The sequence below is a fragment of the Manis javanica genome, chromosome 6, assembly GCF_040802235.1.
Source record: "Manis javanica isolate MJ-LG chromosome 6, MJ_LKY, whole genome shotgun sequence".
Classification (NCBI taxonomy): domain Eukaryota; kingdom Metazoa; phylum Chordata; class Mammalia; order Pholidota; family Manidae; genus Manis; species Manis javanica.
Window position 1 is genome coordinate 124,351,682 of NC_133161.1, and position 72,089 is coordinate 124,423,770.

General features: G+C 35.2%; 1 long non-coding RNA gene across 1 annotated transcript; it reads left to right on the top strand.

The window, feature by feature from the left end:
• Positions 1–29,939: 29,939 nt before the first annotated feature.
• LOC140850120 (uncharacterized) lies at positions 29,940–51,011 on the top strand. The gene is made up of 3 exons (XR_012132876.1): positions 29,940–30,026; positions 37,914–38,006; positions 50,271–51,011. It is a non-coding gene; the product is annotated as an uncharacterized lncRNA (long non-coding RNA).
• Positions 51,012–72,089: the final 21,078 nt, after the last annotated feature.

The window sequence follows — 72,089 nt, forward strand, 5'->3', positions numbered from 1 at the left end:
TTAATCTTCAATCTACCACTCGTTCTGAAAACATTTGGTGGTTTTGCTCTTTCCTTTTAAATAAGTGAATCATAGGTTATGTATTTTTTCATAAAAAAATATTTTCATTATTTACCAAGTAGAATATAAACATGAGATTCCTGTCTTTAAGATCAACTTTAGAAGTACTAATGTAGAATTATATAAATTCTAAAATCTAATTAGAAGTACTAATGTATCAATTATTTCAACTGTTTAAAGCCTCCTTGAACTTTAGAAAATGAGCTTGTTCCTTATATCAAACTTGTAAACTGGATTTGGATTTCCTGATGTACAATGCACTATTGCTCAACTGTAAGGAAATACTTTTCATCTTGCTATCACTTTTATGGAATAATTTGTATTTTGCAGGGGGTAGATATAGAGGGAATATATGCTGTCAGTATGTTACCATAGTAAAATTCTCATAGTAGGAAATTTTCACCTCTTGGCCAATTCTCTTCTCACTTCCTGGCTAGTGAGAAGAGGGCAGACACTGGGTTTATTATAAATATTATTCTATGTCAATTTAGGTGAAGAACACAGATGCAGAGTCCTTCATTTAGTTCCGGATTTCTCCTGATGAATTGTACTGTACCATTTCTCCCCCAGAATTAACTTAGATAAGTATACATCCAAGGAGATTACCCAGAATGCAATTGCATAAAGTTACTAGCTTTGGTATGTACATGAAAATCCCTATTCATTAGGTTTAAAGTATCAGATTTACTTGAGTTATACATGCATAAGGAAAGTCTGGGTTGCTTCCAAAGGTAAAACTTCCATGTTCTCTTCTTGTGGAGTCAGGAAAAATCACCCTCAAAGCACACCAATTGTACCAGGCATACAAAGTATTGTTAACCAGGGAAGCTTGCCTGAGCTTTGAGCTCTGGTGTCTGAAGTTTTTATTGGGATTTCATTACACAAATGATTGATTGAATCATTACCAACCTGGCTCAATATCCAGTCCTCCCCTCTACAGAGGTTGGCTAATATGTAGGTCAAAACACTAAACTTCTAATCACAAGGTTAGTCTTTCTTCCCTGACCAGCTCCAATCCTGAGTAATATTCTTAGCATAAACTCAGATATGGTTCAGGGAAACCATGAATAACAAAGCACCCCGATCACTTGGGAAATTTCAAGTATTTAGAAACAATAAACAGGGACAAACCCTAGCCAAATTATTATTTTTTAATTTTTAATTTTTTATTCTTTTAGTTTTATTGAGAAACAATTGTTATAATGACTGTACAAGTTCAAGCCATACAGCATAATGATTTGATTTACATTTATTTTGACACGATCATTACAATAGGTTCAGCTAATATCCACTATCTCATATATAATCAACACAAAGAAAAAAAATATCCTTGGTAATGAAAACTTTAGGATTTACTGTCTCCACTATTTTCTCATATATCCTACAGCAGTGTTAGCTATAGTTGTTATGTTACATATTACATCCTAGTAATTGTAAATCTTATAACTGGAAATTTGTACCTTTATTATGCAACACCAGCCAAACAAAACCATGTCCTGTTTTCTCTCCCATTTCACCTTTACCTCACAAATCTACTTTCTTATCCCCATATATGGAAATATTACTATTCCTTCAAGCTCATCAAAAACACTACTTGATTTCTTGATTATTTCACTGCATGTATTTTTAACTCTAGCAGTTCTTGTTTTGTGACTTTATTGTACTTGTTGCACATAAACAAATATTACAATTATATCTTGTACTAAATATAAATTACTTAGTAAGCAGGGTACCATTCATTTTTATCTTTCAATAATATTCAGCAAAGGACTTTCCACATAATACCTGCTCAAATGTGTAATAAAATTACTCACTTTGATTGGATCATTACTTTGTGCCAGACACTGAGACACACAAAGAGAATAAAAAAAATAGCCGCACATATCAATATTGATTTCTTACTCTCAGATGCTTTCACTCCAGAAGAGAAATGAATCTTGTTGGGAAGAGATAAAAATTGGATCACAGCCCGAGAAAGAAACCCTGAAACCCTACATATGTAATAAGAGTTTAAAATTACTTCTAGGAGATACAATTTGTAGACTTAAATGTTTGCAGGTCTTTCTCATTTGAAACTTAGTCTCCTAATAAGTTTCTGTAGTAATAAGGACAAAGACATTACTCCCCTAAGTTGCCAAGAATTAACCCACTTCAAGAACTGGCAATAAATGTGAGAAACAAAGATTGTCAGCTGTAGGTGTAAGCATATTAATGCCTGAATATTCACACAGCTGTTCTAACAGGACCTATAGCTATATAGGATTTTAGGCCACAGTCTTAGCAAGTAACTTATTTCTTCCCCATCAAATATTGCAGTATCTTTTTAGGTGTCAGAAAATAACAAAATCTCTTTATTTGCCTCTAAAGGACCTGGTAAAGTGAAGTTAGCTGACCATTTAATATAACTAATATCTGATCCAGCATAATTAGGAGGGCTAGGGGGAATTTAAACATGACTTATTTTTTAAATATTCAATTGTTCTTTTTATTGAATTATGTGGGAAACATGACTAATGAAACCCTTTAGGTTTGTTCTGTGCTGAATAAAAGCATATGTGAAATATGCCTTTTCTCAATTGCTGAAACAATCTAAAATATTTCATTTCTATATTCCCTAATTTTGTCCTTTGTGATAAATGTAACAGCTTCCATGCTAGTAGATACTAATAAGAACATGAACTTCAGGCTTTTAGTGCCTGTACAAGAATTGGTATCTGTAGAATAATGAATAAATGTCTTAATCTTTTAAGCCAATTTTCTTATCTATAAGCATAATATGATAACTCCTACAAAGTTTTGGTATGAGTATAAATGTATTCCTGCATATAAAAGACACCCAGTGTGTTGCAAATATATAGTACGCAATCAAAACATCTTAGCTTTCCTCACTACAATGTCTTAAACAAAGTATGTAATGACTTCTGGGCTGTTTTTTTTTTTAAATATTCAAGCAGATCATGGCATGTCAACTCAGATTTTAAGAAAGCTTTAAATACACATAGTAATCAATTTGATTATCGTCTTGTTACCTTTCCTCAGAAGAATGCACTGTATTCATAGGACTAAGCACCATCATACATAAAAAGGACCTGACTTGATCAATCATTACCTTAGAACTGAAAATAAAATATCTTTACAGAGGAAAATGTTTGCATTCAGGCAAGCTGTGCACAGCGGCTAATAGAGGTGGAATTCAGGGGGAAAGACATAAGTTTAAAAATATCTTTCTGTGAAAAAGCAAGAAGGGAGAGAATAGAAAAATTCCCTAAGGATGCAGTATGCAATAAAATTTGAGCCTGATAGTAAGAAAGGCTATGGAAATCAGTGAAGAACAAAAGGTCTCTGATTAATGGTGTCCTGGTGTCTGTATGGCTCCTCTAGACCCATTTGAAATTTTTCTGTGTAGAGCATCCAATTTGGAATCAGGTTAGAATCATAATCTATGCAGTTGTGTGGTTCTTTTACTTTTTTGTTTTCATTCAATGGCATAGATAAATTTCAGAAAGCCTGTATGAAACTGAGAAAAAAGCATTAAGTAAAAACTGCAAGTCTTTTTTGAGAATAGTGTCAAAAACTCAGCTGTAGAAAAAAGAAAGGAGAAAGAAAGACCCACCTAGCACCCATTTTTTAAAACTCTGAATTTTTCTAGAATATATATTTTGACATTTTATATCTCAAGAATTTGCCTGAAGAAAATTAAGGGAATAGTATGATTTATTCTGTCATTTCAATCACAGTAAAATTGTTCTCAAAGTTATAATTTTACCAAGAAAATGATTTACAAATATTTGGTACACAAGGAGAAAAATTCCAGCTTTCAAGTGTATATAGTGAGAAAATTGGAGAGTTTGTGTCTAGTCTCACTATTATTTATGATTTAAAACCTTGACCAATATTCAAATTTTTTTTAATGTAAAAAAAGCCAAAATACAATAATGTCATGTTGAGCCAATCCAAACCATTGTTCCTATTAGCATGTCCTCAGTCAGGTTTTAGTAGGCAGATGATTTTATATTGAAAGAACATTCTGTCAATTAGTACTGCTTTATGCCTTTCTAATAATATCTGCACAGAATTAAAATTAGAAACAGGTTAGACACTGACATATATTCCCACAGTGCACTGGAAACATTCATTTTTTAGTAATTGTGAAGAAGTTTTTCAAATCTCATGCACTATTTTATATTTTTAAAAATATTTACTAACCTTTTATTTTATTACATAGCCTCTCAGATGTACAGGTTTATAATTAGACATCTGCACACACTAAAAGGTGATCGCCACCACAAGTCTAGTTACCGCTGATCACCATACAGTTGATCACCTTCATCCATTTCGCTCATTGCCCAATCCCCTTCCCTGCTGGTAACCCCTACTCTGTTCTCTGTATTTATGAGTCTGTGTTGTTTTGAATTGTTTGTTCATTTTTTTTTAGATTCCACATATGACATACAGTATTTGTCTTTCTCCATCTGACTTATTTCACTTAATACAATGCCCTCTAGATTTATCCATGTTATTACAAATGGCAAAAGTTATGGATTTAATTTCTGATAAAAGCTTTATGCATTAATCAGTTTCAATATAACTTACTTAAATGATGGATAAAGACATTTCCTAAATAAAAAAGCTCTGTGGCTTCCCTCACACATACATTATATCCTTAAGATGTACTTATGTTAGGTGTTAATATTTTAAAACTAGATGGAAATTTTATTTATATAAGAAAAATTATTGAAACTTATTATATATTCATACTATTTGCAAGATTATTAGCCTATAGAAAATAAAACTGGTTAAGTGCATTCTAATTTGAATAATATATGTGAGTTTAAAAATACTTGAGAATCTTGCACATTGTTTATTTCAGTTTGTCTATTCTTTTAAACCTTTATAATCTGAAATCTAATTATATCTTGTCTTTTTCACAAATGTCAATTTATTGAAGATCAATTCTAGAAAACATTTACAATTTATTGAAATCAATTCTAGAAAACATATCTGTGTGGAAAACATCTTGGCTATTTCAAAAAGTAATACAATATTCTTGAGTAGGTTCATGTCCCTTAACTTAAGTACAACTAAAGTATACACACATCCCCAACAGTAACAATAAAATGTTACAGCCCTGAATTGCTTTACTATCTTTGTGACATGTACACTGTGTATATGTGCATGTGTGTTGGTGGGGGGTTAGAGTGAGAGGGGTGAAAGTCTTAGGAACTTGTTTACAGTTTGAAAAAGTCTGTGAAGGGATTTTGATCATTTCTTTCTATTATTTCTCTCTACACAGAATTGAAAAACACATACAATTAATTTTCCAGTGCTTTATATTTTGAAGCTTAAAATGTCAATCTGCTTTGTTTTTTTATTATGTATTTTTTGTAAGAGAAACAAACAGTATATCTGACATATGCCCAATCATATGACCTAGAATCATATTATGTAGGTTAGGAATGGATAACATTAGAAACTTATTATTCTGGTTGCTCTTATGCTTTGCCTGGTGTTGATACACTTGTGTCAGAGAGCTTTGTAGCTCCCTTTCTCTTGTCTTTATTATGGCTCAGAGGCTCAGATATAGATGGAAGTGATACTGGATAGAGTTGACAGTTTTGGGAGTTGACAATTCTGAAACTGTACGTAAATGCATTTTATTAGCAGAATTACAAAGCAAATTGGATTCACAGCATTGCAGTTTATTTTGTGTTAAAGTCAGGATCATGACTGGATAAGAATGGAACTCTGAAAATTGAGTTGGAAACACATAGGCAGAAACATATAAAGATGAAAATTTTAAACTCTAATGTTTCTTAATGCACTTTTACCACTAGAAACAGAACCCCTTCCCTGTTTGAGTAGATGAATTTCCATAGTTTCCAAGAAACTGTGACCAATCAGGATGTAGTTGCCTTACAGAATATGCTAGTCCTCTTTAAAATCTCTGTTTCCCATTGCATCATTGCCTCTATACCTGTAATCATTCTAAGAAGACTACCACACATGTCTCCTAGAGCTACTCAGCACCCATTCAGCTGTGTTCTTTTCAAGTCCCTGAGCATATACTTTAAATTCTGTCTGCTGGGAGGACTCCTCTTTGATACTGTCTATAATTCAAACCCTGAGCAGCATTGTAATGCTACTGCTATTTGTTTTTGGATAATGCTAGTGTATTGTACAGAACCCTCCTTAATTAAATTTTTTGTAAATCAATAAGATCCAAATTTTTCTTCCTCAATCAGCTGTTCGTGGTCAACACCTTAGGAAATCATAGATGTGGACTGAAACACAGACATCAATATTGCAGAAAAGCAGCCGTATGAATTGGAGTCACTCACTTGTGCAAATGATGTATATCTTCAGGATCTTGTATTATGACTGTCAATGACACAGCAATGTTTTGTATATCCAACCTTATGGCATAATTTTCCAGACTACGTCAAATTCATGATGAATAGCTCCAGTTACAGGAAAATTGGTGGTCTATGGTCAAATAGTCAGTGTTAACCAGGGCCCTAAGCGAATCAAAAGATATTTTCAGAAAGGGAATATGTATCTGCAAAAGTTGGAATCACTTTGTTCCAAAACTGCAAAGGTCAGCATTGTTACTTACTTATAGAACCCAGCCAGAAATTCCATACAACATTGGTCTGTGTCACCATTAAACCTGCTGGGCCATGTAGCTCAAGTAGCTGAGCAGTTTGCATGGCAACCATGTACTAATGCATCTTCTCTTCTTTTTGTTTCACTCAAAAAAATAAAAAAGGGCATCTTTTTTCTATGCCATTAAACTAAGATGACAGAAAGGGACTACTTTACTTCCTGAGGTGATTAATCTTGAAAATCAAGAGGAAAAGGGTTGTTACTGCATAATGGAGGCAGAGGCACATGTCAGGAACCCAAGAGATCCTTTGAAGATCCATTTAGTATTTTCATGTCCTGTGTGAAAGCTAAATGGAGAAAAGTGCTCATGCAGGTGAAACTAAAAATGTCCCAGGACTTTCAATAAAGATATGTTAATTTGGATTCCCCTGAGAAACTGAACTAATAGCATATATACGCCTTCTAAAAACCATTATTTATGCATGTCATATAAATAACACAGATATATATAAAATAACATAACAAATGTGATTTATTATAAGGAATTGGTTCATGAAATTAAGAAGTTGAGAAGTCTGATAACTTGACAATTGCAAATCAGAGACCTAGGAAAAGCACACTTTTGGAGGTGACAGATAACTCTGTAGCCTTGATTGGTGATAGTTTCAGGGGTGTATACTTATCTCCGAAGACACCAAGCTGTGTATATTAAATATATACAGCTTTTTATTTGCCAATCACTGCTCAATAAAGTGGTTAAAAAGTAAATTCCAGTCTAAGTCCAAAGGCCTGAGAATCACAAGTACTAACAGCATAAGTCCCAGCACCAGGGCAAGAAGATAGATTTTTTAGCTCAAAGAGTCAGGCAGAGAGTGAGAATTCAGTCTTCCTCTGCCCTTTGTTCTATTCACATCCCTAGTGGTGCTTGCTGAGGACAAAGGGAACGTGGAGTAGGGAGTAGAACACAGAGGTATCAATCAAAGCTATGACCGTACGTGATAGGTAGACTTCTGAGACAGCCACCTGATCTCATTTCCTGCTGTCTGTTAATGTGGGAGAGACTGTGAATATGATGGAATTCAATCTCATGATTAGATCACATTATATGAGAAATGTGAGGGAATTTTTAAAATGTAATTAAGGTTCCATTCAGTTGTGTTTGAGTTAATCTAAAGAGAGAGTATCTTGATGGTCCTGGTTTAACCAGAGAAAGGTCTTAAAAGGGGGATTGAGCTCTTTCTTGAGAAAGATTGTTCTCCTGACTTTGTAGAAGTGAGGTTCTGTGTTACACAGAGGCCAAGGAGGGGAAGTGTGGGTGGCATCTGAGACCTGAGAGTGAGCTCTTAATTAATAATCAATAAGAAAGTACAGGCTTCAGTGTTACAAACACATGGAACTGAATAGTGCCAACAACCTTACAAGTTTGCAATGGAACCCAGAGCTCCAGAAAGGAGTACAGCTTGATTGGCATTTTTATATTAATATTATGAAACTCTGATCAGAGAATGCAGTTATGGTCTGCCCAATATCTGAAGGACAGGACTGTAAGATAATAAATGGGTATTGGTTTTAAGACCCTAACTTTGTGGTAATTCGTTATGCAGCAATAGAAAATTAATACATGGTATGACCATTTGTGGAAATGAATACACAAAATGACCCTTTGCATGTCTTCCTTGTGTTTATGTGAATGTATTTGCATGTGTGTGTGTATATCGTTTCACCCTCCCCTCACTCCTATTATAAACATATGTCAATATGCTTTCTATTCAGTTGCCAGATATCACAGATAGCTTGAGAAGCAGCTTGACGAGGAATAAATATTACCCAGTAGTCATAAAGTTACATGGGTTGTACTGTCTCTTTGGCAAGAGTGTTAGCAGGTATTTACTTACACAAGTGTAGTAAAATCCTCTTAGTTGGAAGCAGGATTTTATATTCCTTCTTTTGGAATTTAAATATGGCTACTAAATAAGGCATGTATAAATGACAACTTGAAAAATGGTAGACTGTAGTGGATGTGGCTAATCAACATGGCTGGATCCGGGAACCACATTTCACACAATCCCCTTCCTCTAAAGCTCTATGGAACATGTAATATGTAGGAAGTAGAATTAAGGAGTAGCCACTGCTATGAAAAGGGTTAAGGATAAGATACGTGGTTGAACAGGTGGAGAGTCACCAATCTGGTCTGCTTATCTCTCTGCTCTTCATCCAGCTTGTCTTCTCAACTGTTGCCCCTGCTGATAAACAGCATCCCACAGACCACTACCAAATGCTTTGCAGATTACAGATGTTTTAACTTTATAGAGGTAACTATTCCCTGTAAACATCTCACTTGGGTGACCTGACACGCTTTGCCCACCAGATTTTCCTTGCAAGTTCTCAGTTGATTTCCTGTGGGCTAATTATTCTGATGCTACAACATTCCTTCTATACCTTCATATCCCTGGCAACTTCCATGTCTGTGTAAGGTCTAATTACTACAAGAAATTTCTTATTCCCGTAACTGTTGTGGTAGTTCTGCTTCTCTGACTAAACCATGATTGACACAAAGTGTCATTAGAAGGGGGTTACTTAAATATTTTCCCTCTCTTGCAGAGGAAGACACAATGGAATTTCAAATTAACCAGTAGCAGGAGCTCAGAAAGGAATTTAAAGAGATAATATTCCATTTTAAATAGTACAAAGTCCTGCCCTGTACCATAAATACCAAATTCATTGCCCTAATCCTTCAGTAAATGTTGCCTCCCTTGTGTTTGTGATCATTTAAGAGGATAAAAGAATTGCAGTGTTAGCTAGCAGTAAAATATACACAAAGGGAAAAACGTACTATAGAGGAAATAAATACAGAGAATGCTGCAGAAATATTAGCCTCAAGCCACAAGGAGCTAGGAGAAATATTAGCAACCCACTACTCCCAAGGTTGGTCACAAATAGTTCATGATAGCTTTACTTTATTTAACTTTGTATTATAGTTATGTGCTAATAAGCCATATCTTTCTAACTAAATTATCAGCCTTTACATGACTCAAAGATAGAATGTGCCATATATATTTTTCTATTGGAGAACTGGCCCCCTCACCCCACTTCACCCATACCAAGTATTTGAGGCAGTGACCTGCACATAGTAGCTCAAAGAACTCGTACTGCTTTTGACTGGTAACATGCTTCTGTGGATATCCACTGTCCTATTACACAAGGTCCTTTTGGGGAATCAATCATTTGATTCCCTATTTCTTATTATATGAGCTCCGTAAGTGCTTGTGCATGTGTATTTGTGTGTGCCGATGAGAGAGATAAGGAAAGGGAGAGAGAGATCTAAACAAATTCATTAATAGAAAGTTTTATTGGGGTTTAGGAATTGATTTAGAAAGGTCATATGACCCAAGCAAGGCTAATCAAAATCCTTCTATGGAATTGATACATGGAATTCTTTCCATTAGAAGATTTAGATCTGGAACAAAAGAGTCCATTATGCATGCCATGTGAAAAAGGCCTCTCGGGAGGGAGAAAACAGAGATAAAAAGAGAGAGAAAAGCAATGGTATAAAGCAATTGGAACTCTTTGCCTAAAGGTACTTGAATTATTGGCTACTTTCTTTCACCTGAAATTAAGTGTTTCAAAGAAGTTTTAGGCTTTTTTTAGACTAACCCATTCTAAAGAAGAGAAGGAAACAAAGTAATGCTGCTTTTGATAATGTTATGCCTGCAATTAAAGAACTAAAATTGCTGAAGTTCATTTTTTAAAGATAATCACTTCCTCACAGAACTGAGAGTCTGTATTTTAGTCAAAATTCAACATGAGAGAGAGAAACAGACTAGGATACAGGATGAAATGTTAGAAGAAATGCTAAATTTAATTCACAAACTGGATTACATTATTGAAGTAGTAGAAATACTGGGTCTGCCTTACTACTTTAGCCCATGGCTAGATAGAATATATTAGGCTAAGGGTTGTGGACATATTGCTCATATAAAGACTTGTTTCTAAGAAACAGAACTCCTATCATTAGTGTCTGGATTCAAGATTTGTAACTCCACTTAATCCTTGACTTTGGTTACAACTTCTGAAATAGGCAAAAAAAACAAAGCTGGTCACAGGCTCTCTGTAGTTTTCAAGAGATATAGTACCAGAGAAAGCCTTATAAATGGTTGATTATTCATGTTCAGTCCTTAAAGCATCCTCTAAGCCCCCCTAATAATACATTTAGGCAGTAGACAAAAAATGCTGAACCTCTCTAAAGAGAAATCCATCTGCTTATCTCAGATCAATTCATAAGGGCACAACAGATAAGAAGGCAGAATCTCAGTTATTCATATTGAGAAATCTAGTACAAGTACTTTCTATGTAGGAAGGAAATCCTTATTGAACCTGGCCCAGAGAATATAGTATATGCTAAAAATATTAAATGTCTTAATGACTCCCTTTCTCCTCTAAACTATATTTCATCCTCTATTACATACTGAATGCAGACCATAGTTAAATTCTACATTTAGTCAATAGCTTTCAAAATATTGAAAAAGGATCACCTCAGAATTAGAGGTGTATCTTGGACTCAATTTACATTATTATCACCTTGGAATAAGGTATTTTGGGGAATAAAACAGTCTGATTCTGTTGTGGAGATGGCAAACTCTTTTCTAGTCTACAGAGGATAGCTATATCATGGTAGGTTGAATGTGTGTGAAAAAGCATGCATGTGAATGATGAGCAATAGAGGGAAGTGATACTCTGCATGTTTCTTTCTGACTGTTAAAGCTGTCTTATCTGTCCTATGGAGAGATTATACTGGAAGACTGAAGTCAGGCCACATGATGCAGAGCTGATATTCAGATAAATCTTTCTGATTGTAGCAGTCAAGCCCCTGAATACAGCTCTGTCTGAAGACAGATTGTTCCTTGGAAAACTGAGAGATGAGCCAATAAATTTTACTTGCTGGAAGTATTTTCCTGTCTCATGGTTAAATGTATTGTTGCATCAATAAAATAATCTTAATAGAATAGAGCAGGTGTAGATATGACCAAATATACTGGGTGATAGACAAGGAATCCAGTGAGAGTATTTTATGATGCACACATATGACCTTGGGTGGTCTAATTTTGGGAAATGACCAAGTGCACTTTTTGCTTACCAAATAACCAGAGGCAATTTCTGTAGTCAGAAGATGGATTACAGTGGTTGTAATGTCCTCAACGACATGATCACCCTTAGGGAGCTGAAGACTGATAATACGTATGTTTGCTTAGTGTTGACCAAGTCTCTGATATCTGGAACTGAAAATCTTATATAGTAGGAATATAACAAATTTTAAGATTAGGTTTCCTACTATGATAGGTACCAAAAGTCCCTTACTATTTCTGTATTTTTAATAGATGACTGAATCCATTGAATTCTAAGTGAAGAAGTAGCTGAAGTGGATATTTCTCATTTCAATAAAAAGCTTAACAATGCAAACTCATTGTGGAATGACCTCAGATATAAATGGAGAACCCAGACCTAGGATATTACAAGCAAGCATAACAGTGCACTGGCACCATTTAAGAAAATGAATTGGGAACCAAAGCCCAGGAACTATACCTGTGAGGATTTTAGGTGAAGGGAGCATTTATCTTTCCTCAAGAATACATAAGAATGTATACTTACACTAATGAACAAGTCGAGCCTTATGTTTACATAATGAGGAAATTTTAACTTATAGTCTTTAAGGGGAAATAGGACTTATCTTCAGATTTCTTAGATATTTTCAAATAGATTCAGAAACAATTTTAATGATTTATTTTAAGTTATAGGTTTAAAATAAGTTATGGAGTTAAATTGATCAGATTTTATATTTTGTTAGATATGTATATGATTAAATATGTATAGTATACTCAGGACAATATGATTTTTAAAATCTGTAATTTTATAGCTTCTCAGCTTCATAGATACTATTAATATTAGTTGAGTTCTCACTGTACATCAGGTAGTCTAATTTATGCACTGTAAAGTTTTATTAGCTAAAAATCCTAGGGATTGGGATTAGATACATACAACTAAGTCCTAAGAAAGGGTGAACAATGTTGGGAGAAAATTCTCTATCAGACCCTTACTTTTTGTACAGCTTTTAAGCAGAGGTAATGGCAGACTTTATTTCAGGCTATATTTGCCCTGAAAAATTGAGATAGATATAGTATCTCCCACTAGAGCAGAGAGCAGTTGTGTTTGCTGTCCAGTATAATAAATATAATGTCTCCCTCTGGGGAAATTTTGACAGTTTTGATTGCAGCTCATTCTAAAAGAGTGAAGATTCCTAAGGTTTGCCTTTCTTGGCTCAGATACAAGTCTACCGGGTACTCTGCATGCATCTGGGCCTTTCGGTGTCTCCTCCATGGGGCTGGGAGGCTGGGGAAACGGTGGTCCAGAGGCTCCTGCTGCTCACTGTACTATGAGAGATACAGTCCTCTGTCTCTGACCAGGAATCTCATGTCATCTGCCAGTGCCTGTGGAATAGCAGCAGGCTAGTTTAGTTTGGAAGCAGAATAAGGTCCCAGAACCTTCATAATTCTTGTCAAACAGCATGTTAAAGACTATCCAAATGAAATCAGCCAGAAAGCCAAGTTTTACACTCAGAAATAACTGTCTCCAGATCACTGTTTTAAATTTAATGACTGCATTGCATTGGCCCCTACACCAGTCACATGGTGCTATTATAAAAATATATTCATTTATTAAAGTTTAGCTGTATTAATAAATAATTGTATTAGAATAATATTGTTTTTTTCTTTACTTAAAATTCCACCTTGGAACAAAAAGAGAAATACAAATCAAAACTTTTAGAAAATTCTTTCATCACCTTGAAGAGGATATGAAGCAAAGGCATACCTTTAAAAAGGCAATTTATTTCTATAATAACATTTTGAGAATGCATCTATCAATTTGGTGGTTAGCACTGTGAAGTTTAAAAAAGGGAGAGTCAAAAAGCTTCCAAGATGGAGGATAAGTAGGCTGATTTAGTTAAATAATGACTTTACTAAGAAAAGAAAATGGTATCCATTATAAGTGAGAGGTCATAAATGGCAAATTTAGGAAGATTTACCTGACTAGTGTTGCCAGGGAGAGGATGAAACATACACATTCAATATGTGCTTTATTTTGTTATTTTGACATTTGCAGACTTTTACTGCATTGTGAAAGCATCAAACTGTTTATAACTAATAAACTGTAAGTAAGCAATTAGCCTAGCATAATACCAAACAAGCTTAGATCTCAATTTGTAACATATTTTATTTATTTAATTTTTTAACTAACACTCTGTTCACCCTGTTTTTCACTGCCACCCTTTATGCAATACAATCTCAGTGAATAATTCAGTAGTCAATATAATGGAATTCATATAAATATCTTACTGTGAAGAATGTATACATAATTTCTTCTAATAATAAAAACATCTAAATTGTTATATACACTTTATAAAGGAAAATTGAGGTCCTAAGATCTTACCAAACTAGCCCAGGGCAAACAGTTTACAAATAAGTATATGGTTTGAACTTAAATTTTAGTTTTCCACAAATAATAAAAGACCTTTTTACTACAGGAAAGGCACATTGATTTCAAAGAACTTTCAAAGAGCTATTATTCAACTGTGTAATGTATTTGAGTAGACACTCTGCACAGTGCTCATACAGAGGAATACTTGGAATTAACATAGTTCCTGTCTTTGTCAAGCATATCGTGTCCTGTGAAAGTGAAACAAAAATAAATGATTATAAAATAACAAAGGTCAATAAGGAAAAAGAAAATACATGGTAATCTGATGGAAAATATAACATCAAGATGGATAGTGAGGTGTGTTTAGTCAGGAAAGAGCACGCTGAGGAGATAATATGGAAGCAGATATCTGTAGGAAGCTAATAAGCTCGGTTTGTGAAGGACCTCTATAAGAAAATTCCAGTTAATGGGGATAACACATCCATATGACTGAGATATGCTATTGAAAGGTCTAAGGGATTGAGCAAGGCCCAAAATTTGATGGAGAATAGAGATGAAGGTCGGCTACAGGGTAATTTGGTGAAGAACACCACAGTAAGATCATGAAGATTCTCTCAGTTCACATAAAATACACTCATTATCTTGCAGGGCAATAAATTTTCAGCAGGGAGAGATGTGATCATATATTACTTGAAAAATTATTGCGGTTGCAGCATGGAGAAGGAATTTGAAAACTTGATAAAATGAGATGCTGAGATACAAATTAAGAAGGTATTAGAGGTATTATTGCAAAATCAAATGGTTAGTGGCAGTGAGTGGAAAAATAAGGAAAGATCCAAGAGATCTTGGATTGGAAAGAGATCCCAAGAGGTGGGAAAAGAAAAATAAAACAGACATTGATGGCAGAAGTAGAAGAAGACAATACAGATGCTACACCCTGTTTTTTGGTATGAGCAATGAACAGATTAAATTAATTCAGATCACAGTCAAAATTCATTTGCTTTCTTTTTTTAAAAAATATTTTTGTTGGGGATATTCTGGGAAGATGGCGGCGTGAGTAGTTCAGTGAAAATCTCCTCCCAAAAACATATATACTTATGAAAATACAATAAATACAACTACTCCTAAAAGAGACACCAGTGGATGCAGTACAACAGCCAGGATACATCTACATCTGTGAGAACTCAGCATCATACGAAGGGGATAAGATACAAGCCGAGGCCAGGCGGGACCCGAATGCTCCCCCACCAGAGAACCCGGTCCCTTTCCGGGGAAGAAAGGAGTTGGAACTGGGAGCGAGTGAAAGCCCAGGACTGCTAAACAACCAGCTCTAGAAATCTGCACCCGGAGCGCAGCATGGGGTGCCAGATATTAGAGAAACGAAAAGCAAAACCTGGGGGCAGGTACCTGCCACCAGCACCCCTGAGAAAAGAAAAGTGAGTGAGCCAGCAGCTGGGAATCCTGGGGAACTTTAGGCGCCCTAAACCCCTGGGCAGCAGCGCAGCTCTGAGAGTGGCAGCATGCGCCAGGGGCGGCGGCACCGGAAGGGACCGGAGTGGCCTGTGTGTGCCAGCGGTACCAAAGCGGACCCTGCGCATGTCGGCGGCAGTGGCGCCAGAGGAGCCCAGGAGAGGTCCGGGTGGGAGAGGCCCGTGTGCACCTGCAGCAGTGCCAGAGGGAGCAGCTGCACTCCCAGCAGCCGACTAGAATCCCAGCCCAACGCACAGCCGCCGGGGCCAGACCCAAAGGCTGCTGCTGGAACACAGCTGCTCGGCAGGGGCACTGCTGTTGCAGAGGAGAGCACCTGGAGTGCCTGCCACTCCCCACAAGGCTCGGCGCTGCTCTGACGGAGACCCCGCCCACAGCAGTTTAGGGGACTAACCCTGTGGCTGCTCCAGGAGTGCGGGTAACCGACACAGGCCGCGGAGAAGGGCAAAGCATCCGGCAAGCAGGAAAGGACTTTCTTCTCCCAGCTGACACACCCGCAACCTGCCTACAGCCACTGCTGTAGGCAAAAATGAACAAGTGGAACTATATAAAGCTAAAAAGCTCTGCTTACAGCAAAGAACACCATCAATAGAACAAAAAGGCATCCTACAGTATGGGAGAATATATTCATAAATGACAGATCCAATAAAGGGTTGGCATCCAAAATATATAAAGAGCTCACACACCTCAACAAACAAAAAGCAAATAATTCAATTAAAAAATGGGCAGAGGAGCTGAATAGACAGTTCTCTAAAGAAGAAATTCAGATGGCCAACAGACACATGAAAAGATGCTCCACATCGCTTGTCATCAGTGAAATGCAAATTAAAACCACAATGAGATATCACCTCACACCAGAAGGACATCATCGAAAAGACAAGCAACAACAAATGTTGGCGAGGTTGTGGAGAAAAGGGAACCCTCCTAGACTGCTAGTGGGAATGTAAATTAGTTCAACCATTGTGGAAAGCAGTATGGAGGTTTCTCAAAATGCTCAAAATAGAAATACCATTTGACCCAGGAATTCCACTTGTAGGAATTTACCCTGAGAATACAGCACTCCTGTTTGAAAAAGACAGATGCACCCCCATGTTTATCGCAGCACTATTTACAATAGCCAAGATATGGAAGCAACCTAAATGTACATCAGTAGATGAATGGATAAAGAAGATGTGGTACATATACACAATGGAATATTACTCAGCCATAAGAAAAAAACAGATCTTACCATTTGCAACAACATGGATGGAGCTAGAGGGTATTATGCTCGGTGAAATAAGCCAGGTGGAGAAAGACAAGTACCAAATGATTTCACTCATATGTGGAGTATAAGAACAAAGGAAAATTGAAGGAACAAAACAGCAGCAGAATCACAGAACCCAAGAATGGACTAATAGTTATGAAAGGGAAAGGGACTGGGGAGGATGGGTGGGAAGGGAGGGATAAGGCTGGGGAAAAAGAAAGGGGGCATAATGATTAGCATGTATAGTGCATTGGGGGCACGTGTAGGGCTGTACAACACAGAGAAGACAAGTAGTGATTTTACAGCATCTTACTATGCTGATGGACATTGACTGTGAAGGGGTATGTGGGCGCGACTCAGTGAAGGGGGGAGCCTAGAAAACATAATGTTCTTCATGTAATTGTGATTACATGTGATTACAGATTAATGATACCAAATTTAAAAAATTCAAAAAAGAAACTCATTTTTCTTAAGGTTTAATTTTACTAATATAATTTCATTGAAATTTCATTCAAATTATTGAAATTGTTAATTCTGGTAGGACTTCACAATTTGTTTCTTTGTTTCTTAATGGAAGTTCAAAGGACTAAGAGCAAGACAATTTGGTTGAAGGTAAAGGCACCAGATATCAAGACTTACACAAAGTACTGATGACTACAATGTAGTTTTGTAACAGGATAGACCAAGTAAGACCAATGGAACAAAGTAGCCCAGACCACAACATGTGCACGAATGAGACTTGATGTGCCAGTGGAACTGGGGGGGGGGGGGGGGCTATTCAATGAACAGTGCAGAACAAATTATCTTTCAAAGAAAGAAAAAAATGCATAGAGAGATTCATTTTCTTTATCGTAGAAAATAATGAATTTCAGATGAGTAAATACATCACTGTGAAAGTCAAAACATAAAACTTTAGGAGAAAATATGTGCAAATTTCCTCATCTTAGAATAAGAAATTATTTCCAAACATACCATAGAAATCAATAAATGATCGAACTGGCTTGGTATCAGCAGTGACCTCCGTCTCACCCCTGACATCACCCGACTACTCCTTTTACTCACTCTGCTACAGCTACATTGTTGTGCATAGTGTCCTACAAATACATAAAGATGTTTCATACTTTATGACCTTTGCACTCACTCTTCCATCTCCCAGGGATGCTTTTCCTTCAGTATCTGAATGACTGATGCTTCGTGTCTTTCAAATCTTTGGTCAAAATATCATCTTTTCAGCAAGACCTAAACAGGTTACCCTTTTTTAAAAATTGCAATTGCCCTTAACTCCTACTCAAGAAATTCTTACACTTCTACCCTAGATTACTTTTAACTTATCCTTGAAGAATTCATAACTTCCTAACATATTATGTAAGAATTTATTTTGTGATTTTTTTAGGAGTTTCAGTCTGTCTGTCCTTACTAGAACGTAAACTGCGAGAGAGCAAACATCTTTGTTTTTCTTCACTAATGTACTCTCTCAAGCACCCAGAACTGAGAGTAACAAATATGAGGATCAAAAACATTTTCCAACTGAAAATGGAATTGTATTTTCTCATTTAATAAATCCTTATCAATCATAATGGCATATGGATATTCTTTATATTTTTGGAAAAACTATACAGTTTTGCCTTTCAGATTTATATATTAAATTCCCTGGAATTCATTTTTATGTGTGTGAAGTGACATAATCATAAAATTGAGGTAATCACAAAATTATATTTCCTTTTTCCATACATATTTAACATTAAATATTTTCTCAGGTGATATTTGATGCGAACTGTCAACCTCCAACATATATTGTTTTCATTTATGCTCTTACTGCACTCCCTGTTCTCTTTTCTAACAATTACATCATTTCACTTTTTAAAAAAATTCCCATTCTGTGAATGGTTTTCTCACATTCCTAGTTAATCAAAAAGCAAAGATCTTTGTTGCTAGATATGGCAAATCTGATCCTTGAATTCATCTGCACTTAACCTCCAGAGGGCACATGCTAATGATTCTTCCCTCCTCTGTCACTGATAGATATGTTTGAATTCACCTCGCTTACCCGGTAGAATCCATAGTGTGCTCTCTCAGGCATCCGGTTCTGAAGGGTATTCTCAATTCTAAGTCTTCTTTGAGTGAATACTCACTGTTCGGATCTTGAGTTATTTTTCAAAGCACACTGAAATTCACTTACCTCATATCAAATTACAACCCTTTCCTGATATATATCTTATCTAAAAGTCTCCATCCCTGCATAGCCTAGTACATATTAGAAACTTAATAAGCATTTGCTGACTATGTGTGAGAATGAAAGGTCTCAAGGTTTATGACACAGCTGCTGTCCTTTTACAATATTAGCTTATTCAAAATAAAGTTTGCATTTCAGAATCTCTGCACTCAGACTATAGGACACTTATTTTCTAGGTATTTTCTTTGGAATGGGGTTTTAGGGATAGGTTTTTCCTCCACAAAAACTGGAACTTTTCATTACATTTGCTGTCATCTCATCCAAGAATATAAGAATAATATATTAATGGATGCTAGAGATTTACCTAGTGTGCCCCTTGGGGTGATTTGATTTTAACAGAAGAGTATGGCATATATAAACTAGAGTAGAAATTTCTCTAGAGAGACTTTAAAACTGACCTTTCATGGAAATAATTTAAAACTCCATATTATGATCTTACTGGTGCAGCTTCTTGTAATTCCAAAGTAATGTTAATGTCTATTTGTAGACTTAATATTGGTTATGACAGAAGAAATATGTGAATGATGGTAATTCATTTAAAAGTAAAAGAGATTTTACCAATGAAATTCAATGTCCCCAAACTATTTATATCAATGGTCATAGCACTGGGACAATCAGATAACCATTACAGGTGACTGACTATTTTGAACAAATCCACAGTATTTGGTTGACAAATTATTGTACAGTTTTTAAAGTTCAATTTGCTAATTTATAGTTCCAGCTTAGATATCTTTTTAAAAATTTTATGGTATCTTTCTGTCTAAGATGATATTATGATTTGGACCCAAGTGCCGCTACCACCCAAGTTCACCAGTAAGCAAAAGACAGCTGCCACGGTGAATTAAATAAATTTTGTGTCTTCTCAGGAGAGAATTCTGGAAAAGTGCTTTCAATAAAAGGTCAGCAAAAACACTTCTGAGGTTCACAGTTCATTGGGGAAATCAGTGGAAAGACTGGCTGCAGCTGGAACATATGCTAATCCCTTTGGCATCAGTTGCAATTTCTGCCACAAGGTACCTCAGGGTTGCCATTATTAAAAATGCATCAGCCTCAAGTAGTCACCTTCTTGCCCTTAGACTCAAAAGGATGCCAGCAACTTAGAGGAGTTTGATGTCAAGGGTAATGAGGTCAACTGGGCAGGTTCACTTTATAAGGCTCTTGCATCCAATGTAGCCAGTAAGGCAGAGCCTAGTTTGGTTCTATCACTTGTATTTGTCAGAAATCTCATATTCCTTACATGAATATTAGCAAAAGCTCATTTTTTATCATTCTCTTTAACTATAAATCCCAGAGAGTTCTATGTACTGCATCTGGTATCTTGAATACAGATTGTCCATGATACTTATTTTTCTGACTCTGCATGTTATGATAGGCTCACAGTGACTACTGTATAAATGAATTGACAATTCTTAAATGTAAATACTATGATAACATTTCTACCTTCGTGTTTTGCAAATGTTAGCCACATGTGTAAGAGTTTATACCTTTTTCTTTTTAAATACAATTAGATAGCTTCAGAAAAATGGTTGTCAGATAAGGAGCATGGGTTGAGTATGGGTTCTTTACATTAAATAATCCATGCTTGCCTTCATTTCTGTCATATGGGTTGGCCAGACCTTTCTTAATGGGAAAGCACTTTCCCAGTAAAATTAAAACAGTTAAATTTCCAAAAAGATTGATGATTTCTCTGCAGGAAGGCCAGAAAGTAAATTAATGTTCTGGTAAACTATCTACAAAGTGAAAAAAAAAAACATTTTACCATGATATGATACTGTTCTCTTTTACAGGATATTTTATATTTTTAATGTAAAACCTGCCGAACCAGAGCTTTGAATGTATTCCAATTTATATGAAAATAATTATCAAACACAATTATAGAAGAACGATTGGATTGAGAGCCCTGTGAGTAGCATTGAGGCAATATTTGATTAATGAATCGGCAGGAATGTGGTCTTCCCAGTGTTCTTGGATGCCAGAGCACGTGGAGCCGGGCCCATCTTCCCTCAAAGGCTTGAGCTAACATTAACCGCAAAGCCCCTGAAAAATTACAGGAACTTTCTTCTGAGTGGACAGTGTTTGCATCTTTTTCCTGAAAGTTTTCTTTTGCTCTTGGTAAACCTTTGGCTTTTAAGGGAGGTACACTTAGTAATACTTAATTATTCAGAATAATTTTGGTGAGATTTAGGGTTTCATTTTTACCCCTTGACAAAATTTGTCATAGATGAAGAGTCTTGGCTTGGAAGTTGTAGCCTATCCTGGTGTCCTGGGATGTGTGCCCGGCTCTGAGAGCCACAGAGGGGCGTGCAGTGCCTCCGGGAGGACTAGGTGATCAGGGACCACCTGGAGGCTGTGAGCTAAGTCCTGAAACCTTCTAGCTGTAAATGTTGCAAACAGAGCCCTGTTCCTCAGAACCATTTCTGGAAGAAAGAATGTGCATGGAATTACATTCCCACCAAATTAGTGCTGCCTATGATTGTATTTGGTGATATTTGTCCCTATTTTGATATTATATTTAAATGTTGCCATAAATTTCATTTAAATTTAAATGTTGCTCTGAATAGCAATATCTAAGATCAAAAGGACACTGTGATTTAGTACTCCACGAGCCACTCCTTAGAAATGGCTCTTGCCAGCAGCTATGTCAATTATGTCATGGTGATTGGACTTGGAACTACAGGAGTTCCAGGGAACTGTGTCACCTTTCAGGTGGGTGCAATGGGTGGCATATTCATGTTCAAGGACAAAGAAGATTTAGTAGGATATTTTTGGTCAGAAAAAAAAAAGGACTCTAAATAAGAGGTTCAGGGTCTTCATTTTGGAAAACTTTTTTTTTTTAAACATATGGTCTTTCTTATGGCATTATGTTTTCCTGTGGTGTAAGCTTTTTCACTGAATATTATGAGTATTTTCTAGCACAATGGGAGGATAGTTAGGTCACTGAGTTCAACCCAACTACATCTCAAAATGAATATGCCATCTGTGCAAGCTAAATAGAGGACACTCATGTATACTGGATTTTTCATCTCTTAAAGCATGTGGATTTTTTGGTATATGTGTACTGAGATACCTGTGTATACAGTTCAAAATGCAACTTTTAACTCTCTCACTCACCATAAATTTAAGTATGTACTGCAACATTTTTGGTGCAAGTTGCATTATTTGAAAATCTATCTTTCTGATCCTCATGTTGAAAAAAAGTTGAGGGGAAAAAAGAAAAATTGCTAGATGAAGAGGCGAGACTTCTGGAATACTTCAGTTTATGCCTCTGGGTTTTAGTTTCCTCATCTGATTTTGGCACTGCATTAGATGTCATTTGGGAGCCTCCTAACTAAACATTTCATATTGGTTGAATGGAGGTATATTTGTATTTTATACAAACCATGATATAAGGAAAGGGTTCAATGAATGTTTACTATTTCTGGTCCTTTGTTACATTTGGGGCAAACTCTACTATGAACTTCCCTAACAACTCATATATCACTATAGTTCATCAAGTTTTAAATTTTCTTCCTATTGTAGATAGTGTAGATAATATATATTATATGTCATTATTGGCAGAATTTAAATTGATATACTAACAGTGTTAATGAGTTTATCTGACCAACAAAAGAAAACTTTCTACACCTAATTCAAATAATAAATGCCATTGATTAGAAGAAAATCCACTGTTCTGAGAGACTGTAGGTCTTTGAAAAAATTTACAGAAAGCCCAAATTTTATATTGTACCCTAAGGCGTCTTATGAGGTTCTCAAATTTATGTTGATGTTTCACTGACTACAAATGTAAAATAGAAAAAAAAACTGTAACGTGTAAAGTCTAAATTATAATCCCACTGTACCTGTGTTTATCCTATGTATGAGATCTTACCAAGTATTATTATTTCCTATTTAGTCCATGATCCTCTGCAGTGAGCTATGACCTTCTTCAGGGTGTTCTTACCTACATTTTATCTATTCTTGTAGTCACAGCATCTGGTACAACATCTGATACATAGCAAATAATTAAAGTTATTAGTGAATAACCAATTCATGAGTAGGCATACCATTCTTTGAATCTGTTTCCTCATTTTTATGACTGGTATGATGTTTTATGGCAATATTTTAAATATTTTAGGGTAATATTTAAATGGTTTTAAATATTTTTAAATTGTCTAGAATCAACTAGATACTTGATATTTCTCCTTTTCTCTTAAAAATATGTTAGTATCAATAATCATTTCTTAAGTTCAATATATTCCTGTGTTGGAGAAAAAAATTTTCCTAACACAAATGTAATCGTGTTTTCAGGTGACATCTAAAAACCCTTGTAGGGTTTCAAGTAATTTCAAGTAATAGTCTACTTGAACCCTAAATGAAGAAAATAGAATGCTTCATATTTTATATACTTACCATTATATTTAATACAACTATCATAAAAGAAGGAAGCAAGCAAACTTACTGATTAGCCCTGGTGTAATGCAATGAGACACAAAGCCTCATGATACAAGAGCAGGTATCTAAAGAGAGATGTGTGATTTAGTGACTTGACAGAAAATCTAGTCAGTAGAGGAGTGGAGTAATCTAGTTTAGGGAATTCAAGGCATGCACCATATACCCCCCTTGTTTGGCCAAGTAACCATTGATTCCCATCTGAAAATGCTGTTATCCAAAATAAAGTATCTGAATATCATCGTTAATTTTTAATATCAACATAAAAACTTTTCAAGAGACTGCTCTGGATAAAGGAGAACATTTATTCTTTTATCCAAAATGTCTCCACTCTCTCTCACTTCTACCTGGCCCTCTTAACAGAGACTGTGGGCAAAATTCCCTTGGAAATGGAATTCACTGCACTGGATACAAAACAATAGAAGGATTAAAAGTAGGAAGATGATCTGTCTGCTACCTCTATAGCTTTTCTTCTTCCTTCCTAATTACAACCCTTTAGTAGAATTCGTGCCTCATATCGAAAATTACCGAGTATCATCATTCTTCCAAGTGGTAAAGATACCTCAAGACAAATGCTGGGCATGGAAGTCACAGGGCATAAATCTGCAATGAAGTAAAAATCTAACCTTTTCAAAGACTATCGCTTCTCTCTCACTTACCAACTTTACATTTCCCTGTATGGCCCCGGAAGATGACTGGAACAACCTAAGACAGGCACAGTCGCAGGGGGGCCATCAGGAGAGAAATTGGGGACCAACAGAGGAGAGGCTTAGAACCTCACCCTCCCTGTTTTGAGAGAAATCTTCTGCATCCGAGGATGTCTTGTTGCCCTTGTCTAGCTTCGATTAATACTTAGTCTATAGGCACAGACGTGATCATCTACATTTGCCCTCTTACAGCACTAAATTATGTTTTCTACCTTTATCTTGCATCTACCTACCACTTCAGCATTTTATTTAAAAAAATAATAATAATAAGGGAGAAATGTGGGATTCACATATAAATCAAGTATAAAAATCAAACAAATAATCATATTTGACCTGATTGTTTATAGTTCATGATGCGTGATCAAAACCGAAAGTTTCTGTGATGACTGCCCTTGCACTGTTCACCATGTAAGAACTTATTCACTATGTAAGAATTTGTTCACCATGTAAGAACTTGTTCGTTATGCTTCAGAAGATTGGAGACTGTTGAGAATTAGGCTTGGGGTTGATTAATGATTGTGCATTGAGTGCCCTATACAGAATTTTATTGTTGTTAACAACCATATGATCAATAAATATGAGAGATGCCCTCTCCAAAAAAAAAAAGTAGGAAGATGAAACAAATATATTCTGTCTGGTTTCTATTTATGAAATATGCCAACTATAGCAAGGTGTCAGTATAGTTACAGTGCAGGAAGATACAACTACAGAAAAGTTTATTCTAAGGAATCAGATGGGGATGTTGGAAAAGTAAAATTACTGTAGGAAGCATGTATTATTGATTTCTGTAGCTGTTTGTTTCAAAAATTATAGAAATAATATGTATTTAATGTTGCAATTTGAAGGAAAATATAAGACATTTTTATACTCTTAATTTTAAATTACTGTTTAACTTCATTTTAATTTACATTTTAATGTTTCCTTTCAACATTTTTTCTTTTAATTAAGATCATTTAAGATATATGCCTCTTTCCTATTTAACATACATTAAAAGCATTTACTTTTGCTATATTTTCCATTAAAAATATTAAAGGCTCTGTAAAATCCCAGAGTCTTTTGGATTTGAGAGTTCTCTCTTCTCCATAAAATAAGTGTTTTGTCCATCATAACTAACTTCATATTATTTGTCACCTTCTTTCACTTCTGAGCTACTTGGAAAAAAATCACCTTCACATTGTATTAATAAAATTTATTAGTGACCACTTCTTTATTTGCTGGTATCTCCAGTTACAACTGTGAAATTATTTAGTTATATAAATTTTGAGGTCATTTTTTTCTCACTTGGTGTACATAACTATATTTTCTTTACATCCATGTTTGTAGAAAAATAAATATATTTGAAAGAAAGCATACTTATTAAGAGAATTGACTGAAATTAGACCTTCAGAGTTTCAATTCTGGCTATACTACTATGAAAATGGCATTTTGAGCAAGCTACTCAACCTCCCCAGGCTTCATTTTCCTCATTGATAAAATGGAAGTAATATTTGTATTTATTTCCTAGACTTGTTTTAATGATTTAATAAAATACTACAAATAAATCCTCTAAGAAGAGTCTACAGAATATTAAATGTAGCAATTAGCTCTTTATAGCACTAATACTGATTGATATATATGAACTTCATAGCACAGAAGTCAGATGCATTTTTTTTCATTCTTTAAGCACAGAAAGTTAAAAAAAATCTGAGACACAGTTCTTATAATTGATTGGATGACATTCTCAAAATAGCGAAATATATGGCAAGGCATAGACACAAATGCTTAATCCCATCCACTGCATAACAGTTGTAAAATATCTAACAGCCCACGGCAATATCCTGTACAAAAAGTTAATGTTTTGCCTTATTTTTGAAATTTCCTATTGAATATTTAATTCCTGATGTGTATTTCACGTGGAGGTAGAAATGGTTAGTGGTCAATTATTTTTGTCTTTGAAATGCTAATATCATAAGAGTAGTGTTATGTAATTGTTTTTTTCTTTGTTATTCCTATATTAATGGAAATATTTGTAATAGAAATGATCCATTCAACCCATGTACCAGACACCTGACTGTCTTCCAGTTTGGTCTTATAATATACTGAATACTTGGAGATCATTTACTGATTATTATAGTGAAATAATTGATTCTAAAAGTTTAAGTTCAGTCTATCACTGTTAGGCCTAATGAAGTAAGCTTTAATAAGCAAAGATGGTGGGAAAGAGAAAAAAAGAGGGAGAAAGAGAGGTGTCTTATAACTGAGTAGAGGTGCTATGGAGTTGCTGATTTTCTTAAATTAGACATTAAAAATGCACCGATTAGGTATTTGACTTTAGGCAAATATTGTAAATTCTTTAATACTTTCTCCTCTATAAAAAATAAAATATTCCCAACCATTGGGTTATTGTGATTGTCCTGCTGGACATATGGGAATGCATGTAAAAAATAATAAATCACTATAAGAATTTTTGTAATCTTAGAATTTTCAGTTTCTAAATTGAGCATGTTTTATGCTATCTGGATGATTTCACTGAATTAAAAGTATTTTAAAAAGTGAACTTAAAAAAATTATATTAAAAGCACTGGCTTAATTAAGGAACAATGGAAGAAAAAATCTTCAGTTTTTCAGGAAAAGGCTATTGGAAATGTATATGCCAAAAGATAAATTAAAGGAGCATTATATAAGGTCCAATCAGGGCTCTGTTACCCTCTAATGCATGTTGGTGGCCATGTAATTTAATACCTCTTAGCTTCAGTTATCTCTTCTGAAATACTCAGTGACTGGCCTTCATATATTATATATTAATCTCTTTTCAGAATGCAGTTGTCATTTCCCTAGTGAAAGTTTTGAGAGAAATGGCTTTTCATTCTTCCATTCAGCACATTTGGAATGAACTTTTGTGTGAATCAGGAACTTTTACTGGAACTAGAGATTAAGAAAGGTAAAATAGTACCTTAAGAAAAATATGGTTAGGAAGACATATAAACATTTAATTACAATACTGTATTTTAATGCTAAATCTTGTTGTATTCAATGCATTACAACAGCAAAACATTAATAACACTACTTAGAAGAGTTGTGGAAGGCTTCACAAAGGAAGGGGGTCATTCAGATCTGAATTTGAATAATAAGCTAAAATGATACCATTCTTCTTTTAATTCTCTAATCACAAGAAACTTAATTACAAAATTCATACTTAGATGAAGCTGGTTTACCTTGCCATACACACAAGTATAGAATTAAAATGCATAGAGAATAAAGATGAAAGTATTGAAAATTTAAATCTCAAAATATGAACTGGCTTTGTGGTCAATAGAAGTTCTTTTTTCTTAAGAATAAAAACACTATCTTTTCTCTTGGCAGTGTGTTTATTTTCATTTAAAATAAGCAGGTGTTTAGATGGTCAGTGTTATAGGTGATCAGCTGTGACAATATCGTAAGTCAAAAACTTTGAAATGGAAATAGACTGAGGTACAATATGAGCTGCAAGAAAAGGAAAAGAAAAATAGAGTAATTTTCATTAGTATGTGTGCTTTTGCAATATAGATTTTTCTAAGATACTTGTATAATCAAATTCAAAACATTTGCTGGGATTGAAAATCAGAGCTCACATTGCCATTTTAAAGACAGCACACTTGACTTAGCATCAAACCTTATTAGGGAAACACTGTTTTCTCAGAGACAGGGAAATTATGTTTGAAGGGCAGGGACTTACAAGATTTTAATTCCCGGACACCCTAAGTAATGATATAAGCCATCCTCACTGTCTCCTAGTCCATTTTCCCACATTAAACACCAAATTACATGTTTTATCACTCTTAAGTGGTAAAGAAATTTGTCTATCTAGCATGATCCCAGGAATAGAATGTTGCAGTTAATCATAGTCTTATATTCTCCTACTTCCTTCATTCTCCAAATTAAACTGTCAGAATCACTACCTCTTCCATACATGCTCCTAGCCTGTATTTCCAGATACCCAATGGTTTAATAACAGAAAATCAGGTTTTGCCTCCTCCTGTATTCTTCATTCCCTGGCTCAGTGACCTAGGTAGCTAATTTATGGCCTGTGATTTTTAGTTTCTTTATTAAAAAATGCAGATAGAAGTGGCACTCTCTCATTAGATTGAGGTATAGAATATTATTGACCACGCAGAAGCCTTCCTTATGCTTCATGTTTAATTTCTAATTCCAAAAATAGCAAACGTTCCCACCTCTACTGTGATAGACTGATTTTCCCTGGTTTTAAATTCAAATGGAAGCTTACAGTGTTTGCTTTTTGTGGTTGGCTTCTTTCACTAAATAATATGACTGTGATATTCATCTGTTGTTGAGAATTTGTGTCATTTGCAGTAATTGTGTCAGTAGTTCTGATTGTCGTACACAATATGATTTTCTTTAACCCATCTAGTGTTAATAGATATGTAGAGTATTTTCACTTTGGGACTATTACAAACAGTACCACCGTATATAATATTTTATATGTATCTTGGTGTATTTCTGTGTCACATATACTTGAGTGACAGGTTTAGTAGACACTGAGAAACATTCCATAGTTGATACACTAATTTATTCTTCCAACAGCAGTGTATGAAATTTCTAGAACAGTTTTGCACACTCTGGTTTGTAGTTCATATTTAATTATTTTTCTTGTCAGGAAATTATTCATTCTGTCCTCTCGGTTTACCTTTCACTGTCTGTGGTAATGTGCTTTTTTATATTCCATACATTGATAATTTGTTTGATCAGTTTGATTAGTCTTTCTAGAAATACATCTTTGAAATAAAATTTAAAAAGTAGATTTTAATATTCTGTTTATATTAATATCAATTTTGACCATCAATTAAATCCCAAATTTGCTATATTTTAATTATATAATTTTTTGGCATTATCTTTAATACACACAATTCCTTCCTTGTACAAGCTTCATTGTCATAAGCCTTGAAATAATACATTTTCTTTTACATTTTGAAATTTTACAATTTTCTCTATGATATGTATATACTTTTTACCTATGAATTACAAATTCATAGGTAAAACATAGTACTTAATTTCCAAACATGATTAATTTATTATTGATTTACCTGTTTAATTACTATAACCAGATTACATATTCAGTAATGAATTTGAAACTTTGAAATTAGTTGAGCAAAATTTTGATAATTATTCCTTGGTTACTTCAAAAAAATGCATATACTCTGTAATTGTTGAGACTATTTTCTACATGTATGTTTTGTTAATTGCATGGTTTAAGTTTTCTATGTTATAGAAGATAGTTTTCTTGGCTCATTACTAAGAAGAGTTTGTTAAAATTTTCAAGTGTAATTTTGGATTAATTCTATTTATTCATTTGTGCTTTTTCCCCTTTAAATTTTTGCTTTATTTTAAGACCATATTACGGGATGCATGTAAATGTATGATTGCTTTGACTTAGTTTTAAATTGACCCTTTTTTATAATTGTTTTCCTCTTTATCTTAGTAACATTTATTGCTCTTCTCATTTCAACATAGCAATACCAGTCTCCTTTCAACTGGCATTCCTGTAGTACATCTTTCTTAGTTCTACTATTGACTTTTGTGAGCTTGTATTTAAGATGTGACCCAGATATGGTATATATTCGGTTTTTAAATCTGATGTAATGGTCTTTAATTATAATTTAAAGATTTAGTGCTTAAATCAAATGTAAAAATTTATATAATTGGTTTTAATCTATTTTTTTCCATTTATTTCAGGTTTTATTCCATCAATCCTTGGTTTCTGACTTGCACTATTTTAGCTAAACAAACAGTTGTAAGACACTTTTGCACACTTTTAAAGGTAATGCTTTAATTTCTTTGACTTTTACAAGATATTATCTGTGTCTTTGGTTTTCACCAGTTTTCCTCTTATACGAATATAACTTCCCTCATGAATATTAAATGGCTTTAATAGGGCTTCAGTAACAGAATAGTAGTGTCATTTATGAAATAGGGACAATTTGCATATTTATGGAAGAAGTCAAAGGTTAATTGTGGATATGTTGGTATTGAGATTCTGATAGATTTGAGCTCAAGGACTGTGTAAGGGCGGGTCATAAATTTAGAATGCAACAGGGTTAGAATGCAGATAGATGCAATTACCTGCAGTTAGACTGGGTCAAGAAAAGAGGAGCTTTGAAGGACTACTACAATGGTGTGCCAGAGAGTTCAAAAAGGAGAAGTGAAGAAAGAAAAAAAAAGAAAAAATACCCCTGAAATAAGTAGCAAACCAGAGTGTTATGTCCTATGCATCAAGTATAGAAAGTAGTTGAATAGAGAGTTTTAACACATGTAGATTGCATTTAAAGATGTGGCTTTGACCTTAGACATGGTGGAGGACATTAGCAACTGGGACAGCATGGATTTGGCTTAATGTTAGAGAAAAGAAATCTAGTTGGTCATAGATGATGAAAGAATAGGAGGTGCTGAAGTAGAGACAAATTAACATAAAGAATTGTTTCTAAAGATTTTGAGAGGATAAGGGTTTTTTAAAATTTTTTCATTAAGGTATTATTGATGTACACTCTTACGAAGGTTTCACAAGAAAAACAATGTGGTCACTACATTTACCCATATTATCAAGTCCCCACCTCTACCCCAATGCAGTCACTGTCTATCAGTGCAGCAAGATGCCACAGATCCACTATGTGCCTTCCCTGTGCTACACTGTTCTCCCCGTGATCCCCCACACCATGTGTACTAAACATAATACCCCTCAGTCCCCTTCTACCTCCCTCGCCAACCACTCTCCCACACCCCTTCTCTTTGGTAACCACTAGTCCCTTCTTGGAGTCTCTGAGTCTGCTGCTATTTTGTTCCTTCAGTTTTGCTTCGTTTTTACACTCCACAAATGAGGGAAATCATTTGGCACTTGTCTTTCTCCACCTGGCTTATTTCACTGAGCATAATATCCTCCAGCTCCATCCATGTTGTTGCAAATGGTAGGATTTGTTTCTTTCTTATGGCTGAATAGTATTCCATTTTGTATATGTACCACCTCTTCTTTACCCATTCATCTACTGATGGACACTTAGGTTGCTTTCATACCTTGACTATTGCAAATAGTGCAGCATTAAACATAGAGGTGCCTATGTCTTTTTGAATCTGAGAAGTTGTATTCTTTGGGTAAATTCCAAGGAGTGGGATTCCTGGGTCAAATGGTATTTCTATTTTCAGTTTTCTGAGGAACCTCCATACTGCTTTCCACAATGGTTGAACTAGCTTACATTCCCACCAGCAGTGTCGAGGGTTCCCCTTTCTCTGCATCCTCGCCAACATTTGTTGTTCTTAGTCTTTTCAAAGCTGGCCATCCTTACTGATGTGAGGTGATATCTCCTTGTGGTTTTAATTTGCATTTCCCTGATCATTAGTGATGTGGAGCATCTTTTCATGTGCCTGTTGGCCATTTGGATTTCTTCTGTGGAGAACTGTCTCTTCATATCCTCTGCCCATTTTTTAATCGTGTTATTTGCTTTTTGGGTGTTGAGGCATGTGAGTTCTTTATACATTTTGGATGTTAACCCCTTGTCGGATATGTCATTGACAAATATATTCTCCCATAGTGTAGGATGCCTTTTGGTTTGAGAGTGTCCTTTGCGTACAGAAACTTTTTCATTTAATGTAGTCCCATGAGTTCATTTTTGCTTTTGTTTCCTTTGCTCAAGGAGATGCCTTCAGGAAGAAATTGCTCAAGCTTATATTCAGGACATTTTTGCCTATGTTGTCTTCTAAGAGTTTTATGGTTTCATGACTTACATTCAGGTCTTTGATCCATTTTGAGTTTACTTTTGTGTATGGGGTTAAACAATAATCCAGTTTCATTCTCTTGCATGTAGCTGTCCAGTTTTGCTAACAACAGCTGGTAAGGGGGCTGTCATTTCCCCATTGTATATCCATGGGTCCTTTATCATATATTAATTGACCATATGTGGTTGGGTTTATATCAGGGCTCTCTAGTCTGTTTCATTTGTCTATGGGTCTGTTCTTGTGCCAGTACCAAATTGTCTTCATTACTGTGGCATTGTAATAGAGCTTGAAGTTGGGGAGCATAATCCCCCCAGCTTTATTCTTCCTTCTCAGGATTGCTTTGGCTATTCGGGGTCTTTTGTGGTTCCATTTGAATTTTAGAATAATTTTCTCTAGTTTGTTGAAGAATGCTGTTGGCATTTTGATAGGAATTGCATTGAATCTATAGATTGCTTTAGGCATTTTGACAATATTAATTCTTCCTATCCATGAGCATGGGATGTGTTTCCATTTATTGGTATCTTCTTTAATTTCTCCCATGAATGTCTTGTAGTTTTCAGAGTATAGGTCTTTCACTTACTTGGTTAGGTTTATTCCTAGGTATTTTATTATTTTTGATGCAATTGTGAATGGAATTGTTTTCCTGATTTCTCTTTCTGCTAGTTCATTATTAGTGTATAGGAACGCCACAGATTTCTGCATATCAATTTTGTATCCTGCAACTTTGCTGAATTCAGATATTAGGTCTACTAGTTTTAGAGTGGATTCTTTAGGGATTTTTATGTACAATATCATGTCATCTACAAACAGAGACAGTTGAACTTCTTCCTTGTCAATCTGGATTCCTTTTATTTCTTTGTGTTGTCTTATTGCTGTGGTTTGGACCTCCAGTACTATGTTGAATAGAAATGGGGAGAATGGGCATCCTTGTCTAGTTCCTGATCTTAAAGGAAAAGCTTTCAGCTTTTTGCTGTTAAGTATGATGTTGGCTGTGGGTTTGTTATATATGGCCTTTATTATGTTGAGGTATTTGCCCTCTATACCCATTTTCTTGAGAGTTTTTATGATGAATGGATGTTGAATTTTGTCAAATGCTTTTTCAGCATCTATGGAGATGATCATGTGGTTTTTGTCCTTCTTTTGAATAAGGGGTTTTTAATTGATTTATAGCTGTTGGTATATATAGTATCTGGAGAGATTATTTATTTAACAAGTACTATTTACACTGAGAACTTTGTGATGGGTGTCAGCATGTGTGATTCCCTCTGGATATGATCTAAGAGCCAGGGAGGGGAGAGGTTGGAATTCAAAGTGAAGTAGATGAATTTCTCCTTATCAGAAGCTGTTAGGGGTTGAATTGTGTCTCCTGAAAGATACATAGAAGTTCTAACTCTTCGGAACTGTGTTTAAAGCAACCCACTTTCTTATGGTATCCCTAGAACCTACTACAGAAGCCAAAATGAGTCATCATTACAGACAGGATAGTTAAATTACATGGCTACTGTTTGGCTACTGTAGTTGGTGGAAATAAAAATTAGATCACTTCTAGTACTTTTTGATCACTTGACAAATTAAGAAGTGACAGAAAAAAACAATAATAGGTAAAGGGAAGAGAGTTTGAAGTTTTGAGCAGAGAAATGAGATACAGTCAGAAAGTGCATGACTGAATGGGGAATGAAGTGAGACAGGAAGAAAGACTGCTGACAGTGCTGTGACTTGATATTACATATTCCACTTGGGACATGTGAGCTTGGGTTTCTCTCTCTTTTTTTTAACTATGCTCAACTATTTTGAAGTAAGGTTGGTAAACAACAAGGGAGAGTGGGACCAGGGAACTCTGGATGTATTCAAGAGAGTGATCACAGTGTCAGACTGTAGAATCTCCTCTAGTAGGGAGAGTAGTAAGGATAGAAGGGCAATGGAAAAACATAAATGTGGGAGTCCATTGGTAGGTAGATCCAGTTAGACTGAAAATTGTTAGGGAGGTTTTTAGAATATGTGAGCAGTGACTTAAGGGTACAATGTCTGAAATCAATATTAGGAGGTGGTACAGTTAATGTTAAACTAAGTAATTGTTTCCCAAATGTTTCTATTGAGGACATACATACAAAATTAAAACGTACATATGGCAAAATGAGGTCAACATACCTTCCTCCATCCTGGGGTCTGGCCTTCACAGTCTTATTGAGCTGCTCTTGTGACTGAAGCCATTAGGATTAGGGATACATCTGTATCTTAATAATGGCACAGATATATAACACAGCAAGATGATAAGAAACTCTGGCTTAGTATAAGACTTTGGAAATAGGTAAGTTTGGTGAAGTCTATTGGTATAAGATTAAGAAATGGAGAGGTTAGGGTGTTGAATGGATATTCTACATGATGTTGAAATATGGGAATTGATACTTTAAAATAATGATGGCAATGAAGAAGAAAAGGAAAGTGTTAATATGTTCAGTTGAAAAGGGTAAGTAACCTTGAACTTGATAGACTGGAGTATATGATTAGTATAGCTGATGGCACATGCTTCAAAAAGCCCAGATTTGTACATAAATGACAGAAAAATAATATGCAGTTGCGAAAAGAAAGTAGCTCATTTACCTCAATTATATTCCCTATGTTGATTGGTATGTGATGAAAAATTAATAGCTGCCATTTGATGGGGACACAGTTAAATCCGAATCAGGAGAATTTGGAAAATTTCAGTTAGAATAAAATATATGTGTATATATATTTTAAAATAAGCAAAAGTTGAAGTTATAGAAAAATATGCTCATCAGAGAGCATGAGTTTTCATAATGACATGGGAGGATTCTCCTACTGGTGATAGGTGACATATGTACAGATATAAAGTATGATGAACTATTAGGAAAAACCTGATAATTCTAATTAATGCTACCTGCTAGGGGCTAGTCTGTGAGGCATATTTTTGTGATGATGTGGGTGTTACTGAGGCTGAGAGATGTTTCTTCTATTTGTAGGCTTGCCATATTTAGCTGATGAAAATATTGGACATTCAATTACATTTCAATTTCATATAATCAACAAAATGTTTTTATTATTAGTGCATCCCAAATATTGCATGAGACATACTTAAATATTAATTGTTGTTTATATGAAACCAAGTGTTAGCTAGGCATCTGTATTTTATGTAACAATCATATCTGTGCATAATACATTTACATACATGCCTTCTGGCTTCTGTGGGTAGTTTTGGTCCAGGGAAAAGCAATCTTAGAAACTAACAAAATGTGAATTTGTAAGGTATTGTGTGAGCACAGGAAAAGTCAAATATATAATTATTTCATAAATGACTGCTAAGCAAATGTAGAGATCTAGCCTTCAAAGGAAATATGGTTTCCAAATGGTTCATCACCCTTTGTTTCTGGAAAAGCCTATTTCTCCTTCACTTTTGAACAATAATTTTGCTGGATTATAGAATTCCAGGTAGGTCTTTTTCTCTTTCAACCTTTAAATATGTTTCACTCCATTCTCATGATCCTTGCATCATTTTTGATGAGAGGACTGATATAATTATTATTGCTTATGTTCTGTAGGTAAGGTACCCTCTTTCTCCACCTCCCCTTCCTCCTCCCCAGTTCTTTCAAGATTTTCTCAGACTACTTTAATGCACATTTAAAAGTATTTATTCTTGATCTCTCTGAGCTTCCTGGATCCGTGGTTCATTGTCTCTTGTTAATGTTGGAAACTTTCAACTATTATTTCAAAAATTTTTTTCTGTTTCATTCTTTCTTCTTCTGATATTCTAATTATATGTAGATTTACATCTTTTTAAATTGTCCCAGAGTTCTTGGATATTCTGATTTTTTTTTCTCATTCTTTTTTATCCTTGTACTTCAGAAAAGTTTCTTGTATTTCTGCAAGCTCCCTGATCCTTCCCTCAGCCATGTCCAACTAACTGATGAAACATATAAAACACATTCTTCATTTCTGTCAGTGTTGTTGTTTGAGCTTTTCTTTTTTTTTTCATTTCTAGCATTTCCATTTCATTCTTAGTATTTCCATCTCTTTGATTACATTATACAACTGCTTTTGCATGTTGTCTACTTTTTTTTACTGGACACATTAATATATTAGTCAGTTATTTTAAACTCTCCATCTTACAATTCCAACACTGTGTCATAACTGAATCTGGTTCTGTTGTTTGCTTTGTCTCTTCATAGTAAGTTCTTTATTACCTTTAAATTTCTTTATTTTAATATTTTCTCTTTTCTAAAAGCTAGACATAGTGTGCCAGGTCACAGAAGCTGCGATAAGAGCCGCTAGTGTGAGCATAACTGAGGCTATTTGAAGTGAATTGCTAGGAGCTGGGCTACAATACTTGCTGTATCTATAGTCTAGCTTCTGTGTTTGTGCCTCTCCTCTTGTCCTTGTTGTTCTGTATAAAGAATTTTCTTCATATAGGGAGCATGTAGTGTGGCTTTTAGTTGTAACCCACTGTTATTCTACCAGACCTCTGTTGATGTGGTAGTGAAATGTGGGGGAGGGGAAGCTTTTATTATCTTACAATTATACTGAATTCCTTTGGAGGGTCCTTGAGCTAGAGTGAGCCCTTCACAAGTGTTTCTTATTTTTCCCTCCACCCTCCCTCTTTTATAAGAGACAGAAAGATTTGGTAATAGCTGTAATTCAATGAATGCCCTTCCCTCCAGGTGAGATGTGACTCTCCTAAAGGCTTAGCACCTGGGTCATGACACCTTTATTATAGAGTCCTCAGGAGATTTTTCCAGATGGTTACTTTTCCTCTCATGCTGAGAGGATACTTTTGGCTTTTCACTCTGAGAACTTGAGGTTCCTGGAGGTAAAGCCTGCAACAGTGTGCCTCCCCTCCCAGACTGCAGAGCCCATGGAGTTCCCCACTCTGTGCTAGTCCTGCCTCCAGCAGTCTGTGAGTCCCAACCAGCTAACAACTCCACTGGCTTTTGCTCCAGGTAAACAGACCTCAACTTTGTTTTCTTATATGCACCTATGTATCCAAATTTGAGGGCACTGGTTTGCTCTGCAAACTCATTTCTCTGAAGAATACAAGAAAAGTTGTGTATTTTCATATTGTCTAGCTTTTTTCTTAGCATAAGGATGAGAATGATGAATACCAAGTTTTGGATAAAGTGAAGGTTCCTTTGGCCAGGATTCTCATGGTGGCACAGCTGCAAGGCTGCAGGAAAGTGGAGATTGGAGTGGTGGCAGTGCCGAGGACAGACACTGAGATGACTGTGGCAGAGGGGAGGCACAGGCAGAGAGGCCCAGAGGCAGAGACCGGCTTGCTGAATGCAGATTCACTCTGAGTGGATAGGATTCTTGTGATTGACCTGCCACAGTGGGAATAAAGTTGGGTATAAACCCTTTCACCCCAAGACTGTTCCACTGTCATTTCTTTGGTCTTATTGAATCCATAGTGAACTTGTCTGGGGCTGATACCCACTGGCAAAACACAAGTTTTTTATATATCAGAGTTGAAATTGCCTTTTGAAATTGAGTATTGTGGGGAAAACTGAAGTTCCTATGTCCAGGATCCTCAACTGAACCTAAACTACATGATGATGTAACTGGCTTGCTGCTAGGTGGTTGAGCAACAGTGCCTGTTGGCACTGAGCTATTACTGAATGAGTCAGTATGTAAAGAGCTCTTCCCAGTTCTCTGGGCAGAAGCAGAGATGGAGGTAGATTATGGATGTGCAGACTGCTGGATGCAGATGTGATTCTATTCCTCAACCTACTGCCAGAAGAGTAAAGCCAGGTATAAACCCTTTTACCCCAAGAACATTCCATTGTCATTTCTTGGTCTCACTGAGTCTAGAGTGAACTTACCCGGGGCTGATTCTCTCAGGCAAGACAGGCTTACAAAAGGAAGTTTCAGAGGGTGAGGGTCTGGGAGGAACGGCATTGATGAATTATCTCATGATGTCATCTTCTTTATTCAGCTTCTGGTGGCACCACGTCACGGTCAGCAGGCGTTGGCTCACTGGCTCTTTCAGAACATGGTCTGGGACCTCCTTCTTTGATGTTTCTGTAAGGTAAGCTGACACCAAAGAATTTCTGTAATTTTTTATTTCTCCCTCAAGATACTGGTTCTCCTTGCAAAAACAGGGACTGGTCACTGATCTTTGGGACTGTGTTTGGTTTAAGATATGACTGGTTGATTGTTGATCATTTTGATACTGGGTTCGTGTTTGCAGATTGAAAGAATGAATTTTGTAAATGCTTAAAGTAGGCAAGAAGGAAAAAAAAGGCCTTTTTTATTTAGAGAAAGTGACAGTACGGAGCGCCCAACATGTTCTGGGAGGGGGCAAAGAGTGCCTGAGTCTGGGCTTTGTCTAGGGGTCTACTTCTCAAACTGAGCTGGGTTGCCTAATTTCTCTTGGTTCTCGCTGATATACTGTTCATTGTTTCAACTAACCTCATTGTAAGTGTCTATATTTTTAAATTTGCCATGCCGGTGCCACTCTGCTAGCTAAAAAACCAAGGATGGTCCACTGCAGCTGTTTTTTCCTTTCCCGGGGCCTTTATCCTGCTGTAACTAGACAGAGTCTACCCCCCTATCGCCCCCATCCCACTCCATTTTTCCCTGACTCACTATGGCTGGGAAGTGGCTTACCATGAATTCTTTTTTTAAAAGACGTTCTATAAATTTTTTCTTTTGACCTTTAAGCCTCAAGATGGAGATATAACTTAAAATGGAGTCCCTCTTGCTCTTCCCTCTGCGGGCTCACATTCATTGTCATCCAAATCCACTTATCTGTAGTAAAGAAAAGGCTTAATCAACGGCTATATAAAGGCTGTGTGACCAGCTTCCCTAAAGACACCTGGATACGGCAGAGAGAACACGAGTTTTGATTTAGACTGACCCACGTTTGCATCTCAACTATGCCACTTGATAACTAGTTTGAAAAGTCATCTCTCTAGATCCATTTTTTTCTTTCCTTCAAGTTGGGATGATGATGATGAATTCTTCCTTCCCTTATACCTCCATATTTTACTTCTTTCTTATCCTTTATCTTTTATGTTGCCTCAACTGTATTCTAAAAACAAAATCCTAAATCCTAATGATTCAAAATCTCCAAAGCCATCTGCCAGATATGCAAAGCATTTCACAGTTTAAGTATTTCATGTATCTCTGAAGTCATTTCTATTGCTTCTTCTTCATCCTTAATACCTTCATACATCCAGATGTTTTTTGTGGCCACAGCTTTTCCAGGTCTGCTCCTACACATTTGCCCACCAGAGTTCCACCATTCTTCAGATCTAACCCATGCTTAATGTCATTAAAAATCACTTCCAGATCACCACTTTTATACCTTGTTGTTATTTTTAAGTTGAAGACATTGTGTCTGCACACCGCTATTAAATGTCGACATCACTGACTAGTTTATGAGTCCTTAGAATTCAGAAATTATATGTATATATATATATGTATGTATGTATGTATATATATGTATGTATATATATATATACATACACTCATATTTGTATCATTCATAATGATTAGTCTATTGCTCTATCCATAGTAAATTATCAATATATAGTCTGCGCTAAATTTTGCATCAACCCAAATTTTTCCTATATAATACATAGAATTCTTCCCAGACAAACATGATCTCATTCCATAGCAAACCCCTATAAACTCTCAATGGAGACTACTCGCTTTACCATTGACTAGACAGAAAAAAAAAACAAAAGAAACTTTATTATAATGCACTTGGTGAAGTCACTCAGAGAGGTTTAGGCCTAGGCAGTCTATATTTTCTTTTATTTCCCTTCTTTCTTTCTAAATGTGGTATAATTTACATAAAATATTATATTAGTTTCCAGTGCACAACAAGATTCAATATTTGCACACCCTGTGAAATGATCACAATTCTAGTTGCCCCCTTCACCATATAAAGTTACATAACATGCAATATAATATAATTGACTATAGTCACCACACTGTAGATCTCCATGACAGCCCACATTTTTCTCTAGTACTGGGGCTGACCCAGGGATTTTTGCTGTGTCCAGGGATTTTTAGCTGGAAATTCCCGAAATGATGCTAGGCTACTGTAGCCTCTCATGCAATGGAAAAACATGATGCCTCACTAAGAAATTAGTATGTTGTGGAGGTCCTTTATCAGGACATCACTGGTTCTTCAATTACCTGAGCTTTTTTAAACTGCCTTGGGACTATAATTTTTTTTTTTTTTTGACTGACACCACAAGGAAATCTACAAAGTTAATATAAAAAATGGAATTTGGTTTTCTGGTCTCTCATCTATGATTCCAACATGAGTGTCTTTTGAGTGAGGTAGCCCATATCATAAATTCAGGGAAGAAGGTGTTTGACAGGAAAGTTGCTTATCTGACCAGAAGGACTACTGAATGGAATAGGAGACAAAATAAATAACATTTAAAAAACTCCAAATATGAGTCTGTACCCTATAGAAAAGCACAGCTATCAATATGCCTGATTTGAATCAATCTGTTGGTGGAATCATAATGTCTAGCTTCTGCACAAAGATAGGTTTTCTGCTTTCATGAACCAGTGATGTTTTCACAATAAATAATCAGGCAACCTTCTCTCCATCTATGTGACATTAGTGAGCTTGGCCAAGAAATGGTCTGGATCTAATTGGAGCTGTATTTCCCTTTCTATAAACTTCTTAATCATTTTTCAAAACGTAATGATCTACATGTTTACCCTTGAACAACATAGGTTTGAACTGTGAGTGTCTACTTACGCATGGAATTTTTTCAATAAATATATTGGAAACATTTTTGGAGATATGCGACAATTCGAAAAAAAATTTTCTCCAGCTTACTCTATGGTAAGAATACAGTATATAACACATAAAACATACACAAAATGTGTTAATCAACTGTATATGTTCTAGTAAGGCTTCTGGTCAATAGTAGGCTATTGGTAGTTACGTTTTTTTTTTTTGAGAGGGCATGTCTCATGTTTATTGATCATATGGTTAACAGTTAACAACGATAAAATTCTATACAGGGGACTCAATGCACAATCATTAATCCACCCCAAGCCTAATTCTCATCAGTCTCCAATCTTCTGAAGCACAATGAACAAGTTCTTACATGGTGAACAGTACAAGGGCAGTTGTCACAGAAACTTTCGGTTTTGATCGCGCATTATGAACTATAAACAATCAGGTCAAATATGAATATTTGTTCGATTTTTATACTTGACTTATATGTGAATCCCACATTTCTCCATTATTATTATTATTATTATTATTATTATTATTATTTTTTTTTTTTTTTTTTTTTTTTTTTAATAAAATGCTGAAGTGGTAGATAGACGCAAGATAAAGGTAGAAAACATAGTTTAGCGCTCTAAGAGGGCAAATGTAGATGATCAGGTGTGTGCCTATAGACTATTAATCCAAGCTAGACAAGGGCAACAAAACATCCACAGATGCAGAAGATTTCTCTCAAAACAGGGGAGGTGAGCTTCTAAGCCTCACCTCTGTTGATCCCCAATTTCTCACCTGATGGCCCCCCTGTGACTGTGCCTGTCTTAGGTTGTTCCTCCCTTGAGGAATCTTACCCGTCTCTGGCTAACCAGTCATCTTCCGGGGCCATACAGGGAAATGTAAATTCGGCAAGTGAGAGAGAAGCCATATTGTTTGAAAAGATTAGCTTTTTACTTTTTTGCAGATTTATGCCCTGTGGCTTTTATGCCCAGCATTTGTCTTGAGGTATCTTTACCACTTGGAGGAATTATGATACTCGGTAATTTCGATATGAGGCGCGAATTCTACTTAGGGGTTGTAATTATGAAGGAAGAAGAGAAGCTATAGAAGTAGCAGACGGAAGAAAACATGGGAAGATTGGTTATTTCTTTGACATATCTTCTTGTAGAGTAACTTAAGCATGTATAGGTTTTAAACTACTAATTAAATTGCACACACACATTAACATAATAGGACTATAGTTACATAACCAAAGCAGACCTACAATTACCAGCCATCTCCAGTGAAACCAAGAAAACCAGTTAGGCACCCTAAGCATTTGTGAAAACTTTTCTATGATATGATGGATATTGTCTAACTGAATTTGAATAGTTTGAGAAAAATCAGACAATTTAAAACAACACATTCCTGGGAACTGTTCACATCCCATGTGTTCATTAAACAGTAGATAGTCTGTAGTCTCAAGATTTTGGAGCACTGCAACTTGCACTTCTCCTAATTCTTGGTTGAGTTCCAACAGGATAGAACCAGTCAAATTTGTTATTTTACTGTATGCACAGGCCAGCTTAGATATCTCCTTCTTCATTCCAATGGGAATTCCAGGAACCAGTGGGATGAATGCAGTTACAACTGCAACAGTGCCAGGATCTTGTTAACGTTTTTTGATGATCATCTTCTGGAATGACTCTTCCAGAGTATGTTGATGTTGGAACTTCTTCTTCATATCATGTCTTAGTTCATTTTCTGGGTAACCAAATTAGGCTTTGATCCTCTGTATAAACACAAACAGACCCTTTGCCCACACTTTGATATGCCCTTTATACCATTGTGAAGAACTTATTGGAGGTCACCACATAGGAACTGCTTTTTTTTTTTTAAGAGAAAGGGATATTATCAGGAAAAGGTACTTCTATAGCTGATCATCTGACACCTTTAAATTATCAAAATTAAGGATATTTAAAGCATGCATTAATCCTTGATTTGCAGTTAGTTTTATACTATCAGGGAGTAATCCCCCTTTTCTTTCTTTTTTTTGTTATCATTAATCTACAATTACATGACGAATATTATGTTTACTAGACTCTCGCCTATACCACGTCCCCCCCACAAACCCCTTTACAGTCACTGTCCATCAGCATAGCAAAGTGTTGTAGAATCACTACTTGTCTTCTCTGTGTTGTATAGCCCTCCCCTTTCTCCCACCCACCCTTTATGCATGCTAATCTTAATACCCCCCTTCATCCCCTTCATGTCCCCCCCTTATCCCTCCCTACCCACCCATCCTCCCCAGTCCCTTTCCCTTTGGTACCTGTTAGTCCATACTTGAGTTGCTTCCATATTTTGGCTATTGTAAATATTGCAGCAATAAACATAGGGGTGCATCTGTCTTTTTCAAACTGGAGTGCTGCGTTCTTAGGGTAAATTCCTAGGAGTATAATTCCTGGGTCAAATGGTAAGTTTATTTTGATCATTTTGATGAACCTCCATACTGCTTTCCACAATGGTTGAACTAATTTACATTCCCACCAGCACTGTAGGAGGGTTCCCCTTTCTCCACAGCCTTGCCAACATTGGTTGTTGTTTGTCTTTTGGATGGTAGCCATCCTTACTGCTGTGAGGTGATATCTCATTGTGGTTTTAATTTGCATTTCTCTGATGATTAGCGATGTGAAACATCTTTTCATGTTTCTATTGGCCATCTGTATTTCTTTTTTGGAGAACTGTCTGTTCAGTTCCTCTGCCCATTTTTTAAGTGGATTGTTTGTTTTTTGTTTGTTGAGGTGGGTGAGCTCTTTATATATTTTGGACGTCAAGCCTTTACCGGATCTGTCATTTTCAAATATATCTCCCATACTGTAGGGTTCCTTTTTGTTCTATTGATGGTGCCTTTTGCTGTACAGAAGCTTTTCAGCTTAATATAGTCCCACTTGTTCATTTTTGCTGTTTTTTTCCTTGCCCAGGGAAATATGTTCAAGAAGAGGTCACTCATATTTATATCTAAAAGGTTTTTGCCTATGTTTTTTCCTAAGAGTTTTATGATTTCATGACTTACATTCAGGACTTTGATCCATTTTGAATTTACTTTTGTGTATGGGGTTAGACAATGGTCCAGTTTCATTCTCCTACATGTAGCTGTCCAGTATTGCCAGCACCATCTGTTGAAGAGACTGTCATTTTGCCATTGTATGTCCATGGCTCCTTTATCAAATATTAATTGACCATATATGTTTGGGTTAATGTCTGGAGTCTCTAATCTGTTCCACTGGTCTGTGGCTCTGTTCTTGTGCCAGTACCAAATTGTCTTGATTACTATGGCTTTGTAGTAGAGCTTGAACTTGGGGAGTGAGATCCAAGCCAATTTATTTTTCTTTCTCAGGATTGCTTTGGCTGTTCGGGGTCTTTGGTGTTTCCACATAAATTTTTGAATTATTTGTTCCATTTCATTGAAGAATGTTGCTGGTAATTTGATATGGATTCCATCAAATCTGTATATTTCTTTGGGCAGGATGGACATTTTGATGATATTAATTCTTCCTAGCCATGAGCATGGGATGAGTTTGCATTTGTTAGTGTCTCCTTAAATTTCTCTTAAGAGTGACTTGTAGCTTTCAGGGTATAGGTCTTTCACTTCTTTGGTTAGGTTTATTCCTAGGTATTTTATTCTTTTTGATGCAATTGTGAATGGAATTGTCTTCCTGATTTCTCTTTCTATTAGTTTATTGTTAGTGTATAGGAAAGCCACAGATTTCTGTGTGTTAGTTTTGTATCCTGCAACTTTGCTGAATTCTGATATTAGCTCTAGTAGTTTCGGAGTGGAGTCTTTAGGGTTTTTTATGTGCAATATCATGTCATCTGCAAGTAGTGACAGTTTAACTTCTTTACCAATCTGGATTCCTTGTATTTCTTTGTTTTGTCAAATTGCCGTGGCTAGGACCTCCAGTACTATGTTGAATAACAGTGGGGAGAGTGGGCATCCCTGTCTTGTTCCCGATCTCAGAGGAAAAGCTTTCAGCCTCTTGCTGTTCAGTATGATGTTGGCTGTGGGCTTATCATATATGGCCTTTATTATGTTGAGGTACTTGCCCTCTATACCCATTTTGTTGACAGTTTTTATCATGAATGGATGTTGAATTTTGTTGAATGCCATTTCAGCATCTATGGAGATGATCATGTGGTTTTTGTCTTTCTTTTTGTTTTTGTGGTTGATGATGTTGATGGATTTTCTAATGTTGTACCATCCTTGCATCCCTGGGATGAATCCCACATGGTCATGGTGTATGATACTTTTGATGTATTTTTGAATTCGGTTTCCTAATATTTTGTTGAGTATTTTTGTATCTACATTCATCACGGATATTGGTCTGTAGTTTTCTTTTATGGTGGGAACTTTCCCTGGTTTTGGTATTAGGGTGACTTTGGCTTCATAGAATGAGTTTGGGAGTATTCCCTCCTCTTCTATTTTTTGGAAAACTTTAAGGAGAATGGATATTATGTCTTCTCTGTATGTCTGATAAAATTCCGAAGTAAATCTGTCTGGCCCGGGGGTTTTGTTCTTGGGTAGTTTTTTTATTACCGTTTCAGTTTCTTTGCTCATAATTGCTTTATTTAACTTTTGTGTTTCTTCGTTAGTCAATCTTGGAAGGTTGTATGTTTCTAGGAAGCTGTCCATTTCTTCTAGGTTTTCCAGCTTGTTGGCATATAGGTTTTCATAGTAGTCTTTAATAATTCTTTGTATTTCTGTGCAGTCTGTCGTGATTTTTCCGTTCTAATTTCTGATTCTGTTGATTTGTGATGATTTTGTTTTTCTCTTACTAAGTTTGGCTAGAGGCTTATCTATTTTGTTTATTTTCTCAATGAACCAGCTCTTGGTTTTGTTGATTTTTGCTGTTGTTTTATTCTTCTCAATTTTGTTTATTTCTTCTCTGATCTTTATTATGTCCCTACTTCTGCTGACTTTAGGCCTCATTTGTTCTTCTTTTTCTAGTTTTGACAGTTGTGATGTTAGAATATTCATTTGGGATTGTTCTTCCTTCTTCAGGTGTGCCTGAATCGCTATATACTTTCCTCTTAAGACTGCTTTCGCTGCGTCCCACAGAGGTTGGGCTTTGTGTTGTTGTTGTCATTTGTTTCTATATATTCCTTGATCTCTATTTTGGTTTGTTCTTTGATCCATTGATTATTTAGAGGCATGTTGTTAAGCCTCCATGTGTTTGTGAGCCTTTTTGTTTTCTTTGTAGAATTTATTTCTAGTTTTATACCTTTGTGGTCTGAAAAATTCGTTGGTAGGATTTCAATATTTTGGAATTTACTGAGGCTCTTTTTGTGGCCTAGTATGTGGTCTATTCTGGAGAATGTTCCATGTGCACTTGAGAAGAATGTATATCCTGTTGCTTTTGGATGTAGAGTTCTATAGATGTCTATTAGGTCCATCTGTTCTAGTGTGTTGTTCAGTGCCTCCATGTCCTTACTTATTTTCTGCCCTGTGGATCTATCCTTTGGGGTGAGTGGTGTATTGAAGTCTCCTAAAATGAATGCATTGCATTCGATTTCCTCTTTAAGTTCTGTTAGTATTTGTTTCACATATGCTGGTGCTCCTGTGTTGGGTGCATATATATTTAGAATGGTTATATCCTCTTTTTGGACTGAGCCCTTTACCCTTATGTAGTATCCTTCTTTATCTCTTGTTACTTTCTTTGTTTTGAAGTCTATTTTGTCTAACATTAGTACTGCAACCCCTGCTTTCTTCTCACTGTTGTTTGCCTGAAATATGTTTTTTCATCCTTTGACTTTTAGTCTGTGCATGTCTTTGGGTTTGAGGTGAGTTTCTTGTAAGCAGCATATAGATGGGTCTTGCTTTTTTATCCATTCTATTGCTCTGTGTCTTTTGATTGGTGCATTAAGTCCATTTACATTTAGGGTGACTATTGAAAGATATGTACTTATTGCCATTGCAGGCTTTAAATTTGTGGTTACCAAAGGTTAAAGGTTAGCCTCTTTAGTATCTTACTGCCTAACTTAGCTCGCTTATTGAGCTGTTATATACACTGTCTGGAGATTCTTTTCTTCTCTCCCTTCTTATTCCTCCTCCTCCCATCTTCATATGTTGGGTGTTTTGTTCTGTGCTCTTTTTAGGAGTGCTCCCATCTAGAGCAGTCCCTGTAAGATGCCCTGTAGAGGTGGTTTGTGGGATGTAAATTCCCTCAGCTTTTGCTTGTCTGGGAATTGTTTAATTCTACCATCATATTTAAATGATAGTCATGCTGGATACAGTATCCTTGGTTCAAAGCCCTTCTGTTTCATTGCATTAAATATATTATGCCATTGTCTTCTGGCCTGTATGGTTTCAGTTGAGAATTCTGATGATAGCCTGATGGGTTTTCCTTTATAGGTGACCTTTTTCTCTCTAGCTGCATTTAAAACTCTTTCCTTGTCCTTGATCTTTGCCTTTTTAATTATTATGTGTCTTGGTGTTGTCCTCCTTGGATCCTTTCTGTTGGGGGTTCTGTGTATTTCCGTGGTCTGTTCGATTATTTCCTCCCTCAGTTTGTTGAAGTTTTCAGCAATTATTTCTTCAAAGACACTTTCTATCCCTTTCTCTCTCTCTTCTTCTTCTGGTACCCCTATAATATGGACATTGTTCCTTTTGGATTGGTCACACAATTCTCTTAATATTGTTTCATTCCTGGAGATCCTTTTGTCTCTCTCTATGTCAGCTACTATGTGTTCCTGTTCTCTGGTTTCTATTCCTTCAATGGCCTCTTGCATCTTATCCATTCTGCTTATAAATCCTTCCAGAGTTTGTTTCACTCCTGTAATCTCCTTCCTGGCATCTGTGGTCTCCCTCCAGACTTCATCCCATTGCTCTTGCATTTTTCTCTGCATCTCTGTCAGCATGTTTATGATTTATATTTTGAATTCTTTTTCAGGTAGACTGGTTAAGTCTGTCTCCTCTGGTGTTGCATCTGGGATCTTGGTTTGCCTCTAATTTTGTCTTTTCATGGTGATAGAAATAGTTTGCAGAGCTGGCATGAGTGACAGCTGTAAGAACTTCCTTTCTTGTTGGTTTGTGGCCTTCCTTTCCTGGGAAAACAGCGACCTCTAGTGGCTTGTGCTGGGCAGCTGCATGCAGACAGGCCTTCTGCTTCCTGCCCGGCTGTGATGGAATTTATCTCTGCTGTTGCTGTGCATGTTGCCTATCAATGGCTGCTGCTCCAAAATGGTGGAGCTCCATTGGAGGGGGCGCAGCCAGGAGGCTGTTTATCTCCGTAAGGGGCCTCTCTGCTCCCTGCTGCCCAGGGGGTTAGAGTGCCCAGAGATCCCCAGATTCCCTACCTCTGGACTAAGTGTCCCACCCTGCCCCTTTAAGACTTCCAAAAAGCACTCCCCAAAACAAAACAACAACAACAACAAAAAATTAAATAAATAATTTAAAAAAACACACACTTGCTTTTCTTATTCCTCAGGCACTGGCCTCAGGCATCCACTCATTGATCTTGCTGCCCTGTTTCCCTAGTATTGGGGTCCCTGTCCTTTTAAGACTTCCAAAAAGCACTCACCTAAAAAATAAATAAATAAATAAATAAAATAAAATAAATTTTTAAAAAAATGGCCACTCGCTTTTGTTTGTTCTCCAGTGCCCACCTCAGGGACCCACTCACCAGCCTTGCTGGCCTGTTTTCCTTGTATCCAGGACCCCACACATGCACTGTGTCTGCGCTCTGGTCTGGATGGCTGGGGCTGGGTGTTTAGAAGTCCTGGGCCCCCTTTCCCTCCTCGCTCCCACTCCTCTCCTCCCATAGGGAGCAAGGGTTAGGGGCACTCGGTCCCGCGGGGCTGGAGCTTGTATCTTACCCTGTTCGTGAGGCGCTGGGTTCTCACAGGTGTGGATGTGGTCTGGATGTTGTCCTGTGTCCTCTGGTCTCTATTCTAGGAAGAGTTCTCTTGTTATATTTTCATAGATATATATGGTTTTGGGAGGAGATTTCCGCTGCTCTACTCACGCTGCCATCTTGTCTCCACCCTCAGGACTATAAAATTTTAGTTTATTGTATTTTCTGTATTTACTTGTCATTTCTTCTGAAGTTAATAATAACTTAAATGTCTACATTAGTTTGTTAATTCTTGCTTTAAAATATAATGGATTTGTCACATTCAGCAGAGGCCTATAATTCTTTGACACTAGAATGTGGAAGCATCATTATTGTATGTTTGAACTTTCTTCTTACCTTTCCCATCTGAGAATAACATTTTTATGTCCATTTATATACATATGAAATCACATATTTCCTCTGTTGCTTTCATTTATATCAATTTTATTTTTATCAGACAATATACAAGTTATCTATCTCCTCAGTGACTCAAATTCAGGCTTTTTGTTAAAAGGTAATGTATTTTCTTTCTCTTGACATTTAAACCATGTCACTCTTAATATCCATTCTTTCCCCAAATCATTTAAAGCTCATTCAGCTTTCCTCTGCTTTTACCTCCAGGACCTGTAGCATATACTGGAACTGACACTAACATTCTTTCCCATATCTTCCTGAGCAGTCAATGTGAAAACATAAACCAGTCAGTTGAGTTCTCTATTGGATTTAATCTTTACACCAAGGCTTTTTCTGTATTCATCCTAAGAAAATATAAGTTACATTTTCAAGATGTAACACTTCCTCACAGAAGGGTAAAGAACTTTAGGAGAAATAGTTCACATCATGGGTTAGAAAATTTATATGTGGCTTCTTTCCTATGAAGAGAAAGAAAAGGAAATGTATGTTGTGGAGATGTCAGTCTTTTGAGAGGATGTGAATAGGTACAAAGAGCTGGTAAGGAGAGAAAAAGAGAGAGAGGATCTACAAACATCTAGCACAAAAATTGAGCTGCAGAAAAGGCCAAGATTAATCACAGCCTGTGAGGTATCACATAGATTCAAGATTAGTTTTCAATATCAATTTGCTATGTCTTAAGTGCCTTTCCACTTTAAACATAAAGATTTCCTTCTCTTGTAAGTCCTGACATGGTTAGAGCCCAGCAATAATCTATAATAGAGTGTGAAAGAGAGCACCTAAGGAGGAAAAAAACGTTGATACTAGCTAACATGATAATAAAGTATTAATACTGGTTAATCTTTATGCTTAACAAGAGTATTCCCATAGAGGATATGATTTAATCATTATGTCCTACTTCAAGTATATTCACATAATCTGTATTTAAAATAATTAGGGAAAGAACATTCCCCTAGAAGTATATGTCTATCTCAAACTCTCAACACCCTATTGAAAGTAGAATAAAAAATCAAAATGAATGACTTGAATTGGGAATGACAAGAGGGTGAATCCAGGACTGCATGCCTCCTGAGTCAGGAATTCTTGGACCCAGATGGGGGCTGAGTGACCCAGGGTACAGAAGAAGGTTGCTTTTCCTGGAGGGTTCAAGTGGAAAGAAGATGCCTAATTGCATTCAGCTGCAGAGTCCTGTGACTCTCCAGAACTGACAGTTTATGGGTATCTTGAAGAATCTGTCTAAACTGACAGAATCGGAGCAGAACTAAGGTGAGGAACAATGGTAGCTGATTGCTCTCTCTTCCTGTATTTTCAGGAGGGGTGACACATCGCTCGAAGAGATCAGAGAACACAGAATCTCTCTATATCTTTAGGAGAAGAGTGCAGTGTTGCCAGTTCATTTACCACTAGTCTGCCTTGGTAATATTTCCCTTTCACTGCTTACATTATTTTTCCACTGCTTGACAAATCCTAAAGGACTGATGTGTACATGTTTTAGTGGATTTAAAACCATCATAACTAAACATGCACACAATACACACATACACATACACATCTGCACACACACAAACCAGTAACCTAAAGGAGGCAGTCCACGTTGTATATCACGTAGAGATGCCTAGTAAAGGAAAACTGCTAGATTCTTCAAGAGGGAAAATTAGATGAGCTTAAAACAAAACAAAAAAAATTCTGGGAATAAAAGACATGAAACATGCATTTTTAAAAATAGTGAAAAACCAAACTAAAGGACTGACCCTCCTGAGAATATCCAATAAATAAAAGTGTTTTCAAGCATCCTCCGCAAAAAAAAATCAGAAACTAGAATAAACAATGTGATAGAAATCCTAAGGGAAAATTTGAGAGATTTAGAAGAAAAATCCAAAGACAAACATCAACAACATGAGCAAACATCAAAGGGAGGAAAAATATGAGGGCAACTAATTGAACAAATATTATGAGAATTTCCTTTATCTAAGACAAGGATATGAATTTGTGGATTGAAAGGGTTTGATCAACAAGATTTATATGTATATAAATAAATTTAAACACACATACACACACACACACACACACACACACATATCAGTCCTACAATATCCTGGTGAAATTCTTGAACTCCAGAGATACTACCTAATATTATAAGTTTGCAAATGGATAAAAGGTTAACACAAGTTCAGGTAATCTTATAAACATCTGACTTCTTACTTGAAATTTTGCATGCTAAAGTCATAGAAAGCCAAGTCCATGTAAATGAAAGAAACAAAATCTATTTATTTTCTATCCAGTCAAAGTACAATTGATAACTGAAGGCAAGTGAATATATTTTAGAAAATGTAAGGATTAAGATTAAATTATTCAAAGGAATATAAGGGCCAGTCTCATTATACAAATATTCATTATTCCCTGAAATTTCAAAGTTAGGTAGGAAAGTAAAAGTTATAACATGAAAAGATTCAGGTAAACTAACCATCTAAACTTAATGACATCATTTGTGTGGAAATTCATAATTTTGTAAGTAACCTGAATAATTGCTTTTTATAAAATATAATAAAATTTTGTTTTGTTACATTTATATGTTTATAATAATGTCGTCCTCCATATATACCTAAAGAAGGTATGTAGCAACTTGTTATCATTGACTTCTTCAAGTAGAAGCTGGCCAAATGTAGGTGGGAAAAGATAGTATAAATGTATGAAATATTTAGACCATACCCTATATTTAAGAATAGAGTATACAGTGACAAACCTAGAGGACAGAACATTACTCTTATGTGGACATGTTCTCTCCTCTGTGGCAGCATTTCCTCCTCTCCTGCCCAGAGGTAAATAGCATAGTTGAAGATAGTTTTAAATCATCACATGACTTAAAAAAATACTATATTGAAAGACTTAATGTTGTTATGATGGCAATACTCTCCCCTCCCCAAAAGAAAATGCTAGATAGGTATGAGAAAAGTAATACTTTGAAATTTTTATAAATGGTAACATGATATATTCATAGGTGTTTACAATTTCTTGGTATTATAAGCAACTGTGTGGGAATTTTTAAAACATATCTTCTTCTGTATGAGACAGTGTCTAGGCTAAACAATTTGGAGGGAAATTACTTGTCCAGGATATTAACATCTTCATTAACATTGTTTTTGTGGCTTCTCTTTTCCTTAATGTTTTATGTCTCTAAAGCCTTTATATTAATAATTTCTGTCTGTATTTGGGAAAGATCTGATGCCCAGTTTATGATTTATCAGTTTTATTGGAGGAAGAAAACATTTTAATGTTGGTGTAGTTAAACATTCAATTTTTATGTAACTGAAGTAAAAGTGTGTGACTATACAATTTTTTAAATTAATTTTTTTCTCACTGTTTCATTGTCTTGGCTTCTCTTGGAACTATTGTGGAGTTTACTTTGCCTTAATATTGCTTCTTTGTAAGCAACCTTTCTTTTGATTATATTTAATATTGCCTCTTTAAATGTTTATGGTTTATCATGATACTTAGGCACGGACTTGTTTATGTTAGAGTTCTAGTAAACCAGAACAACTTCAAATTAATTGAAGTGGGAGTGACTTGAGGTTTTCTGGATATTTAAAGCGATATATATTTAACTCCAAATGCATGTGAGGGAAGATGCAAATTAGCAATTCTTAGAAGATATATTTTACCACCAAGAACCAGGGTTCATAAACTCCATCTCTAATTTGCCTTTTTATTCCTTGAGGATTGATTTCTATGGTCTACTCTTATAAGGATAAGCATATTTGTGATTCCTAGCTTCATGTTAAAGTCACAATTTCCTTCCTATTTTTATTTCGTGATCTATTTTTTCACTCCATTGAATTCTGTGGCTACTAAAAACCCTCCAATCATTGCAGAATTCCTGTATATGTCTAGTGTTTTAGGTGAAAGTATCAGTGAGAACTCAATCACAGAGTTAATTAAAGCCTAAAGATATTTATTCTTAAGAGTGACTCTGAATATTGGGAATTACCTATTAATGGCTTACGTAATTATTGGTAGGGCTAAGGAAACATAAACTAGATTGAGCAACCAGGAACAACTCTCAGAAAATAAAACAGAACTAAAGCCTCCAAGGGAACTATTGGCTTGTTATGATTCAGAAGATAAAAAATTAAAATAGTGTTAATATTGAAAATTACCAGGGTCTTTTCCCAATCTCCTAGGAATCACACCATAAAATGGACTTTTCACTATGTTCATCACCCCCAAGTCAATTCAGTTTTGAAATTAAGAGCATCTCATTACACGGAATACCAGCTTCACTGAAGTCTAGATATATATAACTTTAGCTTTCCAATCTCTGCTATACAATATACACTAAAAAGTTGCTGATATGAAATATATTTGGAAAGGCAAAGTTAACATTATATTTACATGAGGAAAGAAATAATTAACCCTTGAATAGATACTAGGAACTGCTAGAGTTCAGAAAATAGAAAATATGGGTTATAGTAAAATAGAATTAATTGAGGCCTTCCTAGATTTCAGTCTTGAAGGTGGGTATTATTTGGGATCTATGTATGACTAGGGAAGATGCCCATTCCTCATATACATGTTCTTATAATGTTTTATTCACAGAAGAAACAATCAATATACATTTGTTGAATTGAATTTCACCTTTAATTTGAAAAATTTTGGATCATAAAGTTGACACATGTCGACACCAGAATAGCCTGTTGTAATAAGTGATAAAGGAAACAGTCTGGGAGGTAGGGGGAAGCAAATCTATAAGTTCATAAGCAAGCATTAGAAAAGAGCTCCACAGGGAAAGGGCTCCAGAGATCTGCAGAGGATCCCCTTGAGTCTTTAGATGAGTAATCATCAGCGCAAGTACATGACAAAGCTATATAATGGCCAGGAAAGGATTAGAGGGAACAATTCCCTTAGCTAGGAGAGGGCTAGGAATAGATTCTGTTCCCACCAGACACAACCAGAAACCCTCATAAATGTTGCACAAATATTCAAACGATTTTACTAGTAGTGGTACAAAATTAGCCCTAGACTAATATTCCTCTAGTCCCACAAAATAATACTTAAAATAAACACCACAAAGAATCAACTTGTTTCCAAGTAACTTAGTTGTGTAGCAGAATTAAAGATGAGAATATAGTTAGGAATGCAAAAATATTTAGCATCCAACAAAGTAAAACACAAAAATCAGGAAAATCTTCCCACTATGAAGAAAGAAATTAATCAACCCTGATATTACACAGGTGATAGTAAACAAGGAAAGGATGACAACTACTATAATTTGCAATTGTCCAAGATGCTATAGGAAAAGCTGAAAATATTCATAGCAACATGAAAAATATATCAACAAAAAAAATACATGTCAAAGTTTTAGATATGGAAATTACAAGAACAAAAACTAAAAATAGACTGGATGGGATTAATGGTACATCAGACACTCCAGAAAACAACATCAGTAAACCTGAACACATACCCAATAGACCTATCTAAACTTAGACATAATGAGAAAAAAAAATTTTTTGAAAAAGAGGATCAGTGATCTGTGGAAAACCTCAAAGGGCCTTACATGCATATAATTGGAGTCCTCAGTGGGGATGAGAGTTGGAGAACAGAAGAACTATTTGAAGAATTAGTGGCAAAAGCATTTTCAAATTTATTTTTATTAAAAACTCACAAATTAAAGAAACTCAATGAAACTCAAAGAGGAAAAATATAAAGAAATCTATTCCATGTCATATCATGATCAAATTGCTGAATACCAGTGATGAAGAAAAAAAATGTCAAGTTGTCAGAGGGGGAAACACATTAAGTATAAGGAACAAAGATTAGAATGATAGCAGATGTCTCTTCCTTTAATAATAGAGATATTTTAAAATATTTTTTGAAGTTCCATAAGATAAAAGCTGTCAAACTAGAAATCTATACTCTGTGAAAATGTATTTCAAAAATGAAAGAGATATAAAAATGCTTTCAGACAAACAGAATTTGATTGATTACGTGGAGACTGCCACTAAAACAAATTTAGAAAGAATTCTTTCAGGCAGAAGGAACATTATGCCAGAAGGAATTCTAAATTTAAAAAATGGACACACTGGAAAATATAACAGTGTTTCTTATTTAAAGCAGTAATTGATTAAAGCAAAAATAATGACAATGTATTATGAAGTTTATAACATATTTAGAAGATGATTAACAACAGTAGTGCGATTGTCGAAAGGGAAGAGAGAATTCACGGGTTTTATGATTCTTACCCTATGTAAGAGGTGAAATAATGTTACTTGAAGGTAGACTATATTAAGTTTAAGATGAATAATATACTCAAAACACTAAAATGATGAGTTATAGATAATAATACTAAAAAAAGATATAAAATCACAAAAATATTAAATTAATCCAAAAGTAGTCAGTAAAATAGGAAGTGAACAGTTAGTACAATAGAAAACAAATAGAAAAATGTTAGATGTAAATCCAAAGATACTAACAGTTCCATTAAATGTAAATGGTCTGAGGCCATCAGTTAAAAGGAAGAAGCTAGTTGAATATATTAAAAAACCAAGAATCATGTTGCAAAATTCAAGATTCAAAATCTAATATAAAATCTAGTTTTAGTTGAGGCACAGTTATATTAAAAACAAAAGAATGGGCAATGCTATTTCATACTAACACTAATCACAAAAAGCTGAAGTGGCAGTAATAACTTTAGACCAAATGGATTCCAGAGAAAAGAATATTACTGGTGATAAGATTCTTAATACTGTTAAAAGAGTAAATTCATTAATAGGATCTGCATTTCTAATAAGCTGCTGAGTACATGAGGTAAAAAGAGTTGAAATGACGAGAGAAATCCCCAGGTACAGCCATAGATTTCAGCACCTGCCCTAAATAGTTACAGAAAAACTAAACAGGAAATCAGTAAGGATATAGAAAACCTGGAGGTAAACAGTGTTTAGGTATGTTTACTAAAATTACTAAATATGTCCCTGATACAGGTGTTACCAATCACCAAAACTATGATAAAACTGGAAAGTTTGTATTTGGAAAACAGTCTAAGCTTCCATGTCTTTGAAATCTACAAATGGAATTTGAGGTTTTTTTAATTGTATTTCTTATCCTTAGGATCATTTAAAGTCCTTTAAGCTAAAGAAATACAGCTCTGATGTGGCATAAAATTTATTGGTTGTATTTATTTTTTGTATTCTCAACCAGGGAATTCCAATCTCCAGTTACAATGGCACTCATTTTCAGCGCTTCTATCATTAAGGAACTTTGAAAATTCTATCACTTACTCAGAAACTTCATTGCTGCCATTAGTCTCAATGCAAATCAATGGCATTCATGAAAATAACACTGACCAAATTATCTGAGATGCATACATTTCCATGCTTAAATATGATACCTCTGGTCCTCAGGGTCATTAGATCCCCATACTTTAGAATTCCTCAAATCTCACTACATGAAGTTTTAACATGTCTTCTTGTGAGTTTGTGTGTTTTTCCTTAATTTGAGACTGATTCTAGTAGACATAGAAAGTACTCTGATTTACATAGGTATCAGAATTATTGCAAAATATATAAACTGCCTTTTCTTTTTAATCTCTAAAGCAGCCTATCCAAGACATCCAACTCAGACACTTTGTCTTTAAGAAAAGATATTGAAGGAAGTCATGTTGGCCAGCCTAGAATGGTACTAGCTAAGCCTGTTTCTCCAAAAATTTCTTGCGTATTAATATAAGCAACAAAAAGCTAAGGTAAATCTACACAGAAACCATAACCTCAGCATAACATGAACACAGAGAATGAAGAGAATGCCTAAGTTAAAAATAAGGATGTCCTTCCAATAAAATGTTGCCTGGAAAATCTTAGCAGAAGTCCCAATGGTAACTATTGTAAAATGGGTTCAAATACACATCTCGGACCAAAACAAAGAAAGATTAGAGGACAAAATAATTTGAAATTAAGTTTGGATAAAATAGGAAAAAAACATACAAAAGTAGTAGGAGAAGGGAGAAGAAAGCAGAAAATTATTATAAAATCCGTGTTGGCTATAGGTTGGCATCAAATGTTATGAAAGAAAATGACAAATCACTAAAATATTAAATTAATGAGGACTAAAGACAATAGAAGTGTATAAAAGTAATCATTACCATAAAATGAGAAAGCCTCCTAAAAAGGTCTGAACCTTCTAAAGTGCAAAAAATACACATCTTGCCAAGAAAGAAATGGCATAAAGAGCAAAAGGTAAATTGTGACTGAGTTTGTACGGATCAGTCAACTAAGTAAATGTGAATAGAATTAACTCATGTGATAAAAAATATGTTCAAGTTTGCTCACAATCCAAAATCTGTGCTGTACTTGAGAGGCATACATAAAAAATGGAATTCAGAAAGACTAAAAATAAAGGATGGAAAGGAGCATATAAGGTAAATAGAACCAAAGTATCCAGGAATAATGATGCCAATATCAAAGTAGAATTTAATCTCCAAAATTTAAATTTGACAAAGAATACCTTTTAATGCTAAAGCTATAATTCACATGTAATACATGACAATTAATGGACAAGTAACAGCAAGTTCCTGTCTGAAGCAAAAACAGTAAAGGATGCAATGACATAGAAATAGGAATACTAATAATACTAATAGTAGTGTGTTAACAAATTTTAATGTCACTCTCAGGTCAAATGGACAAAATATGTAAGGAAGTAGAATTTCTTAAACCAGTAAGACAAGTTGTACCTGTGGATATATTTCAAACTCTATGACTTAATAAGAGAATACTTCTTTTCAAGTATCTATCAGATGTTCACAAAAAAAATGTTCTATAACAGGTAACATTGATTTTCAGAAGGCAGAAATATTATCAACAACATTTTCTCATCAAATGAAAAATCAAAACCCCATAATCTTCCAAACAAAAACAGGAGTAAGAAAATAAAAACCAGAAAGAACCTTTTGCCAGAAATTTTCAAACCCTCTATCAAATAAATCTTGGACAGAAGGGAAAGTATACACTGAAATTACAGACTTTTTAAAGGTTAATGACAAGTAAAACACTACTCTCCATAATATATGGTACAGTCAAGCAGTAAATGATGTACTAAACATTTTATCAATAATATAGAAAGAACAAAAATAAACTAATCTCTCAGTTTAGGTAACTAGACAAAGGAAAGTGAAATACTTTTTTTTGGAAACTAATACTGGCAAAATATTATGAGTAACAGAATAGAAAATTAGATATAATTAAAATTCGGAAACTGCTCGCTAACTGGTTCAAATAAAAATAGGAAAAAGTCACAAATAAGAAATGTGATGGGGGACTGACCATTGAAACACACGTGATTTAAAACAATCATAAGACACTAATATATAGACCCTTGTGAAAATAAACATTAGAATTTTTATGAAATGGGTAATTTCCGAGCAAAATGCAGACTGTCAAAACTGATCCCTTACAAAATAGTTAGCTCACATATTCCAAAAGTAAATCAAAGAAATCATTATAGTTATAAAGAAAATGCCCCCCACAAAATAAACAGCAGACATAGAAGACTTCTGTGGGGAAGGCCCCCCCTCACTTTCCCTACTTTTCTATGAGGACAGCTGTCCGCTGCTTCACCCCAGATATGTCTGGTGTTTGGCCTTGTCCATGAAACCTTGCAAACACAGTGTGTTGTACCCATGAGCAAGGAGCTAGATCAGGGCCCTGAAGGCCAGACACCTGGCCGTGAAGGTCACATGCATGTGCATCTTCAACACTTATGCAACCATGAATCAGCACTGTAGCAGTATAAGAAGTACAGCTTTATGCAGAACAAAGAGGCCTCTTTTGAGCACCCTCCATGATGACTTCCATTGCCTTCTTTGCTCTTGGCATTGCCCCAAACCTCCAAGGTAACCCCTGGACCCCGACAACTTCACAAAGGAATTTTGCCTGATATTCAAAGATCAGATAGTCAAAATATTGTCTAAATTATTCCTAGTATTGAAAAAGTAGAGGAATTTTCCAAGCCTTTTTAAGGCAAGTGCAATATTGATATATAAAACTACCCACAAATAATTCTCATGAATAAATGATGTAAAAAACATAAAATATTTTTAAAAACTCAACTTGTTGACACTGTTGCTCTCATAAAAAGGTACAGATCTGGACTGATCAACCCCAGACTGTTTAGAGGTACATCTTCTAGCTTAGGCCAGAAAAAGACACCCAGTGGATGGCTGAGAGTTGATATAACCAGAATCAATGTTATTCAACTGAGAATACCTGTGTTAACATGACATGTCTAGGAAATTCTTACTGGGGAAAATATGACTGTAAATAAATAAGTTCATGGCTTTCTTCAAAAAATTCTTGCAAACCAATGCGGTCAACCAGTTTGTTCATTTGGACAAACATCTCTGTTGAAACAATTGTTTGCATGGAAAAAGTCCAGTTATCAGACAGTTTATACTTCAACACATTTATATTATCAGCTTTATTCAATCCCTATAAGCTCCCCACTTGGAAAGACCTGCCTTAAATTACTTAAGCCTAGACATGAAAAAAATTATAATAATCTGTAAATATCCTTTCTAGCTTCTCTCTGACACATTACTATCAAGTTATATTCTTCTTTGATGTGGGAAATCTAGTGAATTTAGATTTCTTTTATCAATATGTTTCCTTGCTAGTCTTTATGGAACATTCAATTATCAACAAAATGGCACTTTGAGTTGAAAATATAATCACCGTGATGAAAGCATATGTTAAATAAGAAGCTTTGAAAATCAAGTAGTTACAAATAATCCTTCTAATGAATTTAAGATTGAGACTCAGAAGTTAAAGTCAAAGATTTAGAACTACAAGTTTCTATTCATTTGCACATGTATCATTTTAATGGAAACTATTTTAACCAACAGAAGCTCAAACATCAAAAGAAAAGCTTGCAAAAAGCCTGCCTTTTCATATTATTTGATTCTATGTGTTTTCTTATAATTATTTGTTATAATCTTATAAACTATTCATCTTATGGCCTGGCAGTTTGAGGCTGAATACAGTTGTGTTATTAATTTTAACTTAAGAAAGTCATATTGTCTCTCAGTGCCTCATAAGAAACAAATGTATCCATCATCAATTCATATTTTGGAGCTGCTTTACAATCCTTTATCAAATTATAAAGTTGTTTCCAGAAAAACTCTTCAGCATAGAAAATGATACACAGTATTATATTGCATTTCTCTTCTTTCTAATGTGTAACTCACTGAAAAATTCATTTGCCCCAGCTGTCATCACAAACTTTCACCTGTCAATTAAGGTGCTAATTGGTATACAGATCTGTTTATGTACAGAAGTGTCTTATGGCCTCTAGTGGTGCACTGCACATACACATTATGAAAAGCAGACTTGCATTCTCCAAAGGCAGAGGGTATCACAAAATCACTCAGAATTGGGAATGCCCAGGACTTTTTCTGCCTTCCTCCTATGTATGTACCTGTCAAGGAGAAGGAGTTTCATGGCTTGCCTGGGTTAGAAAGAGTAATTCCTGCAGTAACAAAAATTGAAAATGAGAGTCCAGAAAACCTGAGGGTACTGGATCTCTGTAAATGGCTTGTGGGAAAAAGATTTCAAATTTCAAAAATAAATGAATTGTTCAAAATTCTCCAATAAAAGAGGAGCAGCAAGCTGTGTCTCCAACTTCATTTCCTGGACTGCTCCAAAGTAAAGTGACATCTTGACATTAAAAAATCTATTAATAAGAGTACTATTAATGATTATCAATCTCATACTGAATGTGTATCAACAAACCTTATTCAGATTATCTCTAATCCTTATAACTACCCTGCAAACAGTCTACCTTATAGTGGTAAGACAGGGTAGTAGTTTCCCAGGGTAACAAAGCTGGTAAATGCAAATATAGATATTTGTCTTATTTCAAAATCATTTTCTTTTCATGACACTGTGTTTCTTATTCTAATGGTAATGAGCAATATGGAATAAAGGTGGGAAAGTTATTCTTACCCCTCACTTTTTTTTAGTATCTCCATCTGTAAGTATGCCACACAAGTCACTGTGTTTTCTTCCTGTCTAACCAAAACACTTTCTTTAATTATTTTGGCCTGCTTATATTAATTATTGTCCGAATTTTTCCCTGGACACCTCAGCACTCAGCTGAAACATTTTACCCAGGAAAAGGCTTCTCCAGTTTCCAAGAAATAAAAGCAGATCCTCTTGCAATATATCCTCTTACAGCCTATTCTTTGCACTTGATTTATCACATGTGTCATCAAAAAGTGATAAAGGAATTACGTCCTTAAAAATTAATATTCTTCACTAGGCTGTAAGTTACATAAAGTTAGGGACAGTGTATATCTTATTCACAGGTATAACCCTAGCGTGTTATACAATGCCTGACACACAGCAGGAACACAATTCAATTAAGATGCCCACTTGCATAGTACACTAAACTTTTATCTAACATACTCATAACCAGATTTCTACTTTTCCAACCATAGAGAAGAGGTACAATTAACAACCAGAAGATACTAAGAATAGTGTCTACTGACTTCTTGGGTGCAGACAATGCAGACCCTTGGATGATATGTACCCTTAGATAGAATCTCTGTGGATCTCCTTGACAAGTGCCTTAGGGAACAATCTGTTTGCTAAAGCATCCGCTGCAGGAAACTGTTCCAGCTCACTAGAATTCTATTATTGAAAGGATAATATCTAGTCCAGATCAACAAAGCTCTATGATTTTGAAATGTCACCATTTCAAAATAGCTATAAATTGGACTCCTCTGAGACTACTGATACAAGGTTAGGGGGAAAGGAAAAACATGGAAAGATAGTGGTACAGTAGGATAATTTCCCAGTTGCCACATTGTTATTTTTTAAATACTCGAGACATACACAACAAAAAGAAAACTGTTTCACCTCATTACTAGACAGTCACAATTATATTGTAAATCTTTAATACTGCTCAGTCTCTCTCTCTTTTTTTTTAAATACATTCTTCTTTTGGAGCATATGTGCTGAAAGTGGAAACACATAAGTGTCATTAAGTGAAGTAAAATCTCTACTTATCTTTAAGTTCTTACTTTTCTTTGTCCTTAAGTGTGAGAAGCTGGCTATATTAAAATCCTTTATACAGTACTGTTTGTGAATGTAATTATTTGCTAACATATTGAGGAATCTAGACTTTATTTTTTTACAATAACTGCATTCCAATTTACTTTTTCTCATTCAACTGAGCTGATTGATCGTCCTCCGTATTTCCTATAAATAAAATGCCAAAATAGTGTTAAGTTTTTGGGAAGGAGAAATGATTATACCTTCACATGTTTGCAGTCACAACTAATTTACCCATAGCAGGTGGCAATAAATATTTTCCTGCAAATACTGGATGATGTTATAAAAGCATTCACCTGTACCCACAGATTCAGGTTCCCCATAGTGCATTGCATTATTTGTTTTGCTGACAACAAACACTCAAGAATCTGACATTAGATCACTTTCAATTAAGTATGAAAGACTGGCAGGCAGAAACTCAGGGGGAGACACATTTTGACTTAATGCCAGTGTAAAACATAACAGTTCTTACTCTGGAAAACATTGGCAGTGCCAAATAAAATGCAACATTTTAGAATCAAAGTTGGCATAAAATATTTATAAAAAATTTTTTATTGGAATATCAGTATTTTTTTTCTTGTGGTTTCATTCCCTTTTACCTGAAGTGGAAAAATAAGGCTATTTATTTGAGCCCCTTGAAGTACTCTTCATACTAACAAAATATTCTTAACTGCACCTAGCCAAATACCTTTTTCTGAATCTCTAACAAAATAGAAGGGAATACCTAATATAGATTAAAAATGCACTATGAAATCATTATGATGGAGGTAACAATAATAATAATGTAAGTCTGTGAGACAAAGTTAAGAGATCAAACATACCAAATCATTCATAGAACACATCATAGATTAGGTAAATTGACCAGTGAGTATGTATATAGAGTAATTGTGCTTTATTGTAAAACTTAGAGTTTAAACTAAATCTCTCAGGGATTTGATTCCTTATATCTGTGGTTGGCTATTTTATTAGACACTTCAGATGCTAATATCTTATAGGGTATTTGGAACCTCTTTTGGCACAGAGTATCAGATGAGAGTTTAGTTAAATACCTGGTAGATAGGTAACTGTGTCAGCAAAACAAGCCACATCTACTACACAAAGCTATCCATAAATCAAAGGGAAATGCAGTGAGTTTTCATTTTATAAAGGTTATTTCTCAAGAACAGGATCAATGTACAGTAGAGGACAGAGTAGGAAGGCTGGTACCAGTCTTGGTGGTAGTTTAGTAATTCTAGAGGAAAAGGATTCTTTCCATGTTAGCAGATTTGGCCTAGCTCCTATAATAAATCTACAGTTTTATATTTCAAAATTATATTGATATTAATTTATTCTGTCATCCACTGGGTGAAACCAGAATGAGTATATGCTGCATAACACTAGTCTAAGCTATAATTTATTGAATTTCTCAACTCCTTTATCTATACAGCATACCTATATCAATATTAAGAAGTGAAATATGTTTGCTTTTTGTATTGTTCTGAATACACCCACAGCCTTCTCACCTTTTTGGAAGACTTTATTTAATTGTAAATAAAGACTACACTAATCCTTATCCTATGTTTCTTAAGCTTTTAAACACATCCTACGTTTATCTGAAGTAAGTTTTCAAAGCTTTGTATTAATCACATTGGTCCAGTGTTTGATCTGAGCATATAACCCTCATGAAAAGAGTAAAAAAACACAAACTAAGCTGCTTTCTTTATATGTAAGATTTTCCTAAATACTATGTAAAATAAATGCATAGAAAAAACAGAAATAGGAGTAAAAAGAAAGTCAAAGTCATTCTTGTTTTTATTTAGTCACCACAAAGAATGACTCAAAACAATTAAATTATTAGTAATGACAATCATTATATTGAGTAACCAACATGTTTACCAATTTCTCTGTCCACCTTCACTGATTATTACCCACTCTTTTCTTCTGTATTCAATTTCCTTTTTATTGCAGTACCAGAGCTTTCTTGTTTTTGTTTTCTAAATTTCCTTAAGTAGTGAGCCCAGGTTAATACTGTTTTTAAACATGTACTTGAACATGTCATCATTTTACCTTCACTCTCGAGCAGTCTATTAGTAGGATCTATAATTCTAGTTGGACAGTTGTTTACACTCAGCACATTGAAGGTGTTACTTAATAGGTTACTTAGCATGGTGAAAAATCTGATTTTAGAAGTGCTATTATTACTTTGGTTGTAGTATGTTCTTCAATGATTGCTTTTGTAGAGATTTCTTTATATTCTTTAGTTTCACAGTATTGTGTATGGAATTGTGCTTATTTTCTAGTTCATTACTTGGTGGGTCTCATCATTGTCTTTATCTTGCCTAATTGCCCTGGCTAGACTTTTTAATAGTAGGTTGACTAAAAGTAGTGCGAATGAAAATCTATGTCTTGGTCCTGATCTTAGAGGAAAAGCTTTCCATTTTTTACCATTGAGTGTGATGTTACCTGTGGGCTTGTCATTGACCTTAATTACATCAGGAACATTCCCTCTGTAGCCACTTTGTTGCGAGTTTTTATCATAAATCGATGTTGATTTTGTTGAATGCTTTTGCTGAATGTTTTGGGATGTGGTTCACCTTTAAGTTTTTTCAAATTGTTGCAAATCTCTAAAAAAATTTCCAGAATATTTATTGAAAAAAAGTCTATGTATAAATGGGCCCATGTAGTTCAAACTTCATTGTTCAAGGGTGTTATTGAAAAAAATCTGTACACTTGTGGACAAATGTAGTTCAAACCCATGTTGTTCAAGAGTCAACTGTACTAACAAAACATGGAACTGGATGGTTGAATCTCAAAATATGTGAATGAAAGCAATCAGACCAGACACAAATGAATACATACTGTGTGATTCTCTGTATATAAAGTTGTAATACAGGCAAAGTTAATCTACACTGAATATTGATCATATAATTATATGCCTAAAGTGAAATTTGGTGACTTTATTGCAAAGGAAACATTTTGAGTGACAGAAATTATTTTGGTTGGCATGATGACTAGATGATTTTAAACTCATTTTAGATGGTATGGTCTTAACTCATTGGCCTCTATGTTTAAATCAATGAATGTTATTTTATATAAGTTATGGTTCAATATATTTAAATATCTCAGAAAGTTACATCAGACTTAAAGAGTATAATTTATGTCCCTGAGTTCTGACTGCACATTATGTTAGGAAAATGAACTATTGATTTGTTCCTTGAGGTAAAAAATTCTCCAAAGAAAATAGGAATGTTCAAAGATTCTTCATAGCCAGAAATCATGATAAACTTTACATGATAAATCTCTTACATACTAATGTAATAGGCAAAAAAAAAAAAAGAAAGAAAAAGAAACAAAAATGTTCTCTAAGAATTTTGGTAGCCTATTTGTAAAATACAAGTCTGCATGTAAACTACAAGAGACTCTATGGACTAATTAATTGTATGTTAGAACTGATAAGAGGGATTTTTGGAATGGCTGGACATAAAAATATATTCAACAATTACCATTCAATCTAAGTAAACAAGTAGATATCATTTGGAAAATAATACCACTCACAATCAGCCCTTAATTAAAAATTACATAGAAGTTAATCTATCAAATATTCGCAAGAATGTTAGAAAAGTATAAAATGATAATGAAGATTTAACTTTCACTCATTTTGTCATTAACAAATGATATTAATTTTGTTATTAGCAACTATCGATTTAGGTTTTTCTTCAGTTCTGCAAAATTCTCAGCCCGTATATTTCTGAATTTTGCCTCCCTTTGCACCATGTTCCTAATTTTTCTGAAAATGCTAATTACTATCATTGGAGCATCTCTGAGTTTTGGCTTCTCACCCAATAGAGATAATTCAGTCTTTGTCTTTTTATATCTCTTTCATGTTGTCTGTCAAATTATGTAAGCTCTGTGTGAACAGAAACATTGGTCTTTTTTCTATCACTAATTCACCATAAGTGCCTGAAGCAGTGGTTGGTACACTACAGGTAGTCAATGCATATCAGTTGAAGGAAAAGATGCACAATGCTTCTTACTGTGTTATTGCTGAATTTCCCAGTTACGGTCTTCTAAATATAAAGCAATAAATACAGATTTGTGGTTATTAGTGTGGACTCTTACTAGACTGTTTTGCATGGAATTTAAGCTCCACCTCTCACTTAAAAATTACCAATTGCTTTTGGACACTGTGTCTTTTATTTGCAAAAAGGGGTTAATAAAGGTTTGTTGTGATTAGAGTTAATGTACGCTTAGAACATTACCTGGCATATAATAAAGACTTTGTAAATGTCTACTACTGATTTGCTAATTCACTCTTTAGCTGTCTTGGGTCTATTACAAATCACTTACTGCCTTCTTATGATTGCAATAATGTCTTTTGCATTTCCAATATGTTGTTATTCTAAACAATAACTACGTTTAAAATATTTTTTAAAACAATTGAAGTATAAAATAATTCCAGAAATGTAAATTTTATGAAGATGCATGAATTTCTCCAAAATAAAAACTCATACAATCTGCACCCAGATTAAGAAGCACAGTGTTATCAGGACTCAAGAAGCTCTCTTTCCTTCATGTGAGGCATTTCATATCATTGCTCTGTAGGATTTCATTCTGAAAAAATTATGAATATATCATAAGTTTTGCATCCATTTTAGTGCTGGTAGTCATTTAGGTTGTTTTCACAGTTTTTATAACCAACAGATTTTATTTCACAAACTTCTGTTCTTGAATCATTGATGCTAATTCCTTCTTTACTTCCCTTAAAATGTAAATAAAATTATCTTAAAATGTCTTCAAATTGTTATATTTGTCCTATTTCTTATTTTGGTCAGGCGTTTTTGATAGTTGACCCTTGAAGAGCACAGACATTGATTGTGTGGCATTGACCACCGCACAAAAATCCATATAAAACTTTTGACTCTGCAAAAGCTTTACCAATAGCCTACTGTTGACCAGAAGCCTCATTGATAATATAAAAAGTTGATTAATACATATTCTGTATGCTCTATTAATTATATACTCTATTCTTACAATAAAGTAAGTTCAAGGAAAGAAAATGTTTTTTCCAAACTTTCGCAAATCTCCAGAAGTTTTTCTCATATATTCATTGAAGATCACACAAAAGTAGATCTGCACAGTTCAAACCTGTGTTGTTTGAGGGTCAACTGTGTACAATTTGTTAGTTTTCTTGGGTGCCTTGTAGTTCCTGTTTTTGAGCTTCTAATTTAATGACATTTTTCTCACATTATCCCTGGGAGATGATTTCAAAGACGATTAAGGTATATATTATTAAATTAGGTTAATATTAGTACATCAATTTTGATTTCCTAACCAACAGAGATATGTTGTCTTTAAACCACTTGCATAACAACTCGTTCCCCATTGACTAAGGCAGACACGTTTCCACCCTCGGTCTCAGACAGGTTTTCTTCAGCTACAAAGTCAGGCAGGCAGGTGAGGTGTTCTCACACCAATTCATTTCTTGTCTTTCCAGCCTTCTATCTAAATTTTATATGCAGTGTGTGTAGTCCCAGTCTCTCACCCTATAAAGGTTAAATTTGGTCCCATCTTCTGATAAGCACTGGGATCTGTTCCTGCCTGCAGTTTCCCATAAGCAACTCTCTGTATAGCTTTATTTAGCTTATGCTACTTGTATTTTCTATTTCTGATCCAAAGGACATTTTTTAGCACAGGTATACATTTAATTATTCACACTGTATTATTGTTCTTTAGTTGGAGGAGAAGAGTTTCAATATTTGCTATATCCATAATCTTAATTTAGAACATCTATATTAATTTTATAATTAAAAAGATTTCTATTTTCCCATTTCATTAATACATCTTTACTTTGAATACAAAAACTGAAAACAAAAGCAATTTTCCAATTTACACATCTATTACAATATGTCTTATTATATAACAATTCCAAATTTTTAAATCTATTTTGAGTAGAATAATCTTTGATTTTTTCTCTTATTTAGTTAACTTGTGTAAGAATTTTCATTACATGTCAAGATTTAAACATCAAATAAAAGGAAATAGAGTGATACAATAACATTTGAATAAAGTGTTTTCTTTCTCAAATATTTAACCCTTTATATTAAGTAAATACAATAATATTATTTCTCAGCTTTTCAAATTGATTCATCTTATTCATTTTTGAGTTCATTAATTGCAGAAGGCCTCTACATTTCCTTTTTAGGTGTCAATTATATTTGTGAAGAATTCTGTGTGATATCTAATTTCCAATTAGAGATAAAATTAAAATTGCCTAAGAGATTTATAATTTCTTTGAAAATGGTGAGGACCATCCAAAGCATCAACATATTCTCTGGTGTATGCCTTCGGAGCAGGAATATTAATTAAAATCATGGTCGTATAATTTACTATTCCTCGCTCAATAAGATATATTTCATTTTTAATTTAAAGAATCTTAATTATAAATAATATTGGTTTTATATGTATACCATAGTAATAGCATTATTATATATAAACACTGTCATGAATTTTAACATCCCAAATCATAATATGAATACTTATATATGTTGTATATGTGTGTGTGTATAGCCATAGTTAACCTTTATAACAGCATATGAACACATTAGTCCACTATATTATATGTATATTATGTCCATCTATTTAGATATGTATATTAATATATAGATGTATAAATATCCATGTATATTTAGTATATCCATATAGAGTATATATATCCATAGGTACATATTTTATATACATATGTATATAAAATCAATATGCCTTTAAATCTGACTTCCGTCACATTAGCTGCCTCAACTGTATGAACCTCCATTCTTGACCCTTCCCTGTCCCTGGTCGCTTTGCTTGGTTTTCACATATATGACTCAAAGTATAGCAAGAAAATCATCTCCTGGAAAGTCATGACTCCCTCTGTGATGAAGGATTTTTTAAGAGTACTCTGATATCTCCCTATGCTTAAATATATCCAAGGACTGGCAGCTTTGGTATAAATCAGTAATCTTTTCTGTGCCTTCTCATAGAGAAGCACATTTCAAGAATCACAGAGCTGACAGCTCTGTTTTGCATCACTATTTGCCTTCTAGAGCAATGTTTCTCAGAGTTTAATGCACATGCTAAACACCTGGTGTTTTGTTGAAATGCAGATTCTGATTTAGTGGGTCTGGAATATGCCTTGAAATTCTATATTTGTAACAAGCCTCTAGGATATGGTGATGCCAATGCTGATGATCTGTGGACAACACTGAGAAACAAGACTCTGAATCTGTGATTACAATCACTGTGCCATTTAAACCTATAGCTCCAGCATAGGAGTACCCCAATAACATTTTCTGGAGGAATGCATGAATGAAAAGGTAACAATAATAATAAGTAAAATAAATATTTTGTTTTAATGAAAGATCGTAGTGTTCAAATTTTTCTCACAACAATCACAAAAGGTAGATTTTACAGTTTATGAATATTTCAGTGGTTCAGAGGGATATATTATTCCACAGAACAAAGAGCTACGAAATGTCAGATGTCTTATTGTGACTTTATGTTCATGCTTAGTATTTTTATATACTACACCTGCCTATTTTCCATTCTTACACCAACCAAACAACATTTTTAGAAAAGTTTTTACAAGGATATAATATTTGTGTGTGTTGTATATGTATGAATGTGTTGCATTATATTTCTACATGCCTCAGTTTCATCATCTATGTAATTTAATAATAATGATCTCATTTCAATAAGGCAGTGTGAGGATTAAGGTAGATAGCCTAAGGAAAGCAATTAGCAAAATGTCCAGAATAACATGCAGTAATACCTGTGTGACTTAGTAATAGAGAGGTGGGTCTGAATCCGTAAGTAGTGTCTGTTGAGGAAAAAGAATAGTGTAATTGAGATCTGGTTCTCTTTTTCTTTCATGGCAAATAGTAATTGGCATATGAGATGTAATGAGATATGATTGTTTGCATTTATTGTGCAGTTTTCTTTAGGCATGTAAAAGAATATCAAAGAGGAGGAGGTGGAGCCAACATGGCAGCGTGAGTAGGACAGTGGGAATCTCCTCCCAAAAACATATATATTTTTGAAAATACAAAAAATACAACTAATCCTAAAAGAGAGACCAGAAGACACAGGGCAACAGCCAGACTACATCCACTCATGCGAGAGCCCTGCACTTGGTGAAAGGGGTAAGATACAACCCCCGGCCTGGCGGGACAAGAGCACACCTCCCCCAAGCTCCTGGCAGGAGGGAGAGGGAGCCCAGGACTGCTAAACTCCCAGCCACAGCCACTCACACCAGAGCGCAGACACAGTGTATGCATGGAGGACTGAAAACTAGGGAAATAAGGCAGCAAGACCTCTGAGTGGGTTCCGAATCTGATGCCTCAGTGACAAAGAAAAGCGAGTGCTTTTAGAAAGTCTTAAAGGGACAGGGACATAACAGCTGGATGGAAACAACAAAGGTCACAGTCCAGTGGCTGGAAATTACAGGGAAAACCGGGCGCACTAACACCCTGGGCAACAGCTCTGAGACCCCTCATGGAGGTAAACAGCCAAACAACTTCCACCCCCATCCATTACCCCTCCGGGCGCTGCAAAAACAGAGAAGCAGCCTAAGGCAAGCCCCACCCTCAGAAAGAGAGTTTTCCCCATATCGGCCAGGCAAGACACAAAGACCCAGTCTACACGCAATTACCCAACACAAGCCAATAGGGGCCACAGTTGTCCCAGTAAAGAAAGGCCAGTAGCAAGTGAAAAGTTTGGCCCTCCCTGCTAACAGTCAATAGCACCTGTCAACATGAAAAAGCAAAAAAATATGATCCAGACAAGACTAACCCAGACAGCTTTGGCATCTGCTACATCTTCCCCTGAGAAAGAACCTGGGGAAATAGATTTGACCAGTCTTTCTGAAAAAGAATACAAAACAAAAGTCATAACCATGCTGATGGACTTGCAGAGAAATATTCAAGAACTAAGGAAGGAGAATACAGAAATAAAACAAGCTCTGGAAGGACTTCAAAACAGAATGGACGAGATGCAAGAGACCATTAATGGACTAGAAGCTGATGCAGAGAGAGATAAAAGGATCTCCAGGAATGAAAGAATTCTAAGAGAGCTGACTGACCAATCAAAACGGAACAATATCTGCATTACAGGGGTACCAGAAGAAGAAGAAGAGAGAAAAAGGGATAGAAAGTGTTTTTGAAGAAATAATTGCTGAAAACGTACCCAAACTAGGGGAAGAAATGGCCTCTCAGACCACAGAGGTACACAGAACTCCCATGACAAGGGATCCAAGGAGGGCAACACCAAGACACTTAATAATTAAAATGGCAAAGATCAAAGACAAGGACAAAGTATTAAAGGCAGCCAGAGAGGAAAAAAAGGTTACCTACAAAGGAAAACCCATCAGGCTATCATCAGACTTCTCAACAGAAACCCTACAGGCCAGAAGAGAATGGCATGATATACTTAACGCAATGAAACAGAAGGGCCTCGAACCAAGACTACTGTATCCAGCACGAATATCATTTAAATATGAAGGAGGGATTAAACAATTCCCAGACAAGCAAAAGTTGAGGGAATTTGCCTCACAGAAACCACCTCTACAGGGCATCCTACAGGGACTGCTCTAGATGGGAGCACTCCTAAAAAGAGGACAGAACAGAACACCCAGCATATGAAGAAGGGAGGAGGAGGAATAAGAAGGGAGAGAAATAAAGAATCATCAGACCACGTTTATAATAGCTCAACAAGCGAGTTAAGTTAGACAGTAAGATAGTAAAGAAGCTAACCCTGAACCTTTGGTAACCACAAACTTAAAGCCTGCAATGTCAATAAGTCCATACCTCTCAATAATCACCCTAAATGTAAATGGACTGAATGCACCAATCCAAAGACACAGAGTAATAGAATGGATAAAAAAGCAAGACCTATCTATATGCTGCTTACAAGAGACTCACCTCAAACCCAAAGACATGCACAGATTAAAAGTCAAGGGATGGAAAAAGATATTTCATGCAAACAACAGAGAGAAGAAAGCAGGTGTTGCAATACTGGTATCAGAAAAA